Source organism: Corythoichthys intestinalis, chromosome 17 (genome assembly GCF_030265065.1).
Source record: "Corythoichthys intestinalis isolate RoL2023-P3 chromosome 17, ASM3026506v1, whole genome shotgun sequence".
In the NCBI taxonomy this organism is placed as follows: Eukaryota; Metazoa; Chordata; class Actinopteri; order Syngnathiformes; family Syngnathidae; genus Corythoichthys; species Corythoichthys intestinalis.
The window spans coordinates 25,146,036-25,208,719 of record NC_080411.1 but is presented as its reverse complement, the minus strand read 5'-3'; the positions used below and the strand labels follow the sequence as shown (position 1 = coordinate 25,208,719).

The window sequence follows — 62,684 nt, the reverse complement described above, 5'->3', positions numbered from 1 at the left end:
AGTTCTCCTACTTAGAAATCATGGCATGGTTTGAAATTTTCATCATAGGAGCAAGTCCACTGTGTGAGAGATAATCTAAAAAGAAAAATCCAAGAATCACAATGTATGATTTTTTAACTATTTATTTGTTGTTTTTGTTGTTTTTTGTGATTACAGAGGCCAATCGTTTCCTGTAGTTTTTCACCTGGTTTGCACACAATGTAGGTTCGATCTTGGCCCACTCTTTCATACAGATCTTCTGTAGATCAGTCAGGTTTCTGGGCTGTCGCTGAGAAACGCGGAGCTTGAGCTCCCTCCAAAGGTTTTCTAATGGGTTTATGATGGGTGTAAGAACCTTGTTATGGAGCCACTCCTTGGTTTTCCTGGCTGTGTTCTTCGGGCCATTGTCATGTTGGAAGACAACCCATCTTCAATGCTCACACTGGGAGAAGTTAGGTTGTTCCCAAAAATCTCACAATACAGGACCCCTGTCATCCTCTCTTAAATGCAGTGCACTTGTTCTGTCCCATGTGCAGACAAAACACCCTCAAAGCTTGATGCTACCACCCCAATGTTTCACAGTAGGGATGGTGTTCTTGGGATAGTACTCATCATTCTTTTTCCTCCGAATATGGTTGGTGGAATTATGACCAAAAACTTCTATTTTGGTCTCATCTGACAACAAAATTTGCTCTCATGTCTCCTCTGTATCATCTAAATGGTCATGGGCAAAATTGAAGACGGCCTTGACATGTGCTGGTTTAAGCAGGGGAATCTTCCGTGCCATGCGTGATTTCAAACCGTGGCGTCTTAGTCAATTACCAACAGTAACCTTTGTAACGGTGGTCCCAGCTTTTTTTCAGGTCATTGACCAACTCCATTTTCATTGACACCTTACAAAGTGATATCTTACATGGGGCTCAACTCCGATTGAGATTCACCGTCAAGCTTCTTCCTTTTTTTCATGAATGCTCCAATAGTGGACCTTTTTTCACCAAGCTGCTTGACAATTGCTCTGTAGCCCTTTCCAACCTTGTGGAGGTGTACATTTTTGTCTGTGGGGTTTTTGGACAGCTCTTTGGTCTTGGTCATGTTACAAGTTTTAATCTTACTGATCATATGGGGTGGACATGTGCTAACGACCTCAAACAGGAGCATCTGATTCAGGATAAAACATGGAGTGGAAGAGGACAGGTCTGTCACGGTCAGAATTCTATCAGATAGACAGGTGTTCAAATACTTATTTGCAGCTATATCTCACAAATAAATAGTTTAAAAAATGATGCATTGTGATTTCTGGATATTTCTATTTATATTATCTCTCTCACAGTGGACATGCACCTACGGTAAAAATTTCGGACCCCTCCATGATTTCTGAGTGGGAGAACTTGCAAAATAGCAGGGTGTTCAGTACTTTATTTTCTTCACTGTATCTATCATATTAATTGTACCGGTAACAGGTGGCAACCAATGTAAAGCAGCTTGAGAAGATACGTACAAAAAAAAAAAAAAAAAAAGCATTATCAGACTTTTTGGGATGTTATGTGTATTCAGTTCTATATCAGCGGTATATCATTTTGATCACCACCATTGCTTTGGATAGATAAGCATATCACTTTTTTTTTTTTTTTTGAAATGTCAAGTCATGCTATTTCAATTCACGGTTTTGTGATATAACTCAGAGGAATGAACGTGATTTTAAATGCAAAATTTTATCTGAAGGCTTTTGAGGGTTAACAGCGAGTACATTTTAGATGTTTTATGGAGCTTTTAGTTCCCGCTAAATCATTAATAGTTCATAACATCACTTGGACAATTTACAATTTAAAAAAAAAATGAATTTATTCATCCATCAATCAATTTCTCAAACAATTTTTCTGTTTAAGGTCACTCACCAGCAGTGTTGTTAATAACGGCGTTACAATATAACGGCGTTACTAACGGCGTTATTTTTTTCAGTAGTGGGTAATCTAATTAATTACTTTTCTCATCTTGGCAACGCCGTTACCGTTACTGAGGACGGAAAGGCATGCGTTACTATGCCTTACTATATTGGTCGAAAAGTCTGAGGGAGACGGACTCACCAAGACGACAGAGCAGAGCAGGAGTGTGGAGGAGGCAAGAAAGTTGTGACGCCAAGCAAACGCGATGCTAGGTAGCTCCAATAATACATGTTGTAGCCGATAGCCTGCAAACTACGCCCGCATGTTATGGTAGATATGGTAGACATGGTAGATATCACATGTACTGTATATAGATATAACTAGATGCAAAATGACAGACATGGCACTAAATGCGTTAGTAGACAGCCGCCATCTTGAAGCAGTAGACTTTTTAGGATGGCTCTGTTGTAGAGAACCTTCCTAGCGAACCTAAGTAACTTTTTATATAAAATACTTCTAAATCGGCAAAATCTTGACTTGAATCTATCTTTAAATGATGAAACAGTTTTAAAACTTTCATATGTCGAAAGTAGAGAGAAGGGAACTAATGCAATAATGGGAGCAATTCTAACAACTTTTAACAGTTGATTCAGGGTAAAGAATAAATTAGGGTAAAGAATTGGGCTCGGGCCAATTGTACCCAAAAACCTTCACAAAAAACTTCACATAGTGTAGTCAATGTTTTTTTTTTTTTTTTTAATTGAGGAAAAAAAAAAAGTAATTATCACCAATTACTTTGCCAAGTAACTAATTACTCTTACATTCAGGTAATTGAGTTACTAATGCAATTACTTTTTGGGAGAAGTAATTTGTAACTATAATTAATTACTTTTTTTCAGTAAGATTAACAACACTGCTCACCAGTGAGTTTGTCTGTCTTCTATGCTGGCTAGCTGACCAGGGGCAAAAGGAGGACAAACCCCCTGAATTTTAGATTGACAAATAGGAAGAGTGCTAATTTTTATTTTTCAATTATTGTAAACTGAACCCTCACTGCTTGCACTGCAAGCCAGGTGGACACTCATTTGCACACCATGTCCCCTCCTATGTGTTCCTTTGGTTCTCATAGGCCTATAGTTCAAGCAGACAAACGTTTCCAGGAGACAGCATGCACGCCCATTATATGGTCTGTGCTGCCACTTTGTGGCAACATTGTAAGTGAACTAGTCGCCAATGTTTTTGTATGTGGATCAAGTTTGCCCTTTGACATTTTTGACAATTTTGTTGCTGAAACATTTCCGATATTTAAAATAAAATTATTCTTATTAACAACATATGTATAAAATGATGATATTGATCAATGTTTTGCATTTCAATCGATTTGAATGGCTCATTAACAGTTTGCTGAATCGATCAAAATGGACTTATCATTACACTCCCAGTTCTAACAGAGAATTGTTACAACCCTTGTCTTTACAGTATATTTCAATGTAGCAGCAGTATATAATGGACAAAAACATAATGCACAATATGTAAGTAAAGGGAATAGTATCCTTTCCCATATTTACTGTTTGACTGTATTACTTTAACACACCCGATATAAAATAAATATCATTTACATCATAGTTTAGGAAAAACAAGCAGAATTTATTTGATATTATGAACAGTTGAACTTGGAATGATTCAAATTTGCAGCGCCATGACAACGGGCAGATAAGGGCGTAATAGATACAGGACGCCTTCTGACTACGGAAGCCCAACGCGCGCGTCAAGCAGCTGACTGAGGGAGCTTGACGCTGATAAGCAGGTGATAGGCAAGACATCTACAAGCCCATGTCTGCACCACCAAATATTGCAATCAGCTCTTTTGGACAGTCCAGAATGAATGGCGGGACATCCTGTTTTGCCACAAGGAATGCCTGACAACAAGAAGAACTTGTGACTGAGAAGTGAACACTTAGCACTCACGTGGAGCTGAGGATGGCAAAATCCTTAACTTTCATTGCCCTGACAATAGTAACGCCTGAATTCTCCTGTCCAATCCACAACAGAGAATAATCCAAAGCAACCCCCAAACACACACTTCTTCTGGACCACAGCCAGCATAACCAGAGCCTTTATAAGACAATGTTTATCTAATCGTTGTCATTTTTCTTGGGAATCTTTTGTTGACTTGTGATCTGATGACCCTGGAGCCAGCTTTTCCCCCTCGTCTGGGTCTATTTGCTGTTTTGCCTTGCTGTCTGATTGCTGTTTACTTGGAATAAATTGTCAACTTGTGTTTCGAAGCCTTTTTCCAGCTTTTAAAGTGGAGTCAGTAGAAGGAGTTTAAAACTAAGGTGAATGTGCAGAATTTGGTCTTTTAACCGGGTTGTTGGTGTTCCGCCGGCCCAGGTGTTCGGAATTGCGCCAGCGCAGTTCCGGCGGTTCGGCTGGCGTGGTTCCGGCAATCCGGCTGAAAGGTCAGATTCCTTCATTAAAATAACTAGAAAATGCAATATCTGGAAAAATTGTGATGGTAGCTTTCGAACCCTTCTCACTAGAGCAACTCATTTTCTTTGTGTTATTAAGTTATATAATGTGAATATACTTTATTTAAAGTAGTGTTAATTTTCTTCATTGCCAATGACATCTTCATGGATTACTTACTGCCTGCGTCAATATTAATGGGAGACTTTTTGATACCTTTCACATTATGTCATCTTTAAGGAGATATAACGCAACTAACTCAACTGAGTGCAGAAAATGTTAACTAGTTAAATTGTGTCATTATACTCACAATAACCATTCAATTTTTCTCATGAACTACGAAGGGCAATTTATTTTTTTCCACAAGGAGGACAAAGATGAAGGTTATGTTTCGCTAAAAATACTCTCTGGTCACACTGATTAGACCAGCAGCAATTACCTACAGGCTCAGAGAAAAAAAATCTGGAGCAATTGATGTCCACCCTCAAAAGTAACCAATCTGTCAGTTTAAAAAAAAACTAGCGTGGAACATGATGGCTAAATCGAAAAGCCAAGCAAGCAAGATGAAGGACAAGCTTTCTCTTTACACTGTTGTTGAGATTAATACACAATGATGTGTTAGTCCAAAAAAAACACAAATGTCCCAAGACTGCTGTCACAAAAGATACATTTCCAACCCAAATTACAAAGTGCTAGCTTTCACTCTCAATGTAATCACCCTGAAGTGTATTACAGTGTTCTCAGCCGCCATTGAACTTCTTTCTACCTGCTTCATATACACATCTGTCAGATCGTCAAGCAATGACAGGTGTGAGTGATGATGAGACCAATGAGAACAGACTTGCCAGGGATAGTCATCACCGTAATGAGTCATAGATCTCCAAGTATGACCTTGAGACCAAATGCCAAAGCCTTTAGGAGACAATGAAGACATGACAGGGAATTGCATTTGTTTCACTTTGAAATATATTTGTATATATATAATATGTTTCTTTTGTGGCCTCAGCTATCTGCTTGTTGTTGTTTTTTTTTTATTGATAGATGGGGGAAACAGTTACTGTATCATTTAGGTTTTATAAAAGCATCATAATCCATGAAACCAATTCATCAAAACTAGGGCTTTCCCAAACGACTAATTTCCTCCCGATTAGTCAGCCGACTATTTTTACGATTAGTCGACTAATCTACTTTTTTGTTTGTTTGTTTGTTTACTAATTTAATAATGAATTTTTTGTTGAAGCTTATTAATTCACAAAAAAACATTTGGAACACCTAAATTCTTTATTAACGTATAGATAACAAATATCAATATTAGATCACAAACAATGAGGTCAAATCCTGCTGGCATTAACTAGTGCAAAAAAAAGTAAACGAAAACACTGTGACTTCACCTTTTTAACAGGAGTCAAAACAATTCTTACTCTTTTTGTGGTATGTCTATATTGTTCTAAATGTTCAAATGAATTGCAATGTCCCGGACAATCATTTTCAGAATACTTTGTGTGAGTTCAGATGCTCATTCTGGTGCGCATTCCGCATTTTTTAGGGAGGGGAAAAACTGTTCAACTTTTGTTTTAATCTGAAAATAGATAAAGCAGAGGGCACACTGAAATATTACCACAATTATTTTGAATGAAAGGCACACATAGTCATAGTAACAAAAATTAAATATATAGTATTAATTTGATAGTATACTACTATATGTATATTGACAATAATACTTTATAATATAAAGTAACTAACATTAGTGCAGTCATGGATTATAGTAAGCAGGCCAGTGCTGTGTTTCCATATAATTTTTTAATATATTATGTTTATATATTAGGGCTGTCAAATATATCCCCCCGCCCCCCAAGTGGGAGCTTCCATGATCCTAATAAATACAATCTGCATGCTGTGCACAGAGATGTCGAGATCTACAGCTTTCAGGAGCAGCAGCAGAGTAGATTAAAAACATGAAGTACATGTGGAAAAAAACTTAATGATGCAAGTTGATAAAACGCTCTTAAAGGCAACTTCAATTTTTAAAAAATCATTAGAAAGTTGTATGGACTTACAATCCGCCAGTGTTTTTAAAGGACATTTTCGAGTATATCGACACACGACGAGTCTAACCAAATGATGTGCAGTAGACGTGCTGGGGTCCACGTTGTCGTGGACAGCAAGGTCGCTGATATCTAGAAATCCGAGCAGTTCTTGAACGCGGCGCGAGCAATACCTCGCTCATCTGCACACAACCGAGAACTTTCTACCTACTCCTTCCTTCCCTCCTACTGCACCTCCGCCCGATTTCTCGCAGCACACCTGACGATCTCTCACGGCACACTAGTGTTGAAAAACACTGCGCTAGCTTGTTGTTTCTTGTTGTGTTCCAAAATTACACTTGGTGACGGCGCTTCAAGTGTTCGTTCATAGCCGACGTGCTACGTGCGGGTATGCGAGCTCAGTTTAGCAAGAGTACACAGTGACACCCTCCACATTTTCCTCTGGCCATTCTGGCCCGCTTTTTTTTTCACCGTTTGCATCGCGAGCGCCCGACATTCTAAACTTTATCCGCATGTAATTTTTTTTAAACCCGTCATTACCCGTCGACGTATGTTTTGCCCGTCAACGTATTTACGTCATCGATGACGTCGACAACGTCGACTATTTGGGACAGCGCTAATCAAAACAGTAATTATCTAATCAATAGTACATACCCATTACTGTTAGGTAGTAACAATATGTTAATTGTATAGACAAGTTTCTGGAGCAAAACATGGGCGATGCCATCTTGGAAAATTTCTGCTCTGAACTTCCGGTTTGAGTTGTGGTTGGAAGTTTGCAGTGTGTTGATGAAGTCAAAATCAAATCAAAAGAACACACTGATTCTCCCAAAATGGATTGTAAACTAGGGTCCGGCACTTTCTGTGCTGTGCGTGGCTGTGCGAACTCCTGGAAGCGCCTAAAGAAATGGTTTAAGGGGAATGCTTTTATAACCGACCAGCTACAAAGCGCCACTGTGGATGTACCCTGCCATACGCCTTACATCGGAAACCAGTAGCAGACAATATTTCAAGAATGTGGATTGCTGCTCTAAAATTAAAGTCTCCAAATAAACGATTAAATGTTTTTATCATTTCACATTGTTGATAAGAAACCCACCGAAGAACATCCTTTTAGCATGTGTTGTTGTAGTAGTAGCAACATCAGCAGCAGCAGTAGTTGTAGTAAAAATTATTAAACTTCATAATTACAATCATCGTAATACCAATAGCAAATGCAACAGCTTGTGTCATGCGCCAGATTTTAGATTTCGTATTTTTGGAGCGCATACCTTCCATAACACAGCGGTAGCATGACTCCACGAATGCCCGGGACCCGCGATACATGTACAGCCTGCAGTTTCGACGTCTCCCTTCTTTGTTACCAGCACCCATGCTTTGTGGTACAGAGCATTGAGGCACTGGCTTGGTTCATGAAGACAAAATTCCCGTGTTCGTGTATGAGGACACATCCAACTTTGTGGCTGTGCAGGTACTGAAATGCCTCAGAGCTTTTCAGGTTCTTGATGGCGTTTCCATCCACTGCCATAGAGTCAATAAAATACGATAGAATTTTACTTGTGGTCACCCTCGCCCGTTTCTTAAAATTGTCTTCTCGTGTCGAGATGGCAGAAGGATGCGGTATTTCCAAATGGTGTTTTTCCAGTTTTTTTAGTGAGTGATGGCACAATGGCGCCATTGAAGTCAGTAGTAAAAAACCTGAAAACGGAAGTCGCTTGCAGGAATGCGGAAGTAAAGCGGAAGTACCTTGGAAACTTGTCTATAAATTATGGAAACTCTTGCTTTTCATGTCCTAAAGGTAGTGAATATACATGAACACACTATTTCTGTTTGCCCAAAAGAGAAGCACTATTTTGGACATTTACATCTGTTTTACTGTGAGCACGTCTTAATCCAGTTATAACACAGCGAGTCAAAAGAGGAAGTTCATCAATCACTAATTGCTAAAACAATGTATGGCATGTTCAGTATGGCACAAATTAATAACCTTACAAGCAGGGCTTGACACTGACTCCCACCAAATAGGAAATACAGTGTATTGATCCTTATATTTTTTGTGTCCCAATCAGCTATTCGTTTTTGGGAGGGTAATTTCATTATATCGTTGTCTGAAGAGATTAAATTGTGGTATGTTATTTGTTGCCAGTTGACTTTGTTCATTGCATGTGAGTGGCAAATGTATTATCGGATTATAACATAAGTACCATTACAGTATTTTCCGCACTATAAGGCACATCGGATTATAAGGCGCACCTTCAGTGAATGGCCTATTTTAAAACTTTTCATATATAGGACGCACTGCATTATACAGTAAGGTGCAGCTGTAGTAGTAGTAGTAGTACTAGTTGGAGCTGCGCTAAAGTAATGTAAAACCTGTCCCATTTGGGGGGGGGGGGGGGGGGTAGCGGTGGGGTGGAGGACCCAAACGCAGAGAAACAAAAGGCGGCAAGAACGCAAAGGAAAGGCAGAGTGGTGGAAAACTAAAAAATAAGAAAAAATAACGAAAAACACAAAGTACAAACAAAAGGCCGAGGATCAAAAGGAGAGGTTCAAACAAAACTCCGAAGTACTAACAAAAAAACAGGAATCGTAACTTCCTAGGGCAAGGATCAACACAAGGGCTTGGACACAGAATAGACGCTCTGAAAGACACTCAGATAGACAATGACCGAACAAGAACAGACAGCACATGGGAAATTTAAATACAGACATGGGGTAACGAGACAATGAGACATCGGTGGTTGATACAAGAGGCAGCGGATTGGTCAAGATACAAGGATGAGGGCACAACAGGCGAAATCACCTGGGTCCGGGCCTTTTGAAGGCCTGGTTTGCGGGCCGAAAAAGGGCCCGAGTGGGGGAGGGGCTAAAAAACATGCTTGATGTTGATGATGTTGCGCTGGGCTTTATTTGTGGGTTTAAGCGTGCGTACATAACACAGTGGGCCTCAGTCATTCCGCAAGCTGGTATCTTTTGTAATTTAGCACACATCCTTCACATAGCTTGGTATGATAGCATCATACAATCTCCCTCTCTGAAATTTCAGCTTTGCTTTCATGCTCTGCAAATCCTGTTCCAAGTTATCCAGGAGGTGTTCCCTTTCATTTACACAAGGGCCGTCATTTGGAGAACCAGAGTAAATTATGTTTGTTTTGCTTGTATTCAAATACAGAATGAGGGACAAATATTTGCATGGTGCATAGGAAGTGTCAAGAATTCATATACAACGTAGTTATACGACCGATTCAAGCTGGTTTTGTTCACACCGATGCATTCGTGCAAACAGTTTTCATCATAAGCGGAGTTTAAGGGGGGGGGGGGGGGGGGGGGGGGGGAGGGCCGAAAAGTGTCATTGCATGTAATTGACTTTCCCATATATGATTCTAAAATGAAGAATTTTCCAGTAAAATATTGTCTATAAAAGTTGTAAAGCAATAAAGCAAACAACAAAAATGAATGAAATGAACAAAAAAATTTTTTATAATGGGTCAAAATTATTTTTCGAACAGATCATATGACTATTCTGAAGATATGAGCAAATCTGCATGTTTGATTAGTAATGTCTGCTCATCACAGCACACGGAAGTCAGACAGCTGATAAAAAGACACCAGTGGACAGTCAATGTTGATGCCTCTCTTCTGTTCTGTAATTAAAGAGCTGTCAGTAAAAAACGTCAACTTTTTCGGTAAGTTGTCTTATTCAAGAAATCCACAAAAACAAAGTAACAAAACTAGCACCTTAGACAGTCATTTGCTTTGCTTAGCCAAAACCACCTGAGGAGCAAAGAGGCAAGATGTTCTGCCAAATTTTGCAACCTTATAATACTTTGCTCCCAAAGCTGTTGTGGCGGAGAATAAGCCCTCTTTTACATTCAGTTGGACTCTCAATGTTATTCGCAGGTGCTAAATAAACATGTAACATCGTAATCATATATGTTCAACACGAATATGGCGTAAATTAATGCTTAACTACACGGCGAAGACGTAAACAGTGAGAGAGCGGCGTGCAGTTTTTGTGTGCAGCTAACATGGCAGGATGTGTCTGAGGAGAACTTTTCTACATGTCCGTCCATGATCAAACGTAAGTAAATATTCCTTTTTTTTAAAGAAAGTTTGTAGTGTTTACTATATTAATTTAAAGAAAGTTTGTAGTGTTTACTTTCTAACTGCTGTCTTCGAGACTATTTTTAACACACAGTTGCAATTTCTGATGGGGTGAAAATTTGACAGAACACCGGCGGGCGTACCATATTCAATGGCTGACAATCTTGACGAAGTAGTGTAGCTGTCCGAAGCAGGCTGATTTAGAATTCCTCTCAAAAATGATGGGAAAGAAAAACGCTTATTTTCAACTTATTATTATAAATATTCTTGTAAGTTAATTTTATTGCTGACAATTGCTCCCCCCCCCCCCCCCCCCCGCCCCAAAAGTCAGAGGTGTAGCGTCCCATTATGCAAACCAGGCAACTGCCCAGGGCCCCCAGCCAGCAGGGGCCCCCAAGAGGGCCCACAGATTTAGCACACGCAGCTTTACTGCACTATCGCAGCGACAAGTGTAGGGAGTGTTTCAATACCATGGAATCATTTGGCAGATTATCTAGCAATTCTGTTATCAATCCCAATCAGCACTAACCATGTCACGTAGATTATATATGATTAACCCTTGAGAGTCGAAGGACGCGCCGGCGCGTCCTCAGCGCACGTCGTCTTTGAAGCGCCCTCACGTTTTAATTACGTCACCCACATGCCGTTGGTTGGTCTCGTTTTAAAGTGCGGAAGTTGCGGTTTACTCTCGTTATTATTTGAAGTCAATCGACCAACTAAAACGTGAGATTTTGTCATTTAAGTTTTATAGTTTTATTGTCCTCTCAAAAAAACATTAAAACGCTGCATGGATCATTTGTTTATGTCTATATTTCCATCATTTCTTGTCCTTTTTCAAAACTGAAGCTCCATGAAAAAAACACAAATCAAACGAACCCTTTCGAAGTCACAGTGGAAGCACAAAATGCGTTTTTTTAAAATAAATATAACTGCCGTGCGAGGTTCCACCGAACGAGAGGGAGGAGTGTTCTGAAGCAGCGAGGTGGCGAGCGACGGCCGTTTGGATCGAGCAGCGACTTTGTGTGACTTTGAGAATGAACGGAAAACTAAATTTAGCGCAAGCAATTGTGCTTTTTGATCAACTTGAGGAAGAGGATGGTCCAAATTCGTCATCATCGTCTTCTTCGGAAGAGTCCTCGAGTGAAGATAGTGACGGATTTGAACACGTGGGTGACGCCATCGACGAGCAGAGGTAAGCAAACTCACTTTTTTTTTTTTTTAATGCTGAGAAAGTTTCTTTTGATAATGCAAGACAAAGTTAATTTTGATGCAATATAAGTGTGTGTTTGTGTATATAATAATAAAATTTGCATATCAGATCAAAGTCGTACGTGCACTGTGTGTATCCAAGGCAGGAATTTATAATTGTGGTGATCTTCTTTCTATATGAAGATTAGGGATGTAGCACATATTCAGCTATGGTATTCTTTCTATTGTCATACATATAGATTTCCATTATTATTTATTGCTGTATATATTTTTATTTTATACTTATTATTTTCATAAATACTGACTTTTTTTCATGTACATTTATAGTGACAATGAAAGTAAAGTGAAATGAAAACGGAAGGGTGGAAGGGTGGAAAGAGGACCGACACACCATGGAGGTGTGGGCTGTGCGATGTCGCCCTGTGTCGAATTCCAGGACGAAACTGCTTTTCGGAGTGGCATGCCTGAAAAAAATTTAACTTGTTTATTGTAAATATTTTTGAAAATACTTTTTTTTCCCAATGTTATATATATATATTTTTTCCCACAATCAGTCTTCTCAGTTTGTGTATATAAATGTGTGTTCAAGAAGCTTGATTGTGTGTACATAGTTTTCATCAGGTGATGGGCCGCAATACCTAAACTCATAAAGAGATGGCCTCTAAACACTTTTTGTGTTAGATGGTATATATTTTTTCACTGTTCGGTCTGCTGTATATAACCTGTTTTGACTAGAGCATGTATAAAGGCAAAAAACGCCAATGGCTGTACCTGTTGTTTATGTTGAATTGTCAAATATAAGACTATTTATTCTAAATTTTTTGGGTTGAATGTTCATCCTAACATGTTGAATAAATATTACAAAGTTTCAAAACGGTTCGTTACGCATGTTTGGTTGTCAATTGGACATCAATATTAAAAATTTTGACAAAACGATTTTGGAATTTTTGGTCTTTTTGGGCCCAAAATGATTATATATAATTGGTCAGTGAAGGAAACAACAGTTTGGACATGAAGTTCAAGGTGTCACAAAAAAAGGGACCAAACCAGGCCATCGTAAACAATTGTTTCTTTGAAATATAAAGGCAACTTCAAAGGCATGCAAAATCAGACAAAATAGGCCCAGACCTTAAAGGGTTAAGAAAGTCCAATCAGCTGTTAATACCACATGATTATTTAAAGAGTGACTCACCAAGTACTCTCTGGTTAGTCCTTGTTAAACGTTGATTTTCACAGGCCACCTCATCATTCATGTGACTACTCAAAGAAATGGTGATTTTTCCAAAAAAGTATTAATGGGTCTGTCGTATTCCTCGCCAAATACTCTATAAGAAAAATATAAAAACATATATGCATCTAAAATAATCCTAAACAATTTTAGCAAATTAAATACTCATTTCGGTCAGTAGTCCACCAATCAGTGGTTTTTACGGAATAATTTGAATTGGGTGGGTTGTAGGGCCAATCTGACTACTGATTGTTAGTCTTTCTTCTATAGACCCTACCCACGTGACGTCACAACTCCTTCCTCCTGACTGGTGCCGCCCAATTGTCCGTCAACACATCATGTTTACCTGTTACGGCTACGTACATTCCTCCTATTTACGACGTGTTTTTCTGCTCGTTAACATTAATAATCAAAATGGTGAAGGCGTGTGTGGCGGTCGGTTGCAATAACAGAGAAGATAGACGGAGAAGACGAAGAGACTTGAAGTTCTACCGGATTCCGAGAGACCCGGAGAGAAGAGAGCGAGATGGGCTGCTGCAATTCGACGAGAAAACTGGGCTCCAAACGATTACCACAGATTATGTAGTAGTCATTTTATATCTGGTAAGATGCATTTAATATATATTTAGTGGGTTTTGGGCTGACAACCACAATTAAGATCATTGCTAGGCTAATCGCCGACAACATACACGTATGTATGTAGTGAGAGTGGTATCGCTAAACCATATAAACATTAAAAGCCCTAACTCCATTGACAAACGATATGAAATACATTAGACTTGACAGTGGATGTTAGCAATAACAAAAGTTTTTGAAATGAAAATTTCGTAACTCACCTTTCCAAGCACAAGATAGATTCCTGCCGAATTTTCGTGGACAAGGACCTGTTTCACCCAACCAGCAACGAAGTATTTATAAGCCTCCAAGCTCTTAAAGTTTTTCAAACTTTCGTGAGAATAGGCTGATTTTGTGTGGACAAGATAGTTGTACATATCAGGGTAGCTAGCAGATGTCAGGCAAATACGGCGGAGACAGCGGGTAAACATCGATTTAGGCATCAAATATGGATCTGGCGAATGGATAAACTGAAGCTTTTCCACATAACGCCTTTTATGCAACGCATCAAGTGAGTTTACGGCATCCGAAAGCACCGGGTCTTCCATGAAATGCATTATAAATTGCTCGATCAATTGAGACCATTGATAATACAGACACAAAATGACGGACAAGGGGGCGGAACCATACAGCGAGCACGTGATTTTGTGACGTTGGTCACAAAATTGCTCCAAGTCCAACTGTCCCCCTTACTTGCACAGTCTCGAAGGGCCCCATGTTGCTTGTTGCCTGGGGACGCCGGGGACCCTTGCTACGCCTCTGCCAAAAGTCCAACTCCACCTTGGCTTTCATCAGATTGTGAGGATAAGCACCTTGGAAGATGATTGAATGAACAATCCATGACTATTTACTTCATGTATTGAATTTAATAGATTTGTCACTGCATGTAAAATACAACTTAATTTAAGCCCCTAAATGAAGCAAATATTGAATGATAATAAATTAATGAATGAAATGTATTATAATTGGGTAAGAAAGGCATTGACGTAAGAACAGAAGAAGATGCAATTTTGGTGATTTCATTCTGTTAAATGAGATGAGAAAAGGTTTCTGGCTGATTTTGTTTTAAATATGATTGAACAAATTAAACACGGATTGAAACGAAATGAATTTCTGAAAAAAATTGTCGCTATTTGACTCTTTGTCCGTGTGACGTCATCCGCCTCGAAGCCGCCTCCTTTACTCGGCCGTTTTAATGTTTTTATTCTACTTTTTGTTGGCAGAACCAGGTAAAATAAAAATGACACGCCATTTCCCAACTCGTTTAAGACCTCGAATGTAGTGCACCGTTACTATTACTAATAGTGTATTTATCTTTGTGCAAGCAAGGTGGTTGGTTCTTTGTTTGCCGTTTGTCGTGACCGCGCACTCACGTGATCGCGCCTTGGAGCAGGTGTGTTCAACTTGGCTTCCGACGGTACCTGTCGACGTCGTGGTCTGCACATTCAAATTGACTCCAGATTCTGACGACTGTCAGGTTTTTAGTTCTCTGAAAAAGTGTCCCCAAAAGAGAACAAAATTGTCGCATCTGGCGTACCTGCCAGGTGGAACAGGTGGCGTTTTAGACGGCTATATTAGCTACCTTCAGCAACAACAAAGGCAGCGTTTTGTGATTATGGCACATGCAACCAGAAGTGAAGTCATCATGGAGGAGTTTTTTCAAACGGTAAGTGTGCAGCTGGGCATTTTTTTTGTCTTTTGTTGCCTTCAGCTGTCTTGACAACTTTTGTTTGTGTACAGGTAGCCGAGCTAAGGAGCCTAATACAAAAGATGTCATGTCAAGTGGAAGAAGTGGAGAAAAGACAAACTAGTCTTCTTGCTTCCTCAAACCCAGACAAGAGTAAGGGGACATTTTGTGCGAATTCAACATTCAAAATCAAACACTTGTTGAATGCAGTTGCTAGTTGATTCACTTGTTTATGGTGCTACTAGTCAACCATACTGTATTTGAAGTATCCTGTCCTGTATAATGGGGGCGCTGGAAGTCACTCACAGCAGTGGGTGCTGAGGATCTTTTTTAGTTTTTCCCAGTGGTGTAGGTTTGGTCTCAATATTGGTAGGGACGATATAACCTGCATGTACGCTTTTTGCTGAGGAAGGGACATTAATAAAACCAAACAGATTGGGTGAACGGGGGTCTGGGCTATATTTCTCACTAATATTAACCTAATTTTGTAAACTTCCAGTATAAATGTCAGGATTTTATTATCAAATTTAAATTGCAGTATTTCAACACACATTATATTACGTACACAAAACGTGTTAATCATCTCAACTATCCAGGAATGAAAAAAAAAAAAAAAGTCTTAATACTACTTAAAATTGTCTGTACAAATAAATATGACAAAAAAACTTGTTGGTCAGGGAATAACAAAAATAAATAGAAATGGAGTCTTCCTTCAGGTAAAACACTACTGTTTTTGTCCACAAGCACAGCCAAACTCAACAAAAAATGAAAGCTCCTTTGGGCTGCTTTAAGACCACATAAATAAAATAACAATGAAAACTGGGGAGAAGGGTATAAACCTTGGTTCACTACATTTCTTAGTTTAATTAATGTTAACAGTAGAAAACATCCAGGAGGCTATTTCTCAAAGCAGCTTCCTCCTCCAGTTCGAGAAATTAGCACAGATTAATGTTATGCTAACTCTGACGCAGGTCGCACTTTCAGCAGCAAAATTTTTGTGTTCCCCACCTCCACAAAGTTAACATTTTTACATTACTTAAAGTGGCTGCTGCTGGCGGGAAAAAAATCTAATATCCCTCGTCTTCGAAGGGGACGGTGAATGAGTGTGTGTGAGAGTGGGGGGGTCAAGTTATCAGCCAATCAAACATGAGAGAAAAAAATGGACTGGCACATTCAGCAAGTGGAAAGGGTTCAATGTAAGTCTGAACAAAATTAAAGTACTGTAAATCACTTAATAATGGTAGTGTCAATTCTAGCCTTTCAACATATGAAAACTAGACAATCTAAATTACCTATATAACTGAACTAATTATATAATGCAAATAAGGTTGTTTAAAAGTTGGTGGGGACAATTTGACCATCCTGAAAAGTTGCTAGTGTTATGTCCCTATGCAAACCTACGCCCTTGGTTTTTACCCATTCAAAAACAGATGTTTCAGTCCAAATTTGTCATTCTCACGCCGTTTCTTCATACAAGGCGTGCACAACGGCAGTACATAGGCCTAATGGATAGTTTACATACTACTACTAGGCTACTACAAAGACAACATTCTATTTCACCTGCAGTGTGTGTTGGAGTTTTTGTAATGGAAACAAAAGTGCCCTTGTATTATAATGAAAATCACCCGGCTAGACGGCGCAATGACACACGAACACAATTGTTTTACAGTATATCTTATGTGGGCGTGTATGTTTACTGGCAATGGTTTACAGTTAACTGTGTTTCATCCAACACTGAAAATGTTTTTTTTTTTTTTTTTTTTTTTTTTTTTAAAGCAAAAAAAAAAGTTACTAAAAGGGCCAATAGCCCTCGGTTTGACATCCCCTTTTCACAACACTAAAATAAATTGCACATGAACATAGAACAGCACTCTGCAAGGCGGCAGCTCAAGAGCAATTAAAAAAACAATGATATAGCTACAATGCAAGCATCTCTTACCTATCTGAAGACACCAAAGGACGATCATCTTCATTTTTGACCTCAAATTATAGAAAATGTCGCTGCTTTTGTAAAGAAAATATCGCTAATTTGTTTTTGTGCAATGCTAACGCCTCCTCTGTCAACAGTTGGCGCCTTATTCAACGTGACCCTGTAAGCTAGCAAGGTGTTAGGTGGTGTTATTAACAAAACAAAAACCTTTTAAGCATACTATTAATCCCCAAAATTAAATACTCTATTTTTTCAATATGTTTTATTTGTAACACATACACGAAAAGAATGTGCCAAAACTTTTCTTTTTTCCCCAACAACAGGGGCTGCTGCAGCACCCTCAGCACCCCACTTGCCGTGCCACTGACGGACAATACTTATTTCAATACTCATAATCTGTGTGCTCTTCTCAGGATGCAGAGACGAGCTGGAGCTGCTCAACAACAATATCAAGACTAATGCAAATGTGTTCCGAGCCTCATTAAGGAGTAGGTGCATTTTTTTCTTTTGGAAAAAAGACCTTCACAGTATTCATTTATATTAATGTGCACATACATCCCCATACATCCAATGTGTACTCTTGTATACTACCTATATGTCTGCCAGCAAACACTTTTGCAACAAATTGTGTGCTTATTTAAAGTCGACTGTATTGCTACTCAAAAAAACGATATATATATATATATATATATATACCGTGAATAGACAGGCGAATGATTGCTGCCATCCCGTCCCTGTTTAGATGGCCTTGACGTCTCTCGCCGTCAATGGTAGCCAATGAATGGAAAAATTGTTATTTCATTGGTTTGATAAAAACATACATTAAGCTCAGGAAAATACTCAAGGAAAAAATTACTATTTAATTAGTAGTGAATCTATAATCCTTTTGACGTTTAACTAAAAAAAAAAAGAGGACACTTTCTACAATCTCCCAATACTGAGATGTACCTTGAGATCACTAAACTCCAAGGAAGAAAAAAATCATATTACTAGTAGGTATACAGTACATGTTTCTTTATGGCTAGTTTACTTTAAGTGGTATTGTCACTGTTTTTAAATTGTTTTAATTGCATCATTGTTTATGATTACGATCGGCAGTGCTTTGCACTTCCACATATTCTCACATTGAATACTAAATTAGCATGTATTTGTTTGGCAAATATGGTAGCGAGACAAGGAAAACGAGTCCTTTAACAATTCTTCAGAGTCACACTGAGAGGAACCAAACATTTCTCCCTCCCCTTGTCATTTCATTTCACCATCGTTAGCATGGATAAAATATCCAATTTGAATGTGTTTCTCTAGCATTGCAGGATGGTTTCTCAGCAGATTGCAGTGACGTTGGTACCTCAGTGATGCGGCGTATTAAGAACAATCAGGTCTGGCAGCATTTTAATTTGTATTTAATACACTGCTGAACCACAGTCATGTGAAAAAATTAGGACACCCTATGGAAGCCTGTGTGTTTTCTAACATTTGGTCATATGGATATTTGATATCAATTTTAACAATCTCCAGAGATTACTAGAACTAAACAATTAAAACTGGAAAAAAATAATTTTTTTTTTTTTTTTTTAACAACTTTCTGTAAAATGTAACGTTAAATAAATGCAATTTCTGTTGAGTAATAAATTAGGACACCCCCACATTCAATCCCACTTAAAATGGTTAAAATCGCACACAGCGGTATCACATTAGGTGCACATCATTAGAACATCATTGCCCAGTGTTTTGAAGGAGGCTTGCCTTATTTAAACCTCACATTTATTTTGGTGTGCCCCTGAATGTTGAAGTGAGAGAAAACACCATGGTGAGATCAAAGGAGCTTTCGGAGGCCTTCAGAAAAAGGATTGCAGAGTAGTCTGGTAAGGGATTTCAAAACACATCAAAAGGATATTAAATCAGCCTTTCCTCTGTCTGGGAAATAAGTCTACAAGTGGAAGACATTCCAAACAACTGCCAACATGCCCAGCTCCAAGCAAGTTCACCCCGAGAGTAGACTGCAAGATGGTAAAAAAAGGTCTCCAAAAACCCTAAAATGTCATCACAGGACATACAGCAGGCTCTTGCTACTGTTGATGTGAAAGTGCATGCCTCAACAATCAGAAAAAGACTTCACAAGTTTAACCTTCATGGGAGGTGTGCAAGTAGGAAACATTTGCTCTCCAAGAACATAAAGGCCAGACGGAAGTTTGCCAGAGTGAATGTAGACAAAGACCAGGACTTCTGGAATAATGTTATTTGGACAGATGAATCTAAAATTGAATCATTTGGACACTAGAACAGAGGACATGTTTGGCGTAATACAACATGCCAGGAAAAGAACCTCACAGACTGTGAAGCATGAAGGTGGAAGTGTTATGGTTTGGGGATGCTTTGCTGCTGCAGGACCTGGCCAGCTGACCATCATGGAATCCACAATGAATTCTATCGTGTATCACAGGGGGCTTGAGGAACATGTGAGCTCTGTGACAAAATTAAAGCTAAAGCGAAATTGGACCCCGCAACATTACAGTGACCCAAAAGATATCAGTAAATCCAACAAGGACTGGCTGAAAAGGAGGAAATGGAGAGTCCTGGAATGGCCAAGTCAATGCCCAGATCTTAATCCCATTGAGATGCTGTGGGGTGACTTGAAACGGGCACATGCAGGAAACCCCTCAAACATCTCACATCTGAAAGTGTCTTGCGTTGAGAAGCGGGGCAAACTTTCTTCAGACCGATTTCAAAGACTGGTAGATGGCTGCAAAAAGCGTCTCACTAAAGGTATTTCAACCAAAGGGGGTACCGCTAGCTATTAGGTGGTAGGGTCTTTTTCCTCAGAATATGCATTTTTGTTGATACTGTGTTTGGTTTGATGAGTAAAACAATGTTAATGTTTGTTGTTTACCTGCAATTAAATCACTTTCTTTTCGAGAGATAAAGAAAAACAAGATCAGGTATTGATATGGGAACATTTCTTAATAAGGAACTGAATATTTAATGGGGTGGGTGTCCCAAGTTTTTCACATAACTGTAGGTGCACACTGAACAAAGAGCAACAATGCACAACAGACTTAGCGCTTTAATTGCCATTCCCAACCCAACAATAATTTGAATTTAACTGCTGTTGTCCCTTGTACCAGCATGCACATCTAACACGCTGCTTTGCTGAGCTAATGACGAATCACCACAACACACAGGTGGCCTTCAGAGAGAAATGCAAAGCCCACATTCAGAGACAGCTACAGATTGGTAAGTCTGGGACATTTCTCCATTTATCGCTAGCTGCCTTCCCATACAAATTTCAGAGGGGAGAAAAAAAGATTAATATGAAATGTGGGTTTTTAAAATTCAGAAGTGAAGCTACCACTGTATACAACTATAGTTCAAACTGCCTTAAATTTGACAAAAGATAATGTACAAAATTTTTAAAGATGTTTTGCAAATCTATATTCATGTAGCATAGTTATGTAAATCAGGGTTAACAGTGTTCCTCAGCACATTTTCTATTCACAATGTTTTGAGGGGGGTGGAGTGTTGCTCTTCTGTGTTTACTGAACAGCTTACTAATTCCTGTTTTATTGCCCTATCCCGGGGGTCGGCAACCCGTGTTTTGAAAATCCCATGCGGTTCTTTAGTGCAACCCTAGTGGCTCCTTGGAGCATTTTCAACAATGTTTGAACATGGAAAAAGATGGGGGAGGGAAATATATTTTTTGCTTTGATATGGTTTCTGTAGGAGGACAAAAATGACACACATTCTCAACGTTTTCCAATGCTGAAAAAATAGAATAGTAGAATAAATATTAAATTTCAAAATTTCTGTCAACGAAGATTTGCATCATAGCCTGTGACACAGGTTTCTATCAGCAGGGTGGGGTGCCAGGCAGGTGGCTATTGTAAACAAACCGGCGGCTGCGAGATAGGCCATGGATCCGAAAGGGAAAAAGAAAAAAAATAACTGAGGAGAACCGAGGATTCAAGGTGTCTTGGACCGAATCATTTGCATTCATTACCAATGCGGAAGGATTGCCTGAATGTTTACTCTCTTGCGAGAAGTTGTCAAATAACGAGTAATGTTGAAAGACATTTGCAGGGAAGGCATGCTACATTTGAAGCTGAGTACCCAGTTGGGATTGAGAGAAAAAGTCTGATTGCATTACTTTTGAAGAATTTAAGGAGCGCAAAAATAGACTTAAGAAGTGGATTGGATCGCCAAATCCCAGAACTGTTGCAAGTTTTGTTGCAACCTGGGAGATAATAAAGCGTGGAAAGCCATTCACAGATGGTGAGTACATGAAGGAGACATTCAACAACATATCAGAACACCTATTTTCAGACTTCAAAAACAAAACCGAGATAATACACAAAATCAAAGACATGCCCGGATAAGGGGCATGTTAAGCACGTTCCATTTTCTTGTTTTTCGAAACCTTAAAATAAAAATGACATCGAAAATCGTATGTCTTTATTGCATTTCTTTAATTTCATAAAATAAAAGAAACAATACATTTATATTGTAATGAAGTTCAACTTGAGGTGGCATCATACAACAGGGTAGTCAGGTCGCGCGTTAGATGCACTCCAGGGAAAATAAATATCAAATAATGAAGGCTCATTATGTTTTTTTAGCCAACAGTCATTTTGATAGTAGGCTAAAATCTTATACAGCTACATACAGCATGTGTTGCCTTCATCATAAGGCTAGTGTAAGGCTTTATATTTTTTTGCGGCTCCGGACATTTTTTTTTTTGGGGGGGGGGGGGGGGGGGGGGTCCAATATGGCTCAACATTTTGGGTTGCCGACCCCTGCTCTAGTCAAACCTGTCTAATGTAAATGCATTGCTTTAGCACCATCTTATGGAATCTTTGTGCCAAGGCACTGTTGTAAGGCGCTTCACCCCGCACTTGATGAAGTGATATTTGGAATATAGCGGAATTTGTTTAGTTTAGTGGCCATTCAACAATCATGAACGCCTTTAACCCTTTTTAGGCCACTCCTTTTAACCTATTGGCTTCAGTGTCACTGGCCATAGCCAAGTGTACAGTATTTATTCTTTGATGCATTTTAGTGGTGTCAGTTTTGTTTTTGTTGAAATGTTAATTCATAGTTAAATGGTAAATGGTGTTATACTTGTATAGCCAGGGGTGCACATATTTTTTTGCCCAGGTTCTCAGAGGAGGACCTGGAGATGTGACTTGGTCCTCACTGAACTTGGGAGCCGACCCGCCTGATGCAATAAAATTATGACAAGCTTTACTTAGAGCCAATTACCTTTAATTAATTATATTAACAATTAATGCTTGATTAACATCAACTGGCACAACAAAATGACAATTACTTTGAAGTGAAATGTAAAGAAATAAACATAAAAGCACTGCAAATTCAAAATATAGGGCATTATGCGGCTCCCACATTAACTCCAAGCCTTTATAAAAGTGGGATGTCCTCCTCATAAGAGCTCATTGAACGTGCATGTTTAGCTTTGTGAAATGCGAGCAAAAACATGTTTGTCAGTGCATGGCGATGTTCTTCATTAACTTTATTCCGCTACTTGTCTATAGGGCGAGTGGGGTGCTGTCTGACATCGATAGTTTGCTTAATTGCCACATGCTGTTTTTTTCGTGCTTTTCAAAGTTTGGATGGCTGAAATTCTTTGACCCGACATAAAATGCGCTGCTCTTATCAGCGACATTGGGATTCTCACGGCAAATTTTGTACCACATTTCCGTGCGAGCATCATTTGGTTCTAGCCATGGTACCTCCTGTAGCCACTTTTCAGCAAAAGTCCTTTTTTTCCGTAGCACGTGACGTCTCTGTCGTCTGTCTGTCTTTTGACGGGGGTGGGGGAACACGGAAATAATTACTCAGTGGGGCCTGCCTCTTTGACATTTTGAGAAGTGATTTTCTCGTGTCCGCCGCAAATACAATGGTCAGCCATCGGTACGCAAAAGCGTATGGAAGCCGTTGAGGGCCAGCGCGTTTGTCTACGTCCAGTACGCATGCGGACCACTTATGTGCACCCCTGTGTCCGCCGCAAATACAATGGTCAGCCATCGGTACGCAAAAGCGTATGAAAGCCGTTGAGGGCCAGCGCGTTTGACTACGTCCAGTACGCATGCGCGCATGTGGACCACTTATGTGCACCCCTGTGTATAGCGCTTTTCTACCTCTCAAGGTACTCAAAGCGCTTTACACTACATTGCCATCTACCTACTGGTGACACAGCACCAGGAGCAATGCAGAGTTCAGTATCTTGCTCAAGGATACTTAAGCGAGTTCATCAGGGTGGAGAACCGAACCCACAACCTTTGGGTTGGGGGACAACTACTCCACCACTGAGCCACGCCATCCCCCGCCATAGTTGTATTTATTCATAATCAGATTGTCTTGTCCAGGGAAACAAAGAAAACCAAAAGTTTTGTACATTGAGAAAGACTTCTTTATTACAAACAGCAGTTTGGAGAAAACAATGAGACAGAGGATAATGTCTGCAACACCGTGTCTCCCCCGAATGGGGAGCGGTACCTCCTTTTATACCCTTCTAGTTCCTGAGAGGAGTCATGGCTATTATATTCATGTATTTGTTGCCATTGGTTGAACAAATATGGTGTTGGCCCGTCAAATTTGATCTTTAAAGTGCGTCTATCACACCTTTCAGGCACATCCTTTTTCAACTTTGGTTAGTTCATCTTAAGGACGAATGCACAAGTTGTCATGGTAAGATCAGCAGTTGTGGTTAACAAGTCTAAACTCAAAATTTCCTGCACAAGATAAATAAAAAATAATGCTTTATGAAAATCAAATATTATTCAGACCTAGCTTCCACACATAGTACGTGGACATCACGTTTCTCCTTTCTTCAATCTTGATGAGTCCCTACTGTCGTCTCAGTCTAAATGGTTGAAAACGCAAAACTGAGTTTTTGTTGTGTCTGTCTCCAAGGTTGTCAGATCATTGAGACGACTTCCAGCCAAATCACACTGTAAAACCCAGCAAAGTTATAACCTCTCATATAAGATTTAAGACTAATATAAGACTTTGTGAAAAGTAGCAAAAATTTTTAACAACCTGTCCAATATAATTTTCTCCCGGGTCTTCAGACCATTTCCGTCTAAGCTTGACCTTTGTCACTTGACCAATAAAGGTTTAATTTGTTGTGCTGTTTTTCCTGCACAGTGGACAAAGTGACAACAGATGAGGAGTTGGAGGAGATGCTGAACTGCCACAATGTGACCATTTTTATATCTGATGTCAGTTGGGTTTTGTCTACACACCTATCTGACATGCTTAATTTCCTTTTGGTTGTCACAATCTAATTGTCGTTTTCCAGATAGTTGAATCTGGTGCAAGTATTTCAAGCAAAGCTCTGAATGAGATCAGGTCTCGTCACGAGGACATTGTTCACTTGGAGGCAAGCATCAGAGAGCTGCATGAAGTCTTGGCTGACACGGCTTTGCTTCTGGAAAGTCAGGTCTGGTAGACGTGATATTTTTTGTAAATATTTGGATTCAGGATCACATGAATTCCATTTAAATGTCCACCAGGGGGAGTTGATAAACAGCATTGAAAAGAATGTGGCGAGTGCTGCAGCGTATGTGGAGGAGTCCAGAGAAGAGACGCACAAAGCAGTGATGTATAAGAAAAACCCTTACAGGATAGTGTCTCTGCCAAGATTCTTCAAGTCCTTCCAGAGGAAAACTGCGGACAATGCAGGCACAGGTCCAAACACCTCCAACCCAGTCCACAATTACAGAACTGCAAATGCTAACTGAATTAGACTGCAAAATTAATTCCATTGTCTTCAACACCAGGCAAACTGCACATTTTTAGTTCATGTAGGAATGGCAGATTTACACTGAGTTGCTTGATACTGTTTGATACTGTACTGAACGGTGCTGTTTCTTATTATACTAAACATTCCTTTTTCATTTCAAAAGCCCTTTGTAATCACAGGCCTCTACCGAGGACACATTTTTAAGTATATCTGAATTATTGCTAGCAGACCTGAAGGCTGCCTAAATCAATCTGGGATGTGCTATCTTTTATTTTCCAATAGATGGCGTAAGAACACAAACTAAATCGTTAGAGTCCCTTTGGTCAGTAAATGCAATAATATCCCCTGTCATTCGCTTCTACCAATAAACTTTAATCATATATGACTCAATTTTCAGTTTTATCTCTGCTTTTAGTAGTCAATAGACTGTTTAATACATTATTGTGTGTGGTGGTGGTGGGCGGGGGGTTTCTTCCAAGTGTGAAATATATATATTTTTTTAAACCTGTGACGCAAGAGATTATGTAAATAATTAGACCTTAATAATGTACAGTAGATGTACAATGTCCATTCACTCTAACACTTCTGCTCCTTTCTGTAATACAAGCAGGGCAGTTTAATGCCAGTAAACTGACTTGTATCTGCATTATGGGAATGCTGCCATGTTGAACCCAATGACTCCTCTCTATCCTCATCTCACTGTCCAGGATAAGATTTCAGAGCACTCTTTGCACTATGCTGAAAGCTGTTTTTCAAAATGGGGGGAAAATGATGGTGTACAAAATAACTTAAAGAATAGTGTAAAGAGACATTGAAAGAGATTTGGGGTTTCTGAAAGGAACCAGACACAAGCTTATATAAAACCTGGTTTCTTTATTGTTGGTGTCAAGGTGGTGGGACACAGCAGGTTGGTTTAGCCACAACTTAAAACAACTGAGGGATGTGCACATGTTGAGCTGGACGTTGTGTATGCTGTGGGCCTGTTTGTCAATTTGAGTTGACAGGCCATCCTTGCGCAAACCCGAGGCTTTCAAGACCCAAGTGTATTCGAGTTGGAATGGACTACAAAGATTGATGTACGTTTGGATAGGAGGTAAGGACAGTCTCTGGTTTGCCACTTAGGAGCTCACTTCTTCACTTTGCCTTGGGCAGCCACAGCTTCCATGGCCTTCCTCACAGTCTCCTCATCACCCAGGAAGGCCATAGGCTTCACAGGTTTCAAGTTTGCGTCCAGTTCATACACGATAGGAATTCCCGTTGGCAGGTTGAGCTCCATGATGGCAGCATCAGACATGCCTGTGAAAACACACACATGCGGTATTGCTTTTAATGTTCATGAGTATTTGTTATCTATAGCTATAATTCTTGTAACTTTCCATGTGAACAGGTACTTAGAAATATATAGAAGGACATTTTTTTTTTTTTTTAATAAATGGCGAAATTGTTTCGAGGACCTTATGTGTGAAAATTACAGGCACTAAAAAGTCTTTAAAACGAATTCTTATAAAGACCAGCACAAAATAAGCAACAGTATTTTTACCAAGTTAAAGGTTAAATAGCATATCTGCTTTACTGTTGAAAGGCTCTGGATTCAAATCTCGCCATATGCAAGTTGGAGTTTTCATGTTCTCTTCCTGTGCCTGCCCCCCCCCCAGCCTCCGGTTCCACATAGTGCACATATATCGTTCTTTAAATTCCCCAGAGCTGTGAGTGTAAATAGTTGTCAATATGCCCTAGCAATCAATGCTGGTTTTACCTCTCCCCCCTCCAGTCAGTGCTGGGATCGGTTAAGTGACCTTTAAGTGTTGCCCTTGTGGCTTTCTGCATGTGCAAGTCTGTCTGGCCACTCCACGAAACCTTTCGAGATAAAGGTCGCAACTGTAACGGGAACCAGGCTCATGACCCTCTCTTGTCCCTGAGCCCGTGGCTGCTATTTATATACAGTACATTCACTGTAAAAGTGTGTGGCTTTGTGTGTGCTTGTAACTGTTTCGTCACCCAAACTTGTGTATGTGAGAAATAGTTCAGTAACCGTTTCGTAGAGTTGGGCGTCTCCCCATAAATGTTTTTTTTTTTTTTTTTTGTCATTCTTTGTGCTCACCTTCAAGATGCTTGACAATTCCACGCAAGCTGTTGCCATGGGCTGCAATGATAACATTTTTTCCGGCTTTGATTTCAGGTGCGATGACCTCGTTCCAGAAAGGCAGGGCACGAGCAATGGTGTCCTTCAGTGACTCGCATGTAGGCAGCTCACCGGGCTTCAGGTTCTTGTATCGCCTGGACTGTAGGTCAATTAAATGGCCCACAAGGGTTTAGTACAAATTTAAACAAATACCTAATTATTTGCTTGAATTTCTGTTAGTTCACCTCACTGATGATGGAGTGGTAAGGGTGGTCCTTGTCCATGGGTGGAGGTGGGATGTCAAAGGAACGGCGCCAGATCTTCACTTGCTCCTCACCGTGCTTGGCGGCCGTCTCTGCCTTGTTAAGACCAGTGAGGCCTCCATAGTGGCGCTCATTGAGACGCCATGTACGGATCACCGGCAGCCACATCTGGTCTGTGCCTTCCATGATGGTCCACAAGGTCTTGACGGCACGTTTTAGCACAGAGGTGTAGCAGATATCAAACTTCATGCCTGCATCTTTGATGGCCTTGGCTCCTCTAGTAGCCTCCTCCACTCCCTTCTCGCTGAGGTCTGCATCGAACCAGCCGCAGAAGCGGTTTTCTTGGTTCCAGGCGCTCTCCCCGTGGCGGACGATAACCAGGCGATGAACAGCGGCCATCCTTAGACCGAATTTATGTGACCCTCAGTTCTTCTAAGTTGTGCACTCACTCTGGCTGACCCAAAGTAAAGCCAGCTTGACATTCCACTCTTTTTATAGCAGCAGGAGCACAGGCTTTATGTGACTGGCAAGCCCCCCCCTCACGTTCCGCCTGTGAGAGGCCTTCAGACTGTGATGGACATGCACACTGCCAATAGGAGAAGATGCCTGCGAAGGCCAAAGGTTAGCTACCAAGCCAAAATAGTAACATGACTTTTAAAGTGAGGCTGTTGAACAAATGTGTGAACTGTGAAGATCAGACGTTATGCTTCAGACATCAGACATTTTACCATAGAGGAAATTGAGATTCCTCAGATAGATAGTGAACCTTTTACCACCAGTGTTGAGTGTGAAGTTAGTTAGTGTAAATTATGGTGATAATATGGATGATAATTGATGCTGCAAAATTATTTTTTAAAAGTGCGTAGTAATGCAAAATGTTGCAGAAATGTAAGTACAGTAGACAACTGGAAAAAACCTGTGCAGTACTGATTTTTTTTTTTTTAAATCTTTTTTTTTTTTTTTTTTTTTTTTTATCTAATGCTAAGCTTTGAAACTGTTCAAGATAAGCTATACTGTAAAATGTTTTTCCACCTGTATAGTCGTTTATAGTGCTGAATAAGTGTACAGCTTTATACTAAAAGTTGTTTCTAATATTTAGGTTGCCTCATTTCGTTTCAGGACTCAGGAGTCAATACAATGAAAATCACTGTACGATGCCACAGGAGCACAGAATGCTACCGCATTGTTAACTACAACCACAATAACAATGGCTAATTTTACAATATTAAACATATTTTTTTAACATCGTTGTTCTGTGTCGAAGTGAATTGTTACATTCAGTATCACGTCTGCAAAGGCATCCATAAGTTTATTAGCAGAACTTTGCCTGCCCCCCAGTGGTCAAATGTGATAGCGGTTGGTAAATCAAGAACGGGCAGTCACTAACATTCCATCACCCATACAAATAATGCATATTTAACAACGTAAAAATATAATACATTAAACAGTTCTAAAGCTAAAGATTGTTTTTGTGGTGGTCTAAACTAAAAGCTTAAGTTTTGACAACTGTTTGAAATCCTGATTTATAAATTAATTTAAATCAAATGGGCTCCAAACTTAGAATTTTAGTTTAAATATCACCAAAGATTTAGATCTTTTTAATTTTAAAGTATGTATTGCATCATGAATGCCACCTATAGATTGTGAACATGAGGCTCATATAGTCTTGATCAAGAGGAGTATAAAGCCAGAGCGTCAACAAACTAGAAGCAGGATGCACACCGTACACTTAATTGGGCGGAATTTGAGAACTTTGTTCTGTTCAAAGTTAGTAAAACCATATTATTGGAAGTCTCTAAATTCTGACTAAATGACATTTTATATATTTTGTGTAGTGATTTCCTTGCATGAGGTCATTTGAAGAATCTCAGCCCTACTATCATAGGCTAAACTTGTTTAATGTTTACAGTCAGAAATCCTAGTGTAATTTTGTGTGTGCTGAAACATGCGTTGGTGTGACAGAATATGTGAAAACAACACCTTACTGTTTTGTGAGTATAAGATACTTGCGGGGAACGATGCTTAGGGCAGAAAAGCATAAAGGATGCGAGACAGAAAAGTACTGCAGGCTGCGGCTTTCCTGTATGCAGCTTCTTCAATGACAGCAGAATTCAGTGATTGACCTTGATGTGAAGCACAGTGCTGCAGTGCAGCTAGGGTTTATATAAGGAGTGGGAACCTCTTGGTACCTCACGATACGATTTGCGGTACAAAGCTCACGATAACGATCATCTGACGATATGTCGATACGATTATCGATACATTGGTCAGGAAATCATTCTAGGATATTTTACTAACAACTAATAAACAGAAAATAAGCTGCTGTGAATTGGAATGAGTTTATCACTAGTAGATGTCCAATCCATTTAAACTGATTGAACGGATTGAACGTCTATGGCCGTCAGTGGTAGCCAATGCCAGGCAATGAGGTACTTTTGGGCCATTTAAGGTCATTTACCTGTTGATTTTCAGTTACTTTCTGTTGATTCTGGGGTATTTTATGGGTCACTTCCTGTTTATTTCGAGTTACAGAACAGGAGGTAACCTGGGAATCACCCAAATGTATAGGCAGTGACTCAGACTTAACAGGAATTGACCTGTAAATGCCCTAGAATGAACAGCAAGTAACAGAATGACTGTGAATGCTCTGGTTTTGAATGAACGAACTTTCCCATTCTAAATGGATTGTATTTCGAGCACCGTCAATGGCAGCCTTATAGTTAACTGAGACACTATTATGGTGGAAGATTTTGGTAGCCAGTTGTTGGTTCCTTTTTTTTTGTTTGTTTGTTTGTTTTTGTTTTTTTTTAAACATTGACACCTTTTTAAAACGATATCTCAATTCTTGGCAGGAGCATATCGATAACCTTTTGGGATACAAAGTATCACGATATATCACCATTTCGAAATTTTGTCACACCCCTAGTTTATATACAGCGTGACCAAGTTGCATCCATATAAAAATGCCAACTATACCCTGAAAACAATGCGAATTTTCACATTCAAGTGACACAAATGCAGCATTCTGAATTTTCTCTGTTCCTCCCATTAGTGTGTGAAGTTGTGTAGGAATGATTTTGTATAATATGTGATTGGCTGGTAACCTGACCAGGTGAATCATGTTACCCAAAATTGTATAAATAAGTTCCTGATCACCTGGGACCCTAATGAGCAGAAGCGGTAAAGAAAAGTGAAGGTGATGCTAACAAGTCCCTAGTGGAATTGATGTTATAATCTGAATGGATGATTTTCTGTCTATTATAAAATGTAATTTGTGTTAAAATGTCTTAAAATCAGCTTATGTGGCTGGGAAACCTTCGAATGAATTAAATTAAATCAAGCCATGTCACATTAGGAAGCGATGACAGCTTTGACGAAGGCAGGAGTTGCGGCCAAAACTATCTACCTAGTAGAACTTTTCCTCTTCCTTCAACCCACAATGATAATGAAGAGGACAAAAAAGAGGATGGTGTGAGTGTACCTTCCATTGTTTTGTGATAAAACCATAGTCGTTATTTTTTTTTTTTTTTTGGCTGATATTTATTTTATGTCCTCACAGATTCCTGCAGGAGTGGGAAGAGGCATCCTAAAGAAAAGGTCAGACTGAACAAACTGCACACAAGACAGTGGCATCAGTACTAGGAAGAATCTACTGCCTAAACTCGATGAAGCTGCATCTAATTTTTACTTCAGTCTACAGCAGTTGCACTTAACTCTTGAAGAACTGCCTGGTCACAACCAAAAAACACTCATGTTATATGTGAGTCAGAAACACAAACCTGAAACCAAAGTTGAACGTAACTCCAAAAAATATGTTTAGTGGATGGACAACACTGCTTATCAACAGAAGAATGCAATACAGTGCCTAATCCTACTATACTGTAACATGGAAGCATGTTTTGGAGCTGTGTTTCTGGGGATTAAGTTCATCTGAAAGAATAATGAACGTTTGGAAATGGAAGACAGAGTTTGCACAAAACCTTTCTTTTTCTAGAAAGAAAAAAAGTGATGAAAACCCCACGATAACAACTGATCTTTAGTGGTGTTAAACAAAGGCACTTAAAAATTTTGGCAGGTGACCACCATCGAACGTGGGTTCAAATGTTGATTTTGAACATTTCCACATCACAATTAGAAGTGGATGTGCAGTCTTTTGCAACGGTATTTTTTTTTTTTTGCAAGAAAGATCAGGTGGTTTGACTGGGTTGTGGAGGTTTATGTCATATTAAATCGCAAGACATCACTATTTACGAATGACATTTACAGTATATAAAAGACAATTGATCAAAGTATTAAAGTATGCAATTTGTGAATTTCTTAGTCTTTTAATAAAGGACAAGATCATGTTTAAACAGGAAACAAAAGAGAAATCATATGAGGGGAAAAAAGACATGACAAGGTGGGATTCCACATCATGATGTTTATTAAGCAAATGCTGCTGGGAAATTGTTGATGTAAGGTCACGGGCCTGCAAACAGTAGCACCTCATAAATTTCAATATTTCAAGTCAGGTTACTATGCGAATGCAAGAATGCTACACCCTAAGCACTCGTACAGTATTTCTTTGTATTTGCGCTTGGGTAAACGTAACAGACAGGGATTCAAAAGCATGTTTAAGGCTAGGACTTTCGCGGGGTCCGTCGAAAACTCCATGTAGTTGTTTGATCATCCTGTTGTCATTCGCTGCTGCAGGTGTGTCATTTCTTTTTGGCTGAGTTGCTATGGTCACGTCAGGTATAAGGCTACGTAAACACAGCATTTTTACGTGTGCAAAGGACCCCCCAATAACCATCCACCCTCGCCACCCTTCCCTCATTACTTACGCTACAAAAAAGTCATATACTATATAATGGATCCCCTAACATACAGTGTCTTCTCTGTCATTCATACATACATACATCGGTGAGGAAAGTGCCCTCCCCTCCAGCCCCTGAGCCAAAGCATGCAAAGCCCACCCCAAAACCCACAAGCCCATCAGTGAACAGCGGCAAAAACGGAAGAAGAAATGTCTTGATGGCTCGCCCCTCTCAGCGTCTGCAAACATGCATTTCTAACATTTGTAGCATTTGGCTTCTCTCTAAGTTTTGTATGTTATATTATGTCGCTCTAGCTGTATGGTGTTCTCTTATGTTAGTTCTGCTTGATTGCTTTTCATCACGCTGACTCCCCGAATTGCCGTTGAGGCCAACTCCTCAGTCACCCTCAGTCACCTGCTTGATTGACTGGCTGGAGTGCTTCTCCGTCTTCATGGTGGAGACCAACTTCTCCTGCAGTGTTTCCTCCATTTCCTTCACCGTTTCGGTAACTGTGATGGACTTGGTGACCTGCTGTGAGCCGTCTTCCCCTGTAGTGATGGTCTCCACCGTTTTGGTGATCACCACCTTCTGGCTAGCGTCGTCCTTGACGGGACTTTCGTCCACGCCGTTGATAATCACTTCGTTGCCCTCGCCCTTTTTCTGCTCCTCTTCCTTTGAGCCGGTCTTGTCCACATCGCCATTCATTGCGGCATCTTTTGTCTTCTTGGTGTCTTCAGCAGGCTTCGATGTGTCAGGTTTGCTTGTTTCCGTCTTAGGAGATTCTGCCTTTGGTGGTTCTTGCTTTGCTGATTCTGACTTCGGGGACTCTGCTTTTGGGGAGATAGCCTTCGGTGATTCGTCTTTGGGGGATCCGGGCTTGGGGGATTCTGATTTAGGGGACTCTGCCTTGGGGGAGCCAGCCTTGGGTGAGTCTTCTTTAGGTGATGTAGGCTTTGGAGATTCTGATTTAGGGGACTCTCCTTTAGGGGAGGTAGCCTTCGGTGAGTCTTCTTTAGGTGATGCAGGTTTGGGAGCTTCCGATTTAGGAGACTCTGCTTTTGGGGGGGTTGTTTTTGCCGAGTCTTCCTTGAGAGTTGCAGGCTTGGGAGATTCTGATTTAGGGGACTCTGCTTTAGGTGATCCTGACTTTGGGGAGTCAGACTTGGGGGAGAGAGGTTTTGGAGATTCCGTCTTGGGGGAACTAGCTTTTGGGGATTCAGACTTTGGGGAACTTTGCTTTGGTGATATAGACTTTGGGGAATCTGCTTTTGGCAACTCTGTCTTGGGAGAGCTAGCCTTTGGTGAACTTGCTTTTGGAGACTCTGTCTTGGGCGAGCCAGCCTTTGGAGATTCGGACTTTGGGGAACCACCTTTTGGGGACTCTGTCTTGGGTGAACCAGTCTTTGGGGAACCGGCTTTTGGGGATTCAGACTTTGGAGAAGTAGTTTTGGGGGAATCAGATTTTGGGGAACCACCTTTTGGGGATTCAGGCTTGAGAGAATCGGGCTTGGTTAGTTCTGTTTTGACACTTTCGTCCTTTTTGGCTTCAGGTTTTGCAGTATCTGTTTTCTGAACTTCTAATTTGGCTACTATTGTCTTTGCCACAATGTCTTCAATTATGACCTTGTCATCTTTTGCCCCTTTGTCATCTTCATTATCCTCCTCGTCGTCTCCATCTTTGGATGCTTTGTCTTCATCCTCTTCGACATCAGCGTCTTCTCCCCCGCTGGCCTCGTCACCATCCTCTTCATCTTCTTCCTCTGTAGTCTTCATATTCTCAGGAATGGCTTTGGAATCCTGAGATTTGGAGCAAAGGACAGTTTCCTCTACTACCTCCTCGTCATCACCTGCCTCCTCTTCTCCTTTGTTACCCTCATCCTGATCGTCCTCATTTTCCTCATCATCCTCACCCCCTTCTTCCTCATCACCACCCTCCTCATCACCGTCATCGTCCTCCTTTGCCGGTGCCTTCGAACTAACTTTGGTATCGGTTGCAGCTACAACTTCCTCTTCCTCCACTTCATCGTCCTCGTCACCTTCATCTTCTTCCTCCCCTGCGCTGCCTTCGAGTGTGGCCGAGAGCTCCTGGGCAATCTGATCTAGTGCGTCTTCCATGTTGGCCTTGTCATCCTCAACCCTGGTTTCCTCGATGATCTCCTCGACAAACTTATGTTGCACCTTCAGTCTTGGAGGTTCTGATTTGATCATTGAGATTCTGGAGGATGAAACAGCGGGACGATGGGAGAATGTGCTGAAGTGGGTCTCCTCACCTTCCAGAAGTTTCCTGATGGAATAATGAATGATTACGTCACTGACTATTTGATTGTTTTTCCCAGTTGTCTTCGATTGGCAATAGCAAAACTTATGAATAAATCATTTCAATTTATCTTTGACATATTATGTATATGATCATAATTATCTGTGTATGTTGAGCCTGAATCAACAGTACCTCTGTGGGTTGCACCCAAGTCAAGGCACTTCATTTTCAGTCAATTAGAAGGAATGGAAAGCATTATTTAACAATTATTTGTATAATTCATAATTTCCTTCTATCTGATTATATGCTTATAAATAGTAGAAACCTTGTTGTCTTTGTCCATGCAATAAAGTTTAACATGCAATTAACAAATGTGATATTGAGCACTATGTTAAAACATAAAAAAATATGTATTCATAAAAACTTTCTCACCCAATCCATGCTATGGTGTTTTTCCCCTTTGTTAAATTTTGCAATATATCAAGGTATTCTTAAAATAATACAAATAAGTAACCCCCCCCCCCCCCCCCCCCCCCATTTCCAGGAACACTTAAACTGAGAAATTTGAATTGTATGTTTACTAACAAACTTCAACATATCGTCAAAGTCCTAAAATAATTGCCTATCATAACTCCTGTCCAAAAATTATATCAGTAATTTTTTTTTTTTTTTTTTTTTTAATATGTTTGGTTTTGGAGTTGCATTGTGGTGGCATTTGGACTTGTCTGAATTGGTCTTGCTTGCAGCAGCTACTAAGTAGATAACCTATTATAACAATTTCTGAAAATATTTTATATATGTTTTTTTTCCCTGTGATATAACAATTAATGTCTTTAATCTTGACTGGACTAGCCTCATGTTTCAAGTGCCACTATGCGAATGCCAGTTTTTACTGTTTACTTTCGTTTATACACATGTACTGTATACATGCTTGAAATTATTTGCACTTCATGTATAGTTTGAACCAATTATTTTTATTTAGTTTGTATTTTCCTCGTTTTTTGCTGAAGTTTGACATCTGCTGCAAATTATATGCATGTTTGGTTGAATGAATATGCTAAATTGTTACATCTAAAGATGCTAAATTTCATAGATGTCAATGTTCGTTTGAAGGGTTTTTTGCCTTTTGGTTTGGTGACCTAAGATATTTAGTGGAGTTTTCTCCATCTTATTACATCAGCTGATGTATGCGCCAGTTAATGATGATCATCATGAAGACACTCACTGTAGAAAATTTTGACATTAATATATTAATAATTTGTTAGGGGAGAAATTAACAAAAAATGTTATATATATATTATAAAACTGTTGTCAACATTAAGGTCATATGTTTGCTTGAACTATGTCCCAAACCCTGGATTGGTCACCGTCCAAATAGCAATTTTGAAATGACCATTTATGGTGGGGAAAGGGTATTGCAGTGATATTCAGCAATACATGATTTCCGATCTGCTTTTTCCTCACTTCAAATGTGAGTGGCTAAATTGTTGCAAATATGTGTGTTTTACCTGTATGCGGCAATCTCGATGTCCAGGGCCATCTTGACATTGAGCAAGTCCTGGTACTCGCGCAAATGACGTGCCATCTCCCATTTTGTGTTCTTGAGCTCATTGTCCAGCTGATGGATCGTTTCCTAGAAAACACAGATATTTGATTAAGAAAACTTAATCGCTTGTGTTTCAGGATTACTGAAATTATCATTATGGGGGGGGAAACATCACTTTGACTGTATTTTACCTTTATCCATGTAAGTTGCATGCAGTACTTTATATACAGTTTATTCTGACGCAGTTATTTGATTACTCTCAGAGACTCCTCATTTCTATGCACCCCGCCCTGGAGGAGCGGTGGTGTGATGCAAGGACGTGGCCAGTGAGGGCATCCCGCCATGATTCTTACTCAGCAAAATTATAGAGAGAGAAAGTATGGGGGAGAGATTCTGCTGCAGTCTTTTCCATTAACTCTTTCAGGACACTTTGAAAGGAGTTAGTCACTGCAAAGAAAATAATAAAAACGTCCCTATAGGAAAAGGTATTTAATTTCTATTTTGGTTTAACAAATGTTTTATAAGGGGAATATTCTTTGTCCATCACAGTAAACACTGCGGCTCGATTGTGTGCAAAAGTGTAACAATGAATGAATTTGAAGTTGCATTCATTTATGATGGTGTTTTCGTGGAAATGCACGTCGCGGCGGCTGTGTTACCTGCAGACCGGCCAGGTCGCTGTTGTGGCGGTCCTCGATGTCTCCGAGCTGCCTCTCCAGGGAGTCTCTGGTGCCGCGCACCGACTCCAGTTCCACCGTCTTGGACTGCAGCTGGCGGCGGTAGTCGCTGATCTCGTCACGCGCGTTCTTGATGGCGTCCTTGTTCTGCTCGGATGCTTCGTTTAGCTTGGCGTAGTGGCACATGAACCAGCTCTCCACTTGCTGCAGGTTCTGGTCGGAGTGACCCTCCAGCTCGCTGCGGATCTCGCGCAGAGCCTCGGTGATGTCAGCCCGCTGCGGGTCTCTCCTCTCTACTGTCACCTGAGACGCCTGAATGTGACCCAGGAGCTCGCTGACTTCTTCTTCGTGGTTGTTGCGGATGAAGGCGATCTCGTCCTGCAATGACTGTACTTTCTTCTCCAGTTCTGACTTGAGTAGCTCCGAGTCGCCGGTGTCCTTCTTGAGGATGCGTATAATGGCCTCTGTGTCCTCTCGGACGCGCGCTTCCTCGTCCAGGCGCTCCCTGAGCCTCTGGATGTCATCCTCCAGGTGGTCGCTGTCGAGCTGGATCTGAGACTTGTCGCGGTGGATCTGTTCGAGCGTAGCGCGCAGCTCCTGCAGTTCCTGATCGAACAGGTCACCCAGCTGCGAGCGGGACACTTGCTGGTGCCTCAGGGCCTGGATCTCGTCCTCGATCTGCTTGTTTTGTTGCTCCAGATAGTGCACCTTGTCGATGTACACGGCGAAGCGGTCGTTCAGCCCCTGGAGTTGCTCCTTCTCGTTGGAGCGCCTGGAGGAGTCCGCGCTCAGGAGGGAACTTTGGCTCAGCTCGAAGGTGTCTGCGCGGGGCTTGTTCGCGTTCCTCTTGTACGTCGCGCTGGTGTTGGAACCCGGGCTGGCCCGGGACCAGGTCTGGGAGCGGAATCCAATGGTGGAGGCGGAGGGGGAGCCGGCCGATCGGCTGTAGCCGTAGCTGCTCGCCCTGCTGTCCATAACTCTCCGAAAGGGGCTCCCTATGGCGTCCATCCGGCCAAGTGTGCGAGAACTAATAAGAGAAGAGTGACTATATGGGTGTGAGGGGGAACGCGTAGGTATGCGTGTGGGCGCAGGTGTGAGGGGTGGATGGCTTTCACAGCGACTGCCACCTCGTCCGGGTGCACTTTTTATATGGCGAGCCTTGGCATGCTCATCAGGCAACTTGCTGCCACTCTGCTGCGCAGGGAGGGAGTTGTTCACATCACAGCCTCTGCTATTGGCCAGTCTCCAACACGTGATTACCAGTGTTATCTGAGTTTAAGCGTTTTATATCTAAATGTCAGGAGTGGAGTTGCAAATGAACTATTACTTAAGGTCATGTATTGAAAATTGTATTGTCCTCTTTCTCGAATCTGCATGGGATGGCGCCTCATGCAGCAAAATGTCACCTTTTCTGCAGATGATTAAAACAAAAAACCTCAATACAACATAACAAAATCGTTTTCTGTTTTAAAAAAAAAAAAAGGGGGGGGGGGGGGGGAAGCGCAACAAAAAAGTGAAACATCCCTCTGACTCTCCAGGCACAGGAAAAAAAGCAGGACATCTAGAGTTATTGTTGCATGTTTAATTGGAGACACAATTTGTTGTACTGAGTTTTATGTGTTGAAATGCTGATTAATTTATTGGACAACCATCATGTGTCTCTGCAATGGGACATGCTTTTTTTGCGGCGGGCCCTTTCGATTTCACTAAGCTAGAATTAATCATTCATTATCCGTATGGCTTATCCTCACGAGGTTCACAAGAGTGCTGAATCCTGTCCCACCTGACTGTGGGCAAGAGGCAGGATACACCGGTTTTGAGCCAATCACAAGGCACAAACTGAAAAAAAAATCATTCACATCTACATACTCAATATTCAAACATGATACACTGTTTTGTTTTGGGTTTTTTTAGATCAATTTGAGACACCTAATTGAGGTTTATAATTCAGGCATTCAAAATTCCAAATGATTCCAAATAATCATTATGTTTTATCTTTAAGCAATGGTAAAGGATAATCATGGCGTATTAACCATTGGAGACTTTTTGAATGACTTGTAATTTTAGTTGTTGCATTAAATTAACTAAGTTAATGTTTGTGTACATGTTTGCACATGTGTCAATTTGAGGAAGGAAGATTTTTAAAATACGGGGTGGAAAGAAACCCAAAAAACATCATACACAGCAACCTACCTACACAAAATGGTATTTAGTTTTCCATTGAATGCAATTCTGACTTGCATGTATATATTTATAGTTAAAAGCTGAGTTGCAGCTTTCAGGGATTTGAACGTATTTACCATTTTTCTTAGGCGTTGGTTATATTTTTTTCAATTATGCTTTGATCCCATTGTGTAGCCCACTAAAAAAGACATCTTTACCCTCTTGTAGCTTCCTCACATACTAGTATTAGTCGAATAAAAATGATTGCATATGTGGACTATAGATGCATCAAAAGCAGGCCATCTGGGTTGTTTTCCCGGAAACACCGACAATTTAGTAATATTACACTGCCTTACAACATATTTACTTCCTGAAATAGTCTTTATTCTTTCCAATATTGCATGTCTGCACACTTATTAAGGTGTCCTTTAATGTTAATACATGCACGATTAAAAACCTTTTAGCAGCATCATTGCGGGCGATTGACAGTTTACTCTATTGATTACCTGTAAACCTGAATGTTCCTCTTTTAAGTCAATGTGGTCGATGTACAAGGATTGGCAGCTAGTGGAGGGGGTGATGCACCAAAAACAGCTGCATCAAAGCCTTGAGTTTTTCATTACTGTTCTATCAGCATTCCTCTTCATGAGAGCTGTGTGTCTATTTTTAGTACTATATCTACTGTAAATGAACACATCCAGGAGTCACAACCCTGCACGATGTTCCATTGTCCTTGAGGGCTGCTCGGTGAGGATGCCAGACTTTTAGATGTCATGTCATTGGGTCTTGTGCAGGCCCTTAGAGGGTGACAGTCAGTGCGGCGTGATGAGTGGGGCTGGGTGGAGCCCTGCAACAAGAGCCGGCGAGCCATCGGCTTGAGTTCAAGGCTCAAGCGCACTGCAGAAGTGGCTGGAATGATACTGCAGCCAAATACACGCATCCGAATCTGGGCCATCAATTAGTCTGACAAATACACACAAAGAGGTTCTCAAGTCACAAACATACTGTATCTAGGTGTTGAAATGCAGATGCCTCTTGTCGTTCGATGCTGTGTACAGAGAATGCAAGGACAGTGTGACCTCGTATAGAGCTGATGCACAGCTGACGAGCGCATCTACACGATGTTACCATGTTGTAAATGAGCTGACTAAGCAGAAACATTTGCGCCATGAATACATACAGCACTCTAGTTGTTCGAATTGATGACTTTTTTTTTTTTTTTTTCTTGCTTTGACAGCAGTGGAATATACATCCACTAGAGTTTACCAAGAATAATGAATCTAAACAGTGTTTTTACTGTTGCAGATGGTGTACAAGAGGATCAGACATTGTGATGCACACAAATGAACTCATTAAGCTACAACCACAATGGTGGTGAGAGGTAATCATTTTCGGTTGCTGCTTCCCTATATTAGTACCGGGGTTTTGTTAGTATTTGTGCACAGACACTGTTTTATGGTTAGTGGGTGTAGGTTTGCATAAGCACGTTAGGGACAAAACACAACTTTTCAGGATGCTAAAATTGTCCCCATCAACTTTTAAGCAATTTTATTTGCATTATATAATGAGTTCAGTTATATAGGGAATTTAGATTGTCTTCCCATATGTTGTAAGGACATGTTTGCTAATAAAAACCACACATTTATTCTGAAAGTTTTCAAAATGTTTCTTTAGTAGTTTTTTAAAACAAAGGTTTGAATCGAACAGTGTATCACCTGAACCAATGCACGTAAATGTTATTGTCAGTCGATACAGATTTATTTTCTCCAGCAAAAAGTGTACATGCAGGTTGTGCTGTTATACTGTATCATCCCTACTAATGTTGAGACCAAACCTACGCCCTTGGACTGTAGGGACATAACACTACCAACTTTTCAGTATGCTGAAATTGTCCCTACCAACTTTTAAGCAACCTTATTTGCATGATATAATGAGTTCAGTTATATAAGTAATTTAGGTTTTCTTCATATGTTGTAAGGATAGAATAGACACTAGCATTATTAAGTGCATTCTTTTCATTATGTTCAGACTTACATTTAGCCCTTTTCAATTGCTGAATGTGCCAGTCCATTTTATTCCCTAAAACGCATGTTGATTGGCTGATGACTAGACCCCCCCACGCCACACATGCACATGCACACTCACATAGCCCTGACAGATTCATGTCAACACATGCCGCCTCCTCCGCCCCCTTCGAAGAGGAGAGATATTAGAAGTTTTTTTTGGCCAGCAGCAGCCACTGTAAGTAATGTAAAAATACATCAATGTTTGTTGTGAAAGTGGGGGAAACACCAGTAATTTTGTTATTGAAAGTCCGACCTGCATCAGAGTCAGAATAACATTAGACTGTGTGAACTTGCTAACTTGCAAAACTACTGCGGTCATGCCAGCCTACACAAGGAACAATGAAGTCAAGCTAGCTGTCCCTCATTAGGACGCTTGTTTGCATTATGTGCATTACGGTAATGCAACGTGGTGGCTTCAGAGTACAAGTCATTTTATTGAAAAAAATAATAATACGAAGAAAAAAAAACGGGGAGCTTTCCAAGAATGGGTCCACTTCAGGACACTGACATGAACATATGAACTGACATGAAAAAAAAATCTGTGAAATGAAATCACACATCAGAATTTTATGAGAGTATTGTATTTTGGTTCGAGTCTTGGGTTAGTCTAGTACTAATATGCTCAGATGTAGATTGGTCCTTGGATATGATTTTTTTCTTTTCATTTTTTTTCTCCAAATCACTCCCCCCCCCCCCCCCCCCCCCCCCCCAAATCACTTTTTTTTTTTTTTTTCTAACAGTATTTTAGTTTGAGTCAAGGGGTGCTCCAGTGTCCCCCAGAAGTGGACCCATTCTTGAATATCTCCCCGGTATTTTAATGAAGTGGCTTGCACTTCAAAATGTTTTAGTAGTTTTTGAAAACAAAGGTTTGAATCAAACCTTGTATCACCCGAACCAGTAGAAATCAATACAGATTTATTTTGCATTGATCATTTAGCATATCAATTAATTTGGTTTATATTTGTGAGAAATGTAGCCCTGACCCCCGTTCAATATTCTGTTTGGTCCTATTTATGTCCCATTCCCCAGCAAAAAGTGTACATGCAAGTTATGCTGTTATATCGTCCCTACCAATGTTGAGACCAAACCTACGCCCTTGGTAATGGACAATCACACTTTTAAAAAAAAAAAAAATGGATTGCATGAATCGCATATGTCAGAGTAGTCAGAGTAGAGTAGTCGGTTGGTTTTTAAAATTACCGCAGCAAGAGGACCCACTGTATTAAATATGATGGTAAAATATTTGTGTGTTGTAAACGTCTTACTGGACACAAGTGGGGACCATAAGGGTTCTGCATTGGTCCCCTCTTTTTTGTCATATACAGTATATGAATGACTTTGTCCAATGTAAATTGTCGTTTCTATGCCGAGGACACTTATTTCCTATTGTGTATCAACTCTTTTTATAGGCTGTCAAAGAGTTGCAGAAAGCTTTGGTAGTTGTCCAGCACTAATTAATTTGCCTGAAATATGTCATCAACGCATACTAAACCAAGCTTATGTTATTTTCGAGCTGTAAAAAGTTGCCTCAAATAATTCCCACAATGTCCATTCTCAAATGGAATGAAACATATAGTCAGTATGTACAGTATTATTACTCCGGTGGCGTGATTAATTTCTCACTGACTTTAAATCACATATGGAAAATTCTGTGACGAATGGACTAAAATTAGGTTATGAGTCTGAAAATGAAATGTTTTAAAATGTAATGGGAAAAAATGGCGTGTTTTCGCAACAGTTTTATCCGTGATTGATTATGCATCATATTATTGCATGAATGCTGCTGTTCAATGGCTCCTAATGATCAATGTTTATCACGCTTCTCTGAGATTCATTACTAACTGTAATGTCCAGAGAGCACTTTCAATTACTGTTTACTCTTGTACAGGATTGTCTTCTGTGGCCATTCAAAGAACCAGTCATTGATATACTTTTATTTGTAAGACAATATTGTACCGACTGTCTTCATAGATTTGTATTATAATTGCCGTAATTTCCACACTATAGAGTTCACCGATAGCCCAATTTTCATAAAATTTAAGGGGAAAAAAATCTATATATTCCTGCATCTGACAGTAAGCCACATGTGCCAAGTCTTATTGTAGGATTTTTACATTGAGCAATTATGCACACATTTGATTGATCAAAATTCTATTTATAAACCAAATTAACATAATTTGCTGCCACCCCTCCCAGTCCAGATGGAGAGGACGTCTATTGCCGTCAATGGCACTGAGACATATTAATTTCACCCATCTCAGTTCAAACTGTTTTGATGTCTGTCACTTTCAATTGCCGTGAGTTTTAAAAAAGTATCTTAATCTTGATGGAGTAGTTCCAGGCAAAATAAAGGTTAATTTAAAATACAGGTAGACCCCAGTTTATGAACAAGTTACGTTCCTGCACTGGCGATTTTATCCGGATTTCCGCGTTAATCAGAATGAACCCTTTAAATACCTCAAAACAGCCTCTAAATGAAATTTAAAAACCATCCAAAAACATGTATTATACGTCATTGTCCTGTCCTTGCCAAGACGTTGGAGCTAGCTAAGTCCTAGCTAAGAGTGAGCTAAGCTCTGAAATGATGATGTCAGACGTCCGTGTGGTTTGCTGACTTTATTCAGCTGCTCATGACATCAACACTTGCAGAATGAAACTAAAATTAAATGAAAAATGAAATTAAATCAGTCTCATCTTCAATGACAACAATTCAAATTTGCGTGTAAAAGTAGCTGCTGATACAGCAATAACAAACGATTAGCATGTATCAGTTAGCGTCTCCACATAAAAAACAATCACATAAACTCGCCCCAAGTATTCGACCACAATTGAAAACGCACAATAAAAAGCACAAAACAGGTTATATACAGCCGTCGGCTCTGGATGCTTCACAAACAGCAAATGTGCGCGCAGGCTGTCACCTCTGTCACTCGCCTGCTCTGTGTGTGCGTAAAGGTGGGTGTGTCTGTACATGTACTAGCTTCATGTTCTACGCTTCCTGCGCCAAAATAAAAACATGTATTACAAAACAAAAGTCAACATAAAAAAAATAAATTAATTTAAAAAAAGGCGGGACTCAGTCGTTGTAATGTCGAAATTGCGTAAATCCATCGTAATACGGGAACTACCATTATATATGTACATTGCGATGTCAGGATTACACAAAAACAGCTGTGGAGTATAGTTAAATTCTTAGTTTGCTGGCAAGTTACGTATGTACAGCGGCAGGTTTTTAACTACAATAGGCCAACCTGGATTTATTTATTTGGTTGTTACATGCCACTAAGTGAATTTGGCTATGCCGTGCAGTGGTGTTATTAAAATTAGCTGGTTCAATAGTCTGTTGTAATTCCACAAAACTAAAGAACCTGTGTTTGTTTTGTTGTTGTTGTCATTCTTCCCTCCTTTTTTTAAGTTGGTAAATTAATTAGCTGGTAAAATAGTTTGTAATGTAATCTGTTCATTAGTCGACAAGGTTTTATTTGTTTTTAATGATTTGTTTTCTTGGACAAATTTTTGTGAGGACTGGTTTGTTCATTAAAAAAATGAAACTTCACATAGATCGTAACTTTACATGGGATTGCCATTATCTTACGCTCTGTGTAATTAGTCTATTCTAGTCTATTTTTAAAGGTATGTCATTGAATTTTTGTTTTTAATTTTTAAGTCCTGGAGTCAGTGTGATACTGTATCTTCTGATATATAGCTATATCTTCTGATATATGGCTATATAGATTTATCCTCTGATAGCCTATATAGTATGTGGGTGTGCGCGTCTGTGTATAAGATAGACAGAGAAATAAAGGTACTGTACTGTATATGTGATGAGCCAGCAGAGAGGTGAAGTATACGATCCAATCATGCTGAGCTTGACAACTTGAAGCTGTGCTTAGTTATAGAAGACTAATGGGCCATTTAATGGGAGGTGTCACTGTTGCAATAGCAACACATCCTACACGAATCGCACTTTAAATATGTACACACTGGAAGCATTCGATCTATAAATAAGGGTATGTGTTCTGTGTCGTCAATGTTTTGGCAAAATAGTCTTGTCAGTTTTTTTCCAGTAATATACTTATTTTATGACAATCTTATAAAAATAATTTTCAGTTTTCCAAAGTGGGATTTTATCTTTGCCATATTAACAAACAAATAAGAAAAAAAAAAAAAAAATTAAACATATTTTACTGCAAAAAGATGAATTCCTGTATGGATTCTGCATATACTTTACACAACTTTAAGTGAGCGTATGTGGTCGGAGTTAAACTTTCTCCTCTCACCACCAGTACTGTGGTATGTGTCATTCCCCTTGACACAGCCCAGCCTCATCCTCAGTCTAATCCAATATCACACAGTCTGCCATGCAGTCACCTCTGCTTGTTCACAACTAAAACATGAAAGCTGCTCCGACCTCGACAACAGATCGATCTTCCACATGTGGGATCGTTTACTTTAAGGAGCTTAGCTGCACTTGTCAGGGATGTATCCTTCACAAGATGGCCAAGTCGAAGAGCGAAGTGGCATACGCAAAGCTGCCATGGCCGTTTTGTCATTAAATGTTATTTTTATCATTTTTTGGGGAGAGGGGTGTTCGGCTGGAGGTGGCTGGTTAATTGAGTAGTACATCCAAATTGCTTGATGATTATTGTTATTATTATTATTATTATGAACCTGTCCCGGACCAACCATGATTATACTGTGGGCCATTGTACATTTACCAAATGAAAAAAACAGACCAGACCCACTCCCTTAAAGGGCAACTGAAGAGCTTTTCAGATTTCGCTCTTAAGTGTTTTACTCAGTTGAATTGTATTAAACGCGTCATTCGCTCTCTCAAAAAAATAATAATTGACCGTGTAGTTTTTGAGTTATGGCCATAGCAACGAGGGACGCGCCGTCCTGCCAACCCCTACCTCATGACGTAACTTCCAGGAAGCCTCGCCACCACTCTGAACACGGAAATATAGCACCACGCTATCCTCGCCATATATTGCAAACAGTTTCTGGGTTTTACTCGCGGGAATCGTCATGCCATCTCGATGTGTAGCGATGAATTACTCACAGGAAGACTTGAGACTCTATGAGTGGTCCAAAAAAACTTCTCCTGCAAAGGTTTGGACCGTTTTTGTTAGCATGCATACAGGTCCCCAATCGGCTCATTGTTTTCATCATTTCAGCCACGACAGCTTTGAAAACCTACAACAATGCAACCTTGGTTTTACAAAGACGTAAGTAGAACATTAATGGCTTTTTTTTTTTTTGATAAACGAGGGGGACTCCTACTGCCTGTTTGTTGAAGTGCGACATTTTTTTGTTTGTTTTTTTTTTTTGGGTTTTTTTGCTGTTGGCCTGTCATAAGTAGATAGGTTGGCTGACATGTCGTCTACTCATGTGATTTTATTACTATATCAATAGGTGTTATGTAAATTCAAATGTCCCCAGCACCAAATAGGTCCTTGGCTCATTGTTTTTTATACTTTAACATCAAGGTCTGCCTATTTGAAGAGGGAACAATAGCATCAAATAGATGCTGCTATGACTGGGGCACTGGGGGGGGGACAATTCTTTGGTAGACAGTGGTAGAGCTGTTTTACAAAACGTTTCTCCTGGGAACCTCCCATGTGGACTCACAAATTATGATCTAATATGTCAAATGGTGCATTGTTGCCATCAGCTGGTAGTTGTACAGAAGTCAAACTGTTTTTAAAATAGAACGTTAACTCCTGATTTTCCTTTACTAGTATTTTTTCACGATACCGCCTTTTAAACACTGCTGTCTCCTGAACTTGTATATTATTGGTGAATCTTATCTATAACAGTTTGAAGTATTCCACATTTCTCTTTTCTTTTTATAGGATGTCCAAATTGATTCACAGAGTCCCGGGATGATGAATTGTGTAAAGGTCATAGGAAGTGTTGTGGGCGTAAGCAGGGCAGGGTATGACAGGATGCGGATGGTGTGAGGTGATGTTAGTGGGTGCTTCTGTGGGACCATCAGGACGTGTACAGTGGCAGGAAACAAATGAGAAACAAGGGTGTGTCTATGGTGGGGTGCATAGGTGAGGAAAAAGGGAGGGATTACACTGCAGTTTATCTGCAATGCATCACTAGCTCTCTCTCACTCTGCGTGCACTGCTTGAGAGGACACAGATCTTTTCTTTACACTCTGACATTATTTTTGCATGAATGCATCCTTGCAAAAATCTATTCAGCGAAGTGAGACACAGTGCAACAAAAGTTCTTCACTTTATAAGTCATATGATGACAAACCATATTTGAACATTTAAACTTGCGTCATAATAGTAGCAGAACAACACGATTTCTCGTCGATCAAAAACAGAAAGGTAAAGGGAATTCCAATGAATGAATAATGCTTCCCACCAAACTGTGAGGCAAATTTGATAACCGCTGGGCTACCATTCTTTCTAATAATATAAAGACAAGTTTCCTGAGCGAAATATGGGCGGCGCCATCTTGGAAAATTTCTGCTTCGAACTTCCGATTTAGAAAAAACCTCATGAGTTAGCAGTGCGTTGACGAAGTTAAAATTGGCAAAATCAAGCCAGAGGAACCCACAGAATCTCCAAAAATGGATTCAGCGCGACGTAGATGAGATTGTAGGATTGTTCTTATCACTTCGTTGATCATTCGTGGACAAAATTATAACAACCTGTCAGCCTGTGTTGACGTGAGATATAGAGTGATACACCGGCAACTTGAGCGACCAAAATGAGGTGACATTACAAATTATATTACATTTGCCGAATGCAGAAGGGCTGACACGGATTTTGTTGTTACAAGGAAATAAAACAAGGTATGTAAAAAAAACAACCTAGTATGCCATTATTTTTTTATTGCAGATATTGATTGCAAAAATTTTTTTTAACATGATTCAATTTTTTGTTTTATTTAAAACGATTGGTGCATGTGCAAAACAGGTCAATAAACCACAATTTATAAAATTATTAGAAAAATATTAATCAAGGTTGAGCATACGAAGAATGTGTAAGCAGACAGCAGAGCTTAAGGGAGCTTCTCCAAACTTTCACCTGACATCACTGAGACCCTCGGTGGGATCCAGACGGGCTCCAATAGCGCACCTTGAAGTTGCTGCAGTTAAAAAGCTCGAAGTTGGATCTTGGGATCGAGCTGACGGTCTGCCGAGAGGCGAGCCACCGTCTCAAGCCCCAGCCTCTTGGCCGCCCCCGGGTAGAACGCACGTAGTCTCGATATATACGTCCATCAACGTACAGTAAAAATTGTGGTGAGGCACATCAACTTATCTTCCCTTGCCTAACAGCGTTTTCCACCTGCAAACAAATGAATAAAACACATAGCAACAGGCTAGCAGCAGATACAGTAGTTTTAGTAAATAATATTAAGATCCTCGTAATTGCAATCATCATCGTAATAACAATGTCAAAGGCAACAAGTCGTTTCATGCGCAGGATTTTAGCTTTAGTATTTTTTGAGCGCCGGACACATGAAAATGCAGGGATAGGAAGAACAAACCTCCGTAACACAGCGGCAACATGGCTACAAAAACACCCAATCTTTGTGGTGGCACGGGCTTGGTTCCACATTTGCCTTAATGAACATGTTGTCCTCCCCTGTCGTGAGGATGGCAGATGGATGCAGTATTAACAAATTGTCTTCTTTAAGGGATTTTGATGAGTAATGTCACTCCGGCTCCACTGTTGTTTTGGATGGAGAAATTCTAAAATGGAAGTTGCTTGCAGACATAAGGAAGTGATGCGGAACTACCTCGAAAACTTGTCTATAATACAGAAAAAACACTTGATTGCTTGATTGAAATTGATTTAACGCACCTAATCATTAAATTATATATTTTGTCATTAAAAGGCCACCACATAGTTTATCATTATAGCTTTTGAGCTGCAAACATTGCACATTTATTTCAAACAAGTGAGATTTGGCTATTTTTCATAAAAAATCTATCCTTTCACCAATTAGTTTATCTGCACGTACACACATTCTTGCCCTACAAGGCTGTATATAATGTATGTGGATGACAGTGTAATATTTAAACATAGTCATGTAGTCACACTCACCAAATACACACACAATGCATCTAGAAGAGCGCATCAGTATGCTGACATGTGCCCCGAATGAAGCCAAACGTCAGCAGCTTAGGTTGCCCTGAGCAGGAAGTCACTGATCAGCAAAAGGCGAAAAGATTCAACCTTATCAATTATTAATATGAGACCTTATTATTCTATTAGTGTCGCACTTTTTATTTTGAAGGAAATCAAAAGATTTTTCAAAGGTGTTTTCATCATAAAGAAAAATCCAAGTACTGGACAAAAAGGAAGTATGATGAAAAACATTTTTGCAATATAAATGAGTGTTAAATTCTCCCAATACACATCGCTATGGGGTAGTAATACCTTTTGATTTCCCACATGATATTTAAGAATTACTATCTAATTACAAAAGTGTTGTTGTAATTTGCAATGTTAATGGTCCTGCCTTAAATGGTGCTGGTTGAACAATAACTCTTGCATGAAACGACACCGATCAATACTTGTTGTATTTTAAAGGAAACATGTTACATGCAATATATTATTACCCGTGAAAACTATTTAATGTTGTTTTTAAGCATAATTCTTCCCCTTAAACTCTACTGGCAATGTTTAAAGTTACATTTAAATAGTTAACCGTCAAACAAACATAAGAATAAGAGAATAATGAGAAATTTTTGGTTATTGAAAATTACATTTAGTGAGGTTTTCAGTAGATCTATGAGTATTTATGTAATTTAGGGAGTATTTCAGTACATTTTGTCGTATTTAGATTACCTTTGGAGAGTAGTGCTGTGCATTTATGAGTATTTAGAAAACTTCTAACATCGAGAGGTACATAAGTGACTTTTGTGGTGTACTTTGTGTCTTTGAGAGTATTTAAGTAATTTTTTACAAGGATTTGAGTACATATTGGAGTGTTCGAGTCATTTTGGACCTTTACACTTAGTCTTACTATGCAACTGCATTTCCGTGTTGGTCATTTAAGTGGAACTTGGAGAGCCTAGTATTTCTTTAGGTGCCGCTTGAAGTCAAACGTTTGTGAACCACTGATCTAAATGATATAAAACATTAAATTCCCAAGCATTATAATATGTACAGTACCCTCCATAATTAGTGATACCCCTGAAAAAGATGTGTTTTTTAGCTTCTAATATATATATTTTTTAATTAAAATAATATGGGATCTTAATGGAAAAAAAAGACAAAAATCCAACTTTCAATACAAGTGCATTCATTCAGTGGGGAAAAATCCCACATGAAGAAAAAATTATTTGACATCAAATAATGTGTGTCACAATTATTAGCACCCCTGGTGTTAATACTTTGTACAACCCCCTTTTGCCAACAAAAGAGGTCTGGGAACTGAGATGGCCATGGGAGGAGCTTGATTTTGTGTCTGGTGAACCATTTCTGTGTAGATTTGGCCATATGTTTAGGGTCATTGTCTTGCTGAAAGACCCAGTGACGACCCATCTTCAGCTTTCGGGCAGAGGGCAACAGATTTAGATTTAAAATGTCTTGGTATTTCAAAGCATTCATGAAGCCATGCACCCTAACAAGGTTCCCAGGGCCTTTGGAAGCGAAACAGCCCCACAGCATCACTGACCCACCCCCATACCATACCCAGTTGAAGCCTGGGACTGTGTGCTTTGGTCAGATGAGACCAAGATTGAGCTTTTTGGCAACAAACACTAAGTGGGTCTGGCGTGCCACGAAAGATGCGCATGCTAAAAAGCACCTCATACCCACTGTGAAGTATGGGGGTGGGTCAGTGATTTTTTCTTTATGTGGGATTTTCTCCCCACTGAATGAATGCACTTGTATTGAAGGTTGGATTTTACTCTTTTTTTTCCCCATTAAGGTCCCATATTATTTGAATAAAAAAATTATTAGAAGCTAAAAAACGCATCTTAACCAGGGGTGCCAATAATTGAGGAGGGCACTGTAGTTCAAATAAATCTGATTTGCTTGAAACAGCATCCTGTCCATAATTTAATCTATAAGTATGGTCATCTCCTCTCCTGCTGTACTTTTTTTTTTTTTAATAAATATATACAATTTAATCACTTGGACCGTGTCATAACTACACAAAAAAATCTCCTCAGTTCTGCTTCCAATATCCCGGAGTGTGGCCTGTTGTTGAAATCTGCAGAGTCACTCATCTCCCTCCTTTTCTGCAACCCTCCCCTTCTCCCTCCATCTTCACTTGTCTCCTACACACACACACAACCACACACTCAACGACCGTCACACTTCTAATATTTGTAGGTTCTTTTTAAGAGTCAGTGGGTGTATTGTAGCCCATTGCACTGCACCTTGCAGTATTATCAATTTGAATTATGTGCAGCTAGCAAATGCATAACCACACAGTATTGGCATGATCCCATGACTCGCTGGACCATGCTTTTGGATCAGGTATCACTGATTGGCTTAGTCATGACTTATATGAATGGCATGAAAGCCAATGCTGCCACAAACTGGAAATGGTGAGCATTTTGCAGCAGGAAATATGACCCCGAAAAAAATGAAACTAGATTTGATTGTGTTATTTAGTAAACAGGATAGAGGAAATTGGATATATTGTGCAAGAAAGATATATTGTGTATGAAATGAATATAGTTAAGGGAGGGGATTGTTTGCAAAGTGCATGGGAGCTATGACATAGCCTTGAGGTACTACCTTCGCAAAGAAGGTTGATTTACAATGCACCATGTAGTGTAAAAGCAACTCTTTTTGGCTTTTTTTTTTTTTTTTTTTTTTTAAGATCCTGGCAGCACAGTGGAATAGTGATTGACCAGTCCAGTGCATAGCCTTTCTCTCAATTTAAGTTCCACCGAGGCATGTCCATGGAAAAATAGGATTTTTATAGGGAATTGAAGTAGGGCGTCTGCCACTTGAGTTCCCTTTGCATTATTAAACAATCTTCTACATTATGTCGTGTCGGCGTCCTCTCAGCCGATTATTGTCCTTTTGGCCTCTGGGTTTACTCCTCATTGCTGTGTGCACTTGTGAATACAGTAGGTTCCTCACAGCTTTAAGACTTTGGATAATTGCTGTTTTTTTTTATGCTTTTTCTTTGTAATATGTGCACGCAGTATGTTTTATCATAAAATTGTAGGGTAGTTGTTGGTGCAGTGCTGCCTCATGATGATACTTTCTAGCTGTTTATCATTAGATTTCTACTGCTGGTGTCCAGTTGCAAAATTGTCTATTTATCACTTTGTTCACCTATCCATCACTTTCTGAAGCATACAACATATACAGTAGATAGACCAGGGGAGTGAAACTTATTTCTGTCGCAGACCATATTTGCCTCTAAAACGCTAAAGATAGAATGATTGACTAGTTTTTAAATTAAGTCAGTAAAAAAAAAAAAAAAAAAAAAAAGGTTCCCTTCATCATGTGAAATGTAATATTTGTAAAACCTTTATGAGACCGCTTTGAACAGTGGAATTTCACATTTACGGTACGTAAGACCTTCCAGTGAAATCCAGTGCCTTTTTATTTAAGACACTATCTAGATTAGTAAATTCAAAACTTTTTTTAAGATCCAATGAGGACCCTGAAAACTGTCCATTCGACAATTATTACATTTCTTTTGAAAAAAGGATTGCTAACCAAAAATTGCTCTCAATAGCTCACATTGTTTAAGTAACGACAATGTGCAATTTTGGTATTTTAGATAGAAACATGAAGTTAATGCACATGATTTGCTTTTGTATGCCTCATAGAATGAAGTGGCGGGCCCAAGCAAGGTACACAGTCACTTCTAACCATGCCTATTTTTGACATGAATATATTCAAAATGTAGCTTGTACTACTTTTTTTTTCTCTCATAGTTGTTATTGTCTCCTAGTCCTGTTGAAAATTTGATGTTATTATGTGCAGGTGTCCCTAATGTTTCGGCCAGCGTGCCCTAAAGGTTTGGTCGCATTGCAATATGTCTCTGGGGTAGTTCAATGAGCTGCTGATGAACGAAAGAGGAAGGTGGAGTCGTGCTGCAGAGGCTGAGCTGCAGGATCCTGATCCACCTCAATGACAGTATGTGTGAGCCAGCTTTTCATTCTACTTTCATTACGTAATTGCGTCTGCTGCGGCTGCAGAAGCAAGAGAGTTGTATTGCAGAATAGAGACAGAGATGACAAAAAAGTTTATTTTGACAAACCACACTACAGTGAATTTGTTATCACTAGAATTTTATATTAAAAGTCATGCTCCATGTATGATATGCTAATGTCATAAAGTACAAACAGTATAGGAAAGTTGACTCATGCTGGAAGACTCAATTTGGATGCATCTTAAGTTTCCGTTCAACAATCTATAGTACATGGATTCATTCATTTGACCCTGAATGCAGTGACAGTCGCCTCTGACCCTCTGGCTACGTCCATGCTGCAAGTCAATTCCCATTTCTTTGCCTATCAGTGACAGGTATCTGATTTATTTTAATGTATGAAAAGTCCAATTCTGATTTTTTTTTTTTTTTTTTTTCAAATCCGACCTGAGCTCATTCATACGTAGAAAAGAAAATCCGTTATCTAGCCAAAACCTCTGTCGTACGAACGCATATCCGCATGAATGTGACTTGTACGTCAACAAGTAAGATAGGTCACAACCAGTGTTGTTAATAACGGCGTTACAATATAACGGCGTTACTAACGGCGTTATTTTTTTCGTTAATGAGTAATCTAATTAATTACTTTTCTCATCTTGGCAACGCCGTTACCGTTACTGAGGCGGGAAAGGCGTGCGTTACTATGCGTTACTAAGTTGGTTGAATAAAAAAAAAGTCTGAGAGAAACGGACTCACGGGGACGAGAGCAGAGCAGGAGTGGGGAAGACGCCGTTGCAACCGCGATGCTAGATGGCTCCAATAATACCTGACTGCAGCCATAGCCGACAAACTACGCCCACATGACACGGTAGATATCATATTATAGAACTAGATGCAGATGACAGACACTGCTGCATTGCCAACATGTTTTAAGGACTACATGCGTTTGTAAACAGCCGCCATCTTAAAGCAGTACACCTCTCAGGAAGGCCCTGATGTAGAGATCCTTCCTAGCGAACCTAAGTAATTTTTTTTTATCTAAAATGCTCCTAAATCGGCAAAATCTTAACTTAAATCTATCTTTAAATGATGAAACAGTTTTAAAACTTACACATGTTTAAAGTAGACAGAAGGGAACTAATGCAATAACGGGAGAAATTTTAACAACTTTAACGATTGATTCACAACTTTAAATGACTTCCACACATAGCAAAGGTTACTAGCTAGTTATCGCAATACCCTTGTGTCTAGTTAAGTGGAGGGTAAAGAATTGGGCTTGGGCCAATTGTCCCCCAAACCCTTTAAGCTTCACATTGTGTGACCTGTTTTTTTTTTTTTTTTTTTTGGAGAAAAAAAAAATCCCTAGTTACTTTGCCAAGTAACTAATTACTCTTACATTCAGGTAACTGAGTTACTAACGCAATTACTTTTCTGGGAGAAGTAATTTGTAACTGTAATTAATTACCTTTTTAAAGTAAAATTAACAACACTGCATGGCACTAAATGCGTTAGTAGACAGCCACCATCTTAAAGCAGTAGACTTTTTAGGACGGCTCTGTTGTAGACAACCTTCCTAGCGAACCTAGGTAACTTTTTATCTAAAATACTTCTAAATCGGCAAAATCTTGACTTGAATCTATCTTTAAATGATGAAACAGTTTTAAAACTTTCATATGTCGAAAGTAGAGAGAAGGGAACAAATGCAATAATGGGAGCAATTTTAACAACTTTTAACAGTTGATTCAGGGTAAAGGGTAAAGAATTGGGCTCAGGCCAATTGTACCAAAAACCTTCACAAAAAACTTCACATAGTGTGGCCAATGTTTTTTTTTTTTTTTTTTTTTTTGAGGGAAAAAAAAAAGTAATTATCACCAATTACTTTGCCAAGTAACTAATTACTCTTACATTCAGGTAATTGAGTTACTAACGCAATTACTTTTTGGGAGAAGTAATTTGTAACTATAATTAATTACTTTTTTTCAGTAAGATTAACAACACTGGTCACAACTGTTCAACAAAACAAACAGCAGATGCAAACAAGCAACAAAGAAGAATAACTTTTCCTTCTTGATGCTGCAAATGAAGCTGTCAGGTTAAAAGATGTTGCCCCCTAGTTGCAAAAAAATACTTAAAATTGGCACAAAAGTGTGACGGCCGAGTGCTAGCCAGCGTTCCGTAAATGCTGCGACATGATTGTTACAGTGTTAGGCTGTGCGTGTATGTGACGTCACAACACGTTCCCATCACACTACGATGAGCCTTCATAGTGTAAAGGCATCGGATACATATTCGATTTATATCCACATATCAAAGAGGCCCAGGTTGATTTGAAAACATTGGAAGTTCATAATGCATGAAAATATCAGATGCCTGTCGCATATGGGCATAGAAATTAGAATTGACCTGTGGAGTACTGTAACCAAAGTACATCTGTACATAGTCTTCATAATGTATAGACGGGGCGCGGGGCCGATTCATAGGGGGCCCTATCTCCGTCAAAGCTGACCGAGTAGAAACACAAAGAGCTTTTTCTGTTGAAAATTCTTGTGCATAAATGCTTAAATCCCTGAATTCTTTATAGATATAGACGTAAAACAGTCTCGATTATTGGTTAAAACCAAAACAAAAATGTGCAGGTAGCATTTATTTTACGTGAAAATTGCGAACTATGAGGCTAGTCAGTAAGGAAATTAGCGGCAGTCATATGTAAACAAAGAGCTATTCCCGTTGAAAATTCTTGTGAATAAATGCTTAAATCCCTGAATTCTTTCTAGATATAGACGTAAAACAGTCTCTATTCTTGGTTAAAAGATAAAAAAAGCCATGCAGGTAGCATTTATTTTACATAAATATTGCGAACTATGAGGCTAGTCAGTCAGGAAATTAGCAGCCGCCATATGTAAACAAAGTGCTTTTTCCGTTGGACATTTTTGTGAATAAATGCTTAAATCCCTGAATTCTTTATAGATATGGATGTAAAACAGTCTCGATTATTGGTTAAAAGCGAAAAAAACAAAAAACAAAAAACAAAAAAACGTGCAGGTAGCGTTTATTTTACGTAAAAATTGCAAACTATGAGGCTAGTCAGTAAGGAAATTAGCGGCAGTCATATGTAAACAAAAAGCTATTCCCGTTGAAAATTCTTGTGAATAAATGCTTCAATTCCTGAATTCTTTCTGAATATAGACGTAAAACAGTCTCGATTCTTGGTTAAAAGATAAAAAAGCCATGCAGGTAACATTTATTTTACATAAATATTGCGAACTATGAGGCTAGTCAGTCAGGAAATTAGCAGCCGCCATATGTAAACAAAGTGCTTTTTCCGTTGAAAGTTTTTGTGAATAAATGCTTAAATCCCTGAATTCTTTCTAGATATGGATGTAAAACAGTCTCGATTCTTGGTTAAAAGCTAAAAAAAAAAGTGCAGTTATTTTACGTAAATATTGCGAACTATGAGGCTAGTCAGTAAGAAAATTAGCGACCGTCATATGTAAACAAAGAGCTTTTTCCGTTGAAAATTCTTCTGAATAAATGCTTAAATCCCTGTATTCTCTCTAAATATGGACGTGAAACCGTCTCGATTCTTGGTTAAAAGTAAAAAAAGAAAAACGCGCAGTTAGCAGTTATTTTACGTAAATATTGCAAAGTATAATGCCAATGCTGTAGCGGCTAATTTCTCCCATTGTTTTTTTTCCACAACGTTTCAAAATGCATGCATGATACGAAAAATTTAATAATTACCTTGAATCCTCGAACAAATCACTCCTGAGACAATCCCTTCTGTTTGTATGCGGTACAGCTTTCGTACTTTTTCAACCTAAATCCGGCGTTGGGTCCCTGCATGTATTGACTAACTGCGACAGACTGCGAATAACTGAAGCGGACTGTAGGACAGCCCCCTATTTGAAGGCGATGCGCAGTGGCTGACCGACTTGACCCATCAATAGAATTATGAATCTATGAGCTGTAAGTGGGCTTTCTTGAGCAGGTGAAGAGGTCAAGTCTAATCAGGCGCTGTGTGTTTTACCAAATGTTTTTCTTTTTTTAAATTTTGTTTTGTTTCGAGGTTGTTGTTTTTGAAATGGGATTGAAGTCTAATTTCCCTTTAGCTGCTTACTATGTTCCTGCTATGTTCTTGACGGCTTGTGTCCATGGTGTTATAAAAATTGGAAAGCAAGAAGTTGATCACGAGGACAAGTACGATATAAGTAATCCACATGGGAGATTTATATCCTGATAATTTGGTAAATGGCTAATTTATTGGCTGCCACTGACGGTAATAGACGTCAAATAATTTGTATGCACTTTGGACAGATACAGTATTTAGTTTGTTTGTAAGCAACCATAATTATTTTTTATTATTAATGTATTTGAAAGTGAGATACTTACAAATTCAGCAGTGGTAAATAATTATACTTTACAATGTTGTGGTTAGTCCCAGAATCCTGTCATCGTGCAATCTGCAGTGTCCTTTTCCATCTCTCTCTTTGACAAAAAGTGATTGTTGTGACTGGCCTCGGGGTGAATTTATTTACGCATCGTAATTGGTTTGCTAAGCGTGCAGACTGTTGTGTCCATAGAGTCAATCCTGCTAATGAGCACATATTATTCTGAGAGAGCAGCTTTGAAAGACCAAGAGTTACTAAGAAACCACGATAATGGATTTTTAGGAAAGCAATTAGGGTTTAGTAGTGTGATCTAATTTGATCCACTTGACTTTTAAATTGACAACATGGCAGAAAGCACTGTGCATAAATGTAGGTAGGGCTGGGCGAAATGGCCTAAAAGAAGGATCACAATATTTTTTTTCTCATATTGTTCGATCGCAATACTTTTAACAATGTTTTAAAACTTGCTCCTCAATTTTTTTTTTTTAAACCTGTAGTTTTTAGAATCTACAATACAAATATGAGAAAGTCATACGCGGAGATTAAGGAGCAGCGGGGTGGCATAGCGGCGGCGGGGTTGTCGATTGTCTTCACCGATTGGCAACCCCCAGTGGCGAGTAAGTTATAGCTCGGCGTTCCCCAGCTGCGGGCAGGAGTGCCGGGGAAGCAGCTGGAGAATGAGGGCCGGACAAACCGGCCGACATCGGAGGAGCGCGTAGCTGCCCGAGCCCAACCCGAGGATAGTGGTCTATTGTGGGCACAAGAAGAGGGCAGAGTGGGCTGGAAGTCTGGACGATATGGAGAACCGGACGAGCATAAGCCAAGTATAGCGCTCTCCCGGCGGACACGTGAAGAGGACCGAGGGGTGTGTGCGACAAGCCGCCGGTTGTTGGCCGAGTGGCCTTCTCGGTGGACAAGGAGCATGGTCACCCACAAAATCCAAGCCACATCCTTATTAAAACGTGTGCCATGATCCCAGTATTTGACATAATACAAAACACGATGTTTACTCACTTCGTCGTAAGTCCAATTGTCCCACAGTTGTCAGACTTGTTTTGGCCAATCTCCGCGGTGAACGGGAACTTTTTGAAACCCAAAAAGGCTCCCACGCCTCTCCCTGGTGCAGCAACAAAATCCTGCTGCACATTTGGCTGGCGTGGTGGGAAAATAAACTAATGTGCAAAATTAGCTGAATCCGCAGTCCATCTGCATGCTATAAAGCAGTGCTGCATTGTGAGATGCTGACCCGGGTGACGTCATGTTCATACTCCTCCTCAATCCAGGAAATCACTCATTTTCATGGCAAGGGATTCAAAAAATTGAACATATATTTTAGATCGCTTTCACACGCATCAAAGCGGTCCATTTCATTCAGGAGCAAAAAATACCGCGTGAAGTATGAAATAAACATGCTTTTTGCTGTAATAGGCTCTTTAAGGACATTACTCTCTTTGAAATGTGCATCTTCAATAAAAAGTGATTGTCAGTAACATTATATTAATGTGCAAAAGTCCAATGTAAAATAAATGAATAAATAAATAAATAAAAATAAATATTACAAAATATGAGGCAACACTGCTTTTTTAAAAAACAGTTCATGGTTTATATAATTTGCTTTTGGCCATGTACAGACAGCGTATCCCTCTCAGTGTAGTTATACTTGTCTTTGTTAAGAAATGTGGTGGGTTTTTTTTGGGGGGGGGGGGGGGTACTTGAATGCCATATATATCCCATTGCCTATTAGCATTAAGCTAGCAGGCACAATCAGGGAACAAATACAGTAGGCTATATTTTGCATATTAATGCTTAGATTGTGTACTTCATGTACTGTAAGTTTAGGGTTACATTTCAGCAATGGAGTGTCATAAACATCTTGAAAATCATGAACTTTGGAATCTTTTTTTGAAGAACTTTTCAAAAATATTCCAAACTAGTCACTTTCCATCAGCAGCATGTTGTTTTCGGTGAAATATAACATGGCTGATTACTGTGATAGAATTCAATTTTGACCCAATGTTTTTTCAATTCACGATCACGAGCTTAAAATTGGCCAACCCGACATGTAAGTCTACTGCATGTGTCCTTGGTTTCAAATATATTGTAGACCAGTGGTTCCTAACTGGGGTTCAGTGAGTGGGTTCGGTGAAGTTTAAGAAATGCAGAGCCCTATTTTGTACGCTGACTAAATCTAGGCAAAGTGGCGTTTTAGACCAGGATTTGGGCTGGTTTGCCCTTAATTTACAGGCTTCATTTCATTTTTCAAATGCTAGCCTTCTATCTAATGGAAGGAGAAATTGGTTTGCTCAGTGGAAGGTTGACTGGCACTTGTTATGAGGAAGTATAACAGACCTACAGACCGCGTTAACTATGAAGATAATAAGAAAAAAACTGTCATTTGCGTCACTGTACGTCATGAAAATCGTATGTGATGCAAAGATGCGAAAATAAAATGAGAATGTAGACATTAAAACAAAAAAAGAGACAGTGTGAAATTAAATGAGGTTCATTTTCTAACGTGAAAATCAACAGCAAAGGGCAAAATTATTTGTAATAAATTTGAAATTTGGAAGAAATTTGAACAGGAGTTCACTTAGATACCAGCCTGTTGTTTTGAATTAATAAAAAAATGGTTTGATTATGAAATTCCAAAGGGATTTACTGAATGCATTTGTGAAACTCGTGGTGTTTGGTACTTTTGGCAAAGTTAACCCTTTACTGCCAAATGTATCACATTTGATACACCTAAAATTTCATGATTTTGAGAGTAATTCAGAATTTTGATATTTCTTTTTGGGAAAAAAAAAAAAATGGATTCAAGACAACACATGCATCTGCAGGTTCCATGAGGAAAAAAAATGGATTTAGCTAGGGTTATAGATATTACAGCGCTTATTACACATATTCATTTTGAGATTTCTTTTTACAAATTTGAAAAAAGGTTTCATTAGGACCTTATTTTTTATTTTAGGAAAGCAGATCATCTAATTACAACCTTTGCTGGAAAATGGCTTGTGAAAAATTGAAAAGCAATTGAACCCTTTTCTCGTGGGCATGTATTTTCTGCAAAGAAGCAAATGTTGCTGCTTCAAAGGGTTGCTCGAAGCCTCCAAACAATCAGCTTGCTTAGCAAATGTGCTCTCAGGCAATGTGTCTTGTCATTCCTTTTTTTAATGGTACCTGCGTCCCCCTGAGACCCCACCGCCCGACTCTCATTATGCACGGCAGTGCTTTTCGCTGCTTGTTGCATTTTGATGGCGGAAGTTACTTGGGTAAGACATGGAAAGAAAGAAAATGTGGGACTTTCCCTCATGGACATGACTCATAGGAGTCTTGCATGAGCTTGGCGACTCAGCTTTGATTCTATTCACGTTAATCCTTTGTACAGTACCTCTCTGCAAATAGAGTGCACACTGCGCAAAGTCCCCTGCTGTGAATTTCAATAGTTAGTTTGATAATTTATACAGCTCTCTTCCCTTTTGTTAACTGTGTTTGGCCTTCAGGGTTGAAATCTCTTTGGGCAACAGCTTTCCAACTTTTGCACAAACTTCATGTTTGACAAAGATTTTTCACCTGAATTAAACTCCAGAAAGAGGAAGGTGCTGTTTTGTTAATACAGGGTCTATTCATGGATTGATCATGGATTATGAATGTGTGCGTTCAATACTTTTGGAGTTTTTTGTTTCTTTAATTGCAACCTTTTGCTGATTTCGTTCTTTGTTTTTAGAATTACATGGAGCTCTGGATCAAAACCTCACATAGGCCAATATGGGGCAATAGGTTCCACACCCCTTCTCTAAATGGTGCTGTGAGGACAGTAAGATTCCCCCATCACAGCTGAGTAAGCCGTCTCTTTGATTTCATCATTGTATATGCACACACCCACACATACACACAGAACTGTCCAATGGCAGTGCTGCTTCTTACATATTTCATGAGGCTGCGGAAAACTGCAGTACAGTAGTTAAGTGCGAGCGGGAAGTGCAACTGTTGCACTGGTGCATTGTGTTTAGGAAAGCACAACATGATGTGTTACCAATTTTGCCATGAGGTGAGCGAGACACACAAAAACATAATTGGTTATTAATTGTTTTGTTTGTTACTATCTATTTGATATTCATTTATTTATTCATCGCACATTAAATTTTGCCGAACTTCAAGGGGCATGGAATGAATTGCATATTTTGAGAAGGAATGAATTGCATATTTTCTTCGAGAAGACATAATATGCATTTTTAAAGGATCCCCGATTATTGACATCTGAAGTATGTACGATAGGTAACAATGTTAAAAAGGTTGAACACTTAATTAATTCATTGCCAATGACGGTGATGGAGGTAAAACTGCTCTTCAAAAGATCAGATTTGAGATTTCTGATCTCGCGCCGCCCTGCAGCGGTTTCTCGGAATTCTCCTGCTTCCGCCTTCCCCTCTCTTCTCTGCCTGGGTATCAGCCCTGCGCTCCGGCATGGGTCGCTGGCTGGATGCCGGTGGATTGGCTGGGTACCGTCTGCTCAGGCGGGAGGTCCTGCCCTGCCCTGGGCATGGTGGGCCGTTGGGGGTCACACGATGTGCCAGTTGGGGGTCTGCGTGAGCGGGCAGGGGGCAGGGGTGGGGGGGTGATGGTGCATCCCTTTATCCCATCGCTGAAGGCCGGTTGATGGGGGTGCAGGTGGATCCCTGGATCCCTGGCGGTGTGACAATGGCCCCTTTGCTGGGCTGCGCTGGCAACGGTATATTTACGGGTCTTGATAAAAAATCAGTCAGGAAGCTGCAGCTAGTACAGAATGCTGCAGCCAGAGTCCTCACAAATACAAGGAAGCTGGACCACATTACACCGGTTTTGAAATCGCTACACTGGCTTCCAGTGAGTCAAAAGGTAGACTATAAAATACTACTGCTCATCTACAAAACACTTAATAGCCTTGGACCAAAATACATGCTTGACTTGTTAGATTCCTATGAGACATCTAGACCCCTAAGGTCGTCTGGAACCGGTCTTCTGCATATTCCAAGAACAAGAACCAAGCAGGGTGAGGCAGCATTTAGTTGTTATGCTCCTCACCTCTGGAACAAGTTACCTGAATGTCTGAAGTATGCTCAAACTGTTAGCTCTTTTAAATCAGGGCTAAAAACGCTTTTGTTTAGCACTGCATATCCATAACAGGCTATATATTTCAATCTACCTGCTTTCTATTCCTCTTGTGCTTATCTCCATTGCTGATTTCAATTATTATTAGTAGTAGTAGTTTTTGTTATATTTTTGTTTTATTTTTATTTATTTATTTTTATTCTATTTGTGATTAAATGCGATCTTTTGTCTTGGTTTTTACGTTGTATTGATTTAAATGTGATTTTTATGATCTTCATGTGATGTAAAGCACTTTCAATTGCCTTGTGTTG

The 62,684-nt window shown here is 39.7% G+C and overlaps 3 protein-coding genes and 1 long non-coding RNA gene across 4 annotated transcripts; 2 read left to right on the top strand and 2 right to left on the bottom strand.

Moving 5' to 3' along the window:
• The first annotated feature begins 14,712 nt into the window (after positions 1-14,712).
• Positions 14,713-25,289, top strand: LOC130905713 (syntaxin-2-like). Its single transcript, XM_057819330.1, has 9 exons — positions 14,713-14,761; positions 14,858-15,198; positions 15,273-15,372; positions 17,563-17,637; positions 18,455-18,528; positions 20,275-20,383; positions 24,311-24,384; positions 24,465-24,605; positions 24,679-25,289. The coding sequence occupies exons 1-9, from the start codon at positions 14,728-14,730 to the stop codon at positions 24,904-24,906; spliced, it is 1,176 nt and encodes a 391-aa protein (XP_057675313.1). The 5' UTR covers positions 14,713-14,727; the 3' UTR covers positions 24,907-25,289.
• Positions 25,290-25,767: 478 nt separating this feature from the next.
• On the bottom strand, positions 25,768-27,771 carry pgam2 (phosphoglycerate mutase 2 (muscle)). Its single transcript, XM_057819297.1, has 3 exons — positions 27,276-27,771; positions 27,010-27,190; positions 25,768-26,204 (listed from the first exon to the last, which is right to left on the bottom strand). Exons 1-3 carry the CDS (start codon positions 27,690-27,692, stop codon positions 26,035-26,037), a joined length of 768 nt encoding a protein of 255 aa, XP_057675280.1. The 5' UTR covers positions 27,693-27,771; the 3' UTR covers positions 25,768-26,034.
• A 2,669-nt stretch (positions 27,772-30,440) lies between these two features.
• On the top strand, positions 30,441-32,996 carry LOC130905969 (uncharacterized). Its single transcript, XR_009061181.1, has 3 exons — positions 30,441-30,489; positions 30,649-30,764; positions 30,853-32,996. It is a non-coding gene; the product is annotated as an uncharacterized LOC130905969 (long non-coding RNA).
• Positions 31,699-37,717, bottom strand: nefma (neurofilament medium chain a). The gene is made up of 3 exons (XM_057819797.1): positions 36,552-37,717; positions 35,855-35,979; positions 31,699-34,373 (listed from the first exon to the last, which is right to left on the bottom strand). Exons 1-3 carry the CDS (start codon positions 37,575-37,577, stop codon positions 32,486-32,488), a joined length of 3,039 nt encoding a protein of 1,012 aa, XP_057675780.1. The 5' UTR covers positions 37,578-37,717; the 3' UTR covers positions 31,699-32,485.
• Between the last annotated feature and the right edge of the window lie 24,967 nt (positions 37,718-62,684).

What these genes read in the sequence shown, in the direction of transcription:
- LOC130905713 (XM_057819330.1), top strand. Translation starts at nt 14,728, where the DNA reads ATGTTTTTATTCTACTTTTTGTTGGCAGAACCAG. An exon ending in CTTTTTGTTGGCAGAACCAG is followed by an intron (nt 14,762 to 14,857) that starts GTAAAATAAAAA and finishes TCTTTGTGCAAG; the next exon opens with CAAGGTGGTTGGTTCTTTGT. An exon ending in TTCCTCAAACCCAGACAAGA is followed by an intron (nt 15,373 to 17,562) that starts GTAAGGGGACAT and finishes TGCTCTTCTCAG; the next exon opens with GATGCAGAGACGAGCTGGAG.
- pgam2 (XM_057819297.1), bottom strand. Translation starts at nt 27,692, where the DNA reads ATGGCCGCTGTTCATCGCCTGGTTATCGTCCGCCACGGGGAGAGCGCC. An exon ending in ACCACTCCATCATCAGTGAG is followed by an intron (nt 27,191 to 27,275) that starts GTGAACTAACAG and finishes ATTGACCTACAG; the next exon opens with TCCAGGCGATACAAGAACCT. An exon ending in AATTGTCAAGCATCTTGAAG is followed by an intron (nt 26,205 to 27,009) that starts GTGAGCACAAAG and finishes GTGTTTTCACAG; the next exon opens with GCATGTCTGATGCTGCCATC.
- nefma (XM_057819797.1), bottom strand. Translation starts at nt 37,577, where the DNA reads ATGGACGCCATAGGGAGCCCCTTTCGGAGAGTTATGGACAGCAGGGCG. An exon ending in GCGACCTGGCCGGTCTGCAG is followed by an intron (nt 35,980 to 36,551) that starts GTAACACAGCCG and finishes TGTGTTTTCTAG; the next exon opens with GAAACGATCCATCAGCTGGA. An exon ending in ATCGAGATTGCCGCATACAG is followed by an intron (nt 34,374 to 35,854) that starts GTAAAACACACA and finishes TTATTCCATCAG; the next exon opens with GAAACTTCTGGAAGGTGAGG.